Here is a 72,089-nt window from a genome sequence, read left to right as displayed (position 1 = left end):
GGTCTTCTAGTATTGCACCATTTTACTAGCCCTTTCCACCACAGGAAAGAGATATGGAATGTTCTCTTTTGTAGTGTGGGTTAAGAAGAGTGAACAACGAGTTATTATTGTTGGCCAAAAGTATAACACGAGGGTCACAGGAAAGGCAGAAGGACATAAAGTCAGCTATGTGTGTCAGAATCTCAGCAAGCAAGATTTCTCTGTCCCCACCTAGAGGACAAATCTCAAACTCTTCCTTCTCCATCTCCTCCTCCGTCCATCCATGCTGAACAGATGGGATGAAGCTGGTGTGGGTAGTACCCTCTGTAGCACAGGCAACCATCTCCTGTTCCTCCTCCTCCTCAGTCTCCTACTCCTCATCATCACCCAATCTGCTCTGAGATGAGGATGGGCTGGGTAGTATCTCCCTGTGTACTTTCTTCCTTCATCTCTACCTATTCTGCATGCAAAGCTTCTTCTTTAATTGTGAGCAGCGAGCGTTTGAGTAGACACAGAGGTGTGATGGTTACACTGATTATGTCATCATCGCCTCTCACCATTTTGGTTCATTCCCTAAAGTTTTGTAGAACCAAATAGAGGTCGGACCTCCATGCTCACTTGCCAGTTGTTATGTGCGAAGGCTGATCAGAACACTCAGCATGTTGTAGCTGGTATTTAACTACTGCCCTCTGCTACTCAAAAAACCTTGCCATCATGTCTTATGTGAAGTTCCAGCTCTTGGTCATGTTGTTCACAAGTCGGTGAACTGACACTTGCAAACGATGCTGCTGCACTGCCAGTCTGGCGGCAGCTGTAGCTGACTTGCGGAAATGGGTGCACATGCTGCATACCTTCACAAGTAGCTCAGGCAAATCTGGGTAGGTTTTCTGAAACTGCTGAACCACTAAGTTGAACACATGGAACAGGCATGGTACATGTGCGAGCTTGCCAAGCTTCAGAGCTGCCACCAGGTTACAGCTATTATCACAGATGACCATGCCTTATTGTAGATTCTGCGGCAAGAGCCGCAGATCTGTCTGGTGTGTTAAACCTTTCAACAATTCTGCGGTGGTGTGCTGTTTGTCACCTAAACAAATTAGCAGAGCATGGTGCCACTTCACCAAGACATTGCTGTAATGCTTCCAGCTTGAGATGTCAAGCTGGAAGCATATCAGGATGACATGCTCCAAGATGACAATTCGGAGATGGAAGATGAGGATGAGGAAGAGGTGCAGGATCTAGTGTAGGAGGTGGAGGAAACCCTGATAGAACTAGGGCCCACAATCCTTGGCGTCAGTAGCATGTGTGCCGTCCCAAGGTCAAACTCAATCCCGGCCACCACAAGGTTCACCCAGCATGCCATCAGGGATATGTAGCCTTTCTGGCCACAAGCACTTTTCCATGTGTCGATCTTTAAGTGACCTTCCCATTAACTGCATTAGTCAGGACATAGGTGATTTTATGGAACACGTGCTGGTATACGGAGGGGATGGCACACTGGGAAAAATAGCGGCGACTGGAGACCGAAAACCGTGGGATCGTCACCACCATAAGGATGCAGAAAGCCTCAGTGTCCATGTACAGGTGATCGGATGCAATGCACAGATAGACAGGAGCCCGGACAGCCAATAAACTATTTATTTCCCTCACTTTGGCGGGAACTTGAATTAGTTAAGAAACAGTTAAACAATTTATACAGGAAATTACAAGAAGATTATAAAGTACAGAATATACATTGAGTTTTAAAGTACAATTAGAAAGGTGGTAAAGTCTCACTGAAATTATACTAGTGATCCTCTGAAAAGGGTGATACACCCATCCCTATGAGAGCTACTGTGTTGGCTCCTCCTGAAACAATGGCTTTGTCGCCGGTTGTTCCCGCTAGGCCATAAGTCCTCCTGACAAAGTCTACTAATGCACATTGAGCCTCCCTCAATCTCACTGACCCCCATCCTGTCTGCTGCCATTGCCAATAGCCTTGAACTGTACGTCAATGCTGGAAGCAATGGCCTGGCTCACTAGTGCCTTCCTTCTACCATCGCAGGCATCCTCCTCCTGGCGGAGTCTGCTCAGGGGTGTTCGGTGTTTGACTGACGACGGCATGTCAAATGATGTAATGCAAACAGAAAAAAACGCATCACAGTTAGGATACCTCACGGGGAATGTACAGAGGCAAAGTCATGCCTGAACGGAAGAGTCATGAGATGAGGCTGAAAGAGTGCATTCTGTTTGCACTTCATCATTTGGGTGCTTCCAGTCTTTGGGGTATTTACCTTTGATGTTTGACTTATAGCTTTTGACATCCCTCAGGTGTATCCATTTTATTTCATGGTGCCCTCCAATTCTTCTAAATTTAGGTGTGGCTTGTGGCAGCAAAGGGTACTGGAAGGTTGAGACCAGCCTGAGTCATCTCCTGACACAAGAAGATACTTGAGATTGTCTCAGAGCCCGTTCATGGAAACCAAGATCAATCCTAACAGATAGGTATGTAAGGGCATCCACAGAAGATGGTACGTCTTTGCCTGCCAATTCATCCTTAATACGACCAGACAGATCCTGCCACAAGGTCACCAACAAGGCTTTTTTTTTTCAAGCCAGGGCATGGAAGCGTAATGCACACTGAGCCACAGTGTCAGCGTCTTGTCTTATGGTCATAAGAGAAAAGGTGGCGGAGGAGGTGCGTCCAGGTACCTCGAACTCTGCTCGGAACAACTCCAAGAACTTTCCTAAAACACAGATCTCTGGACAACCATGCTCCCAAGTAGGATTTGCCCAATCCAAGGCTTGTCCGGACAGGAACGAAAACATAAACTCTATCATAGTCTGGTCCGATGGAAAGAGATGAGCGTGAAGAGTGAAGTAGATTTTGCAATGGTTTTTAAAGCTGCAGCTCTCCTTGAGGTCTCAATTGTAGCAGAACGGGAGTGAAAGTTGGAGCTTAGCTGCTCCACCAGAAACTGGACTTATAGGCAGTTCCCCTGGAGAGGATGTTAATTCTGAGGAAGGATGGCCTGTCACAGCTGAGGCACGGGACAGGGAGGAAACTGAGGTAGATAAATTCTGCAGCTGAGTTGCCATCACATTGATTGCCTGAATCGGGTGGTCTTGGCGCTCATGTTGAGAATGGACTTCCTTATACAGGACTCGTACATTAGGTTTGGGGTCTCTGGGTCCCGAATTGTCAGTGGAGTCTATTGCCTGAACTTACTGTGATAGAGGTGGGCGTGGACCCACTGCATCACTGGCCAGGCTTACTCTGGAGGGGCGCGACTAAGTGACTACCTGGTCTTCGCTAGTGCCTCTGATTGTGAGGATGGGCTTGGGCCATTAGGGTAGTCACCAGGTGCCATTACAGGGCAGTGCCTGGACCTGCACCAGATGACCAACAGGTCAGAGGCACAAATGAGAAGCACAGAGGGTGAAGACAGAGATGTGGTCAGACAGTCCAAGGTCGGGGTAGGCAGCACTGGTTCAGAATACAAAGCCAGAATCTGGAGAGGAGAGATTAGACTAGATAAGAAAACAAGCCAGGTCGGTAATAGGAAAGTCTAGACAATAGTGAACCAAGACAGGTAACTAGGGACTGACTGCAAACTAGAACCTAAGTTCAGGCAAGATGTGGAGGGAGGAGCTGCCTAATACAGTATATCCCCTGCTGGCCGGGGATAGCCCAGGGAGACAAAAGTTAGGTTAAAGTCCTGCAGAGTCTGACCATGTCTTCCTATGGGCAGGCGGAGATTCTCCAGCCACATTAGAATTATCAGTGTTGGGAATACTGCAAGAAGCAGTTCAGTGCTATGGTCTGGAGCAGATGAGTGACCATAGTGAGTTGAATGGTGGTGAGAAGGCATGCGAGTTACTGGCATGACACACATTCAGCTATGAATGATGGTCAGAAGCCACATTTAGTGACCCCCAAGCAGTGAGATCCAGCTCCTGCCTCCTCCACAACAGTGACCCCAAGAGCCGCCAATACAGGTATAACGACTGACAAAGCTTCCCCAAAGAAATCCCATTGAGCCAGTAAACTTACATCCAAGGGTTCCCACATTACCCCCATTTTGTATTCTTGCATCAGGCACTCCTATCCGACTATTGTATCCAGTTTCAAGCAATCCTCTACCTGGTAATATCATCCTTTCTCCAGCTTACCATACCGCTTCACTCCCATGGCAAGTACATTGTACATGTGCATCCAGATCTGCTCTTGTGTGTGAGGCTGTTCACAAAAGTCGCCATCTAGATACCTGCTATTCTTAACTGTTTGTTAGACCTGATACATAGGTCATCAAAGGAGATGAATACCCTGAAGAAAAATGTTGCTACGTTGCTTAATTTATTTATTTATTTTCAGATACATTGTAGCATTGAAAAACACACTGGTTGAAAAAACTGCACGTAACGTCCATCCCCTTCATGGCAGCTCTTTACATTGTTTTCTGGCTGTTAGATCATTTCCTTTGTTCCCTACATTTACTATAGCTTGTTTTCCCATGGTGTTCTTCGCAGAACAATTACAGAAAGGAGTGTAACAATTACAAAGGAAGTCACAGTACATGTAAAGGTAATGTGGAGGCGCGGCACAAGCTATCTAACTGTTTAAAAATAATTATTCTTCAATACGTTTTACCATCTAAGACAAAAACAGATTCATATTTTAAAAATGAATGATAAAACTTTCCTTTGCTCTGAAGACTATTTATTATTTATGAAAACTGTTCCATCTTTACGGCATTATGCAAACAAATGTACTGAAGATTCTGATCCAGAATGTTCATATTATAATTCAAAATAAAATACGCTTCTTGGGTCACAGCCCCAGTTATGCCTCTTACTTCCCAATTTTGTCCTGAAGCTTTACTGGGTACCACCAGCAGATGGCAATATAACTCTCCTACACATTGCAGAACCCTTCGAAACCGCAAGACTAGGCGAGCAAAGTTGGCATTGCGGTATAAACACTAAATGCACAGTATGGCACCCTATGGGTTTTTTTGCCTTCACGTATGCAGGCATACTATTGCAGTATGTGGGTATACTAAGGTACTCTTCTGCAGAACTGTATGTGGATACAATTTGGCTCTGTGTATTATATGCTTGCCACTGTATGGCCACATGAACGGACCAATTGGGCATATTAATATGTTAGCCCTGTTTCATAAAGCTTCATGTATGCAAAACATGGCACAATCTAGGCACTGGCTCTATATGGGCAAATTATGGCCCTATATAGTTAAAGTATGACAATCCAGGTACGGCTACAGAGATGTGGAACATAAAAAATATATAATTCTGTTCTTTAAAACTTTTTCTCAAACATTTAGAAACTCCATCATGTGCATACAGCTCACACAAGAGAAATACACAATTGTCCAATGCATTTTGGAGTCCAGCCTTATCCATAGTATAAACTGTTAAAGTACATGGGATGGTCACAGGGTCACTAAATCCAACAGGGTAATCAATCAGCAAACATTGAAAGAATGCAGGTAGAGCACACAAACATCAAAAGTTACCCCGAGAGCAACAAGAAACGCAAAAAAATCAATGAAAACATGCTAACATACTGTGGAACAGACAATAGATAATTTTCACCTGTTCTTTGAAGAACAACATCTAATATACCTCAAAATAATGGAGAATAAATCATTAGAAGGAAACAAAATACTGAATGACAGTCTCATCAACAATAATCTCTACATTTATCCACTAAGGTCACAACCATTGAGACCAAGGAGCAGATTTAGCAATGCTGTCTAAAGCCGGCCATAGTCATCAGACGGCAGTCAGCCGAACAATACTTTGGCCAATCGATTGGTCAACATCCATCTCAGTTTGGCCGAGCGCGCCCATGTTCTCTGTTTCAGGGAGAACATTGTGATTGGGATATGCCCCATCAACATTTCTCCGACAATCAGGCAGCTGGCGCTCTCATGCACATTAACTCGTCGCTATTGGCGGGTTTGGCCAACATTAGTCAATGTGTATGGGGGGCTTAATTCTTAGTGCAAAGTTAGACTAGACAGTCTTAAATTGGCCAGATTCATCAAAGTGGTTCATGTTATTTGATACAAATGTGTCTAGTTTTAATAATCATATTCATAACATGGCAAAGATCTGTGAAAACCATGGACAGAACATTTATGTGAAAAACAGACGTCTGAACGATGACTAAAGTGTTGGTCACATTTGTTCATAAACCTGCAAAAAAAGGCATCAAGCCGCTGGGCCACACAAGTGATCGAATTGTACTCATAAATGCAATATACAAACCTATAGTAATGACCACAATCTACACATGAAAATAGCAATTATCTTTACTAAATGACATGATCAAATTGAAAGATAATTAGAAATACAGATGTACTCAAAAATGACATAGAGGATGTGAAAGTGATTGGCCATGGTATAAGGAACACTGCAACAATGATTAATTTACTATGTACAGAAACTTTTTGCTTTATGATTGTAAACTATATGAGCCACTGGACATACAGTGGCTTGCAAAAGTATTCCCCCCTTGCCATTTTTCGTGTTTTGCTGCCTCACAACCTAGAATTTCACAGTTTTTTGAGGGTTTGCATCAGTTCATGTAAAGAATATGCCTACAGCTGTGAACATTTGGTTTTTGTGAAGCAAACAACAAATAGGACAAAATAACTGAAAACTTCTGTGTGCAAAACTATTCACCCCCTAAAATCAGTGCTTTGTAGAGCTTCATTTTGCGGCAATTACAGCTGCAAGTCACTTTTGGATAAGTCTCTATGAGCTTTCCACATTTGGCCACTGGGATTTTTTCTCATTCCTCAAGTCAAAACTGCTCCAGCTCCTTCAGGTTACACAGTTTCCTCTGGTGAACAGCAATCTTCAAGTCTGACCACAGATTCTACATTGGATTAAGGTCTGGGCTTTGACTAGGCCACTCCAAAACATTTACACGTTTCCTCTTAAACTACTCGATTGATGTCTTAGCAGTGTGCTTTGGGTCATTGTCTTGTTGGAAGGTGAACCTACGTCCCAGTCTCAACTCACTGACAGACTGAAATAGATTTTGCTCAAGAATATCCCTGTATTTCACACCATCGATTTTCCTCTCAACCAGACCATTTTCCCTGTCGCCAAAAAAATATTCCCACAGCATGTCAGTTTTGCCTGACTGGTTATCAAAAATACAGGGAAACACCATTTTTTTTAATTTATGGCGAGGCAGCAGCTGAGGAATACTCACATCAGCCACCACCTGCTCTCGCTGTTATCAGCTGAATACAACTCTCAACATTGTCCACTGCTAGTACTGATCGCAGCACAAGCACCCGGCACCGGGGAACAGCATGAACAGCACTGCTAATTCCCAGGCACTGGTACCTATGATACTGAAGTGGCACACGGGTGACACATGGTGACCACAGGTATTATACACACGTACACACATATCTCCGGTACTGTTTTTTCCAGTACCGGTAATATTAGGACATATGAAAAAGCTCTAAAGTGCATGGTGCCAAGATATACACAGGTAATATAATCAATCCCCGATGTCTACAGACATAAATTGTGGCCAGTGCAGAATGACCTGATATAGAAATGGTGAGGTCTGTTGGTCAGTAATATAACTGGTTTTATCATTCTAATGATCTACTAAACAACAACTTTGATACTATGTTCTCCTTACTGAGATTTATGAGCTCACTAATTCTCCAACAGCATTTATTCTACATATGGATCCCCATATGACAAAAAGCTGCAGTGTGACACAGCCTTACAGACAGCACTGGTACCTCTAGTCTATGGGGCTGTCCACATGTAAAATATTTTACATGGACCGAGTGGTCCTCACATAAAGGGCTCATACCCATATGTGAGAAAAAAAACGGTCCGATTTCCAGACTGTGGTACAGTAAAGGGTGTTTTACTGGATGGGAGACACATTTCTTCCAGCAGATTAACCCCTTCACCCCCAAGGGTGGTTTGCACGTTCATGACCGGGCCAATTTTTACAATTCTGACCACTGTACCTTTATGAGGTCATAACTCTGGAACGCTTCCATGGATCCCGGTGATTCTGACACTGTTTTCTCGTGACATATTGTACTTCATGTTAGTGGTAAAATTTCATTCAAATAACTTGCGTTTATTTGTGAAAAAAACGGAAATTTGGCAAAAATTTTGAAAATTTCGCAATTTTCCAACTTTGAATTTTTATGCCCTTAAATCACAGAGATAGGGCACACAAAAAACTTGATAACTAACATTTCCCACATGTTTACTTTACATCAGCACAATTTTGGAACCAAAATTTTTTTTTGTTAGGAAGTTATAAGGGTTAAAAGTTGACCAGCGATTTCTCATTTTTACAACACCATTTTATTTTTAGGACCACATCACATTTGAAGCCACTTTGAGGGGTCTATATGATAGAAAATACCCAAAAGTGACACCATTCTAAAAACTGCACCCCTTAAGGTGCTCAAAACCACATTCAAGAAGTTTATTAACCCATTAGGTGCGTCACAGGAATTTTTTTGAATATTTAAAAAGAAATGAACATCTAACTTTTTTCACAAAAAAAATACTTCAGGTTCAATTTTTTTTATTTTACCAAGGGTAACAGGAGAAATTGGACTGCAAAAGTTATTGTGCAATTTGTCCTGAGTACGTTGATACCTGATTTGTGGGGGGGAACGACTGTTTCGGCGCATGGCAGAGCTCAGAATGGAAGGAGCGCCGTTTGACTTTTTCAATGCAAAATTGGCTGGAATTCAGATCGGACGCCATGTCACGTTTGGAGAGTCCCTGATGTACCTAAACAGTGGAAACCCCCTACAAATGACCCCATTTTGGAAACTAGACCCCCCAAGGAACGTATCTAAATATGTGGTGAGAACTTTGAACCCACAAGGGCTTTAGAGAAGTTTATAACGTACAGCGGTACAATTAAAAAATCATATATTTTCCACAAAAATGATCTTTTCACCCCAATTTTTATTTTCCCAAGGGTAACAGGACCCTAAAAGTTATTGTGCAATTTGTCCTGAGTATGCTGATACCCCACATGTGGGGGTAAACCACTATTTGGGCGCATGGCAGAGCTCGGAAGGGAAGCAGCGCCATTTGACGTTTTTGGCTGGAATTGAGATCGGACACCATGTCGCGATTGGAAAACCCCTGATGTACCTAAACAGTGGAAACCCCCACAAATGACACCATTTTGTAAACTAGACCCCCCAAGGAACTTATCTAGATGTGTGGTGAGCACTTTGAACCCCCCAGTGCTTCACAGAAGTTTATAACGCCCGGGCGTGAAAATAAAAAATTCGTATTTTTTCCACAAACATGATCTTTTAGTCACCATTTTTTTATTTTCCCAAGGGTAACAGGAGAAATTGAACCCCAAAAGTTGTTGTCCAATTTGTCCTGAGTACGCTGACACCCCATATGTGGGAGAAAACTACTGTATGGACACACGTCAGGGCTCGGAAGGGAAGTAGTGACGTTTTGGAATGCAGACATTGATGGAATGGTCTGCGGGTGTCATGTTGCCTTTGGAGAGCCCCTAATGTACCTAAACAGTGGAAACCCCCCACAAATGACCCCATTTTGAAAACTAGACCCCCTAAGGAACTTATCTAGATGTGAGGTGAGCACTTTGAACCCCCAAGGGCTTCACAGAAGTTTATAATGCCAGGGCATGAAAATAAAAAAATCGTATTTTTTCCACAAACATGATCAATTAGTCCCCAATTTTTTTATTTTCCCAAGGGTAACAGGAGAAATTGAACCCCAAAAGTTGTTGTCCAATTTGTCCTGAGTACACTGACACCCCATATGTGGGAGAAAACTACTGTATGGACACACGTCAGGGCTCGGAAGGGAAGTAGTGACGTTTTGGAATGCAGACATTGATGGAATGGTCTGCGGGTGTCATGTTGCCTTTGGAGAGCCCCTAATGTACCTAAACAGTGGAAACCCCCCACAAATGACCCCATTTTGAAAACTAGACCCCCTAAGGAACTTATCTAGATGTGAGGTGAGCACTTTGAACCCCCAAGGGCTTCACAGAAGTTTATAATGCCAGGGCATGAAAATAAAAAAATCGTATTTTTTCCACAAACATGATCAATTAGTCCCCAATTTTTTCATTTTCCCAAGGGTAACAGGAGAAATTGGACCCCAAAGGTTTTTGTCCAATTTGTCATGAGTACGCTGACACCCCATATGTGGAAGAAAACTACTGTATGGACACACGTCGGGGCTCGGAAGGGAAGCAGTGACGTTTTGGAATGCAGACTTTGATGGAATGGTCTGCGGGTGTCATGTGCGTTTGGAGAGCCCCTGATGTACCTAAACTATTCAAACTCCCCACAAGTGACCCTATTTTGGACACTAGACCCCCCCACGGAACTTATCTAGATTTGTGGTGAGCACTTTGAACCCCCAAGTGCTTCACAGAAGTTTATAACGCTCGGACGTGAAAATAAAAAAATCATTTTTTTCCACAAAAATGATATTTTTGCGCCCCAATTTTTTATTTTCCTAAGGGTAACAGGAGAAATTGGACCCCAAAAATTGTTTTGCAATTTGTCCTGAGTAGGCTGATACCCTACATGTGGGGGTAAAACACTGTTTGGGCGCATGGCAGAGCTTGGAAGGGAAGGAGCACCATATGACTTTTTCAACTCAGAATTGGCTGGAATTGAGATCAGACGCAATGTTGCATTTGGAGAGCCCCTGATGTGCCCAAACAGTGGAAACCCCCAATTCTAACTCAAACCCCAAGCCCTAACCCTAACCCTAACCTTGGCCCTAACCCTAGCCCTAACCCTAACCCTAACCCTAGCCCTAACCCTAATGGAAAAATGGAAATAAATACATTTTTTTTTATTTTATTATTTTGCCCTAACTAAGGGGGTGATAACGGGGGGTTTGATTTACTATTTATGGCGGTTTTTATGTTTGGCAGCTGTCGCACGCTAAAAGACGCTTTTTATTGTAAAAATAGTTTTTGCATCACCACATATTGAGAGCTATAATTTTTCCGTATTTTGACCCACCGAGTCATGTGAGGTCTTATTTTTTGCGGGACGAGTTGACGTTTTTATCGGTACCATTTTCGGGCACGTGACATTTTTTGATCGCTTTTTTATTCTGATTTTTGGGACGAAGAATGAACAAAAACCAGCGTTTCATGAATTTCTTTTGGGGGGGTGCGTTTACACCGTTCCGCGTGCGGTAAAATTGATAAAGCGGTTTTATTCTTTGGGTCAGTACGGTTACAGCGATACCTCATTTAGGTCTTTTTTTATGTTTTGTCGGTTTTATGCAATGAAAACTATTTTATATAAAAAATAATTATTTTTGCATCACTTTATTCTGCGAGCTATAACTTTTTTATTTTTTCGCTGATGATGCTGTGTGGCAGCTCGTTTTTTGCGGGACAAGATGACGTTTTCAGCGGTACCATGAATATTTATATGCGTCTTTTTGATCGCGCGTTATTACACTTTTTGTTTGGCGGTATGATAATAAATCATTATTTTTTGCTTCGTTTTTTATTTTTATTTTTTAAGGGGTTCGCTAAAGGGGTTAACTAATGGGACAGTTTTATAGGGCAGGTCGTTACAGACGCGGCGATACCTAATATGTGTACTTTTATTGTTTTTTTTTTATTATTTTCAAAAAATGAATTTATTGGGGAATATTTTTTTTTTTTTTTTACTAATTTATTTGGCGATTTTTTTTAAATTTATTTTTACACTTTTTTTAAATTTTTTTTTTACTTTATTACATAGTTCCAGGTGGGACATCACTGTCCTGTGACAGATCGCTGATCTGTCACATCACAGATCACTGTGACAGATCAGCGATCTGTCACAGGCAGTGCCGAAGGCTTCCTCATGCCTGCGCTTTGCAGGCACTGAGGAAGTCAGCTTCCTGCAGGCCCCCGAAGGCCCCCGTCGCCATCTTGGATTCGGGGGCCTGGAGGAAAGGAGCCCCCCGCAGCAGCGCTGCACATTGCGCTGCCGTGGGGGGCTCAGGGAAGCACGGAGGGAGCCCCCTCCTTGCCGATGCTTCCCTTTAACTCCCGGTACACCGCGATCATGTTTGATCGCGGTGTGCAAGGGGTTAACGTGTCGGGGGCGGTCCGTGACCGCCCCTGACACATTGTGCCGGGTGTCAGCTGTGATAATCAGCTGACACCCGGCCGCGATCAGCGGCGCTCACCACGTGGGTGCCGCTGATCGCGGTAGACGTACTATCCCGTCCATGGTCATACGGGCCCGGGTACCGTGGACGGGATAGTACGTCGGATGTCAGGAATGGGTTAATGTTTGGCCTGGTTTTTCCCTAAAAACAGGACCTGCGATGATGTCATGGTTATGTGATCAGCCCATGTTATGTCTGCCTCACTTGTGGGAGCAGTTATAGGCTATGTAATGGAGGTTGGTGTTTGGCACATGGTGAGTGTGTTTCTGGAAGTTACAGGAACTTGGCTGGACTTAGCCTGAACTTGTATACAGGATCCCTGTGCTGCAGGACTATAGCAGCAAGACTCTCAACAACCCTGGGAATGGCACCTGGCGGATGCCGTGGACCTTGCAGCCGTTTAGTTAAGCCCGTCCCGTGCAAGGGGTGAGTCTGGGACCAGTGGTTGTCCAAGCTGGAGTATATTTATGTTTTTCCTTACTTTCTGTTAACCGGCTGTTTGCAATGTGACATTAAACCACTGAAATTGGACTTTAAGCCTGTGTGTTGCCTCGTTACTGCAGCCCTGCCATTACCTACCAGAGCAAATCCCTACAATTGGTGGACTGAATGTGGGCAAACGTAGTGAGGCCAGGCTGTTTTTGCTTATTTTTGATCTGTACCCCAGCCTATGTACTGGGTGAAACAAGTGGCACAGACCCAGGTGGGGAACTTTCCAGCAATGGAGGCCATGGTCAAAACGCTCATAGAGGCCATGCGACAGCAGCAGGCTATGCAGCAGCAGGCTACACAGCAGCATCAGGCTATGCAGCAGCAGCAGGAGGCCATGCAACAGCAGGCTATGCAGCAGCAGCAGGAAACCAATCAGCTGTTGATGCAGCATATCACGACAGCACAGACAAAGGGAACTAACCGGGGAATCCATGATGTCCGGGAAGCGGTTCGTACAGCCGTTCCCAAAATGGAGAAGTCGGACGATGTGGAGGCGTACCTGGAGATGTTCGAAGGAGTCGCTGAGAGGGAGAAGCTACCCCGGGACCATTAGGCAGAAATCATTGCTCCGTTTCTGGCCCCAGGACCTTTGAAAGCATATCAGGACCTACCCACGGAGCAAAGGGCGGACTACACGGTCATCAAGGGTGAGATACTGGCACGTCTTGGGGTAAATGTGTTAGTTCGGGCCCAGCGGGTACACCAGTGGGAGTTTAGCCCCTCCAAGACGGCTCAGTCCCAGTATTATGACCTGTTGCACCTGTTACAAAAGTGGTTGCAGCCTGAGGTGTTGTCCCCCATGGCCATGCTGGACCGCATAGTGACTGATAAGTTTTGGAGGGCTTTGCCCCACTCCCTCCAGACATGGGTCAGACAGGCATCCCCTACTAATGCCATACAGATGATAGACCTCATAGAAAGGTTTGGGGCTACCAAAGAGCTACAGGGAGGGACTCCCCGGAAGGTAACAGGAAGGTTCCCTAAGTCTCCACCCCTGGTTCGGCGAGCGGAGCCCAGGAAGGCCGCTCAGGACTTATCTGGTGAAGTAAGGAGCCCCATAATCTGCTGGTGGTGCCAGGAACCAGGTCATATGAGAGCTGATTTCCCCCACCTGGCTGAGCCCATGAACACCAACTTTGGGTACCGCCAGTCTCACTATGCCGAACCAATGTGTGCAATGGGCACCCCAAAAGGTCCCAATATGGAACATTTGTGTCAGGTTGAAGTGGAGAGCACACTGGCTGTGGCCCTATTGGACTCAGGGAGTCTTGTAACCCTGGTACGAGCCAGCTGGATACAAACCAGCGAGTATACGGGTTGGAAAATTGGGGAGTTGTGTATACATGGGGACTTAAAAGACTATCCCACCGCACTAGTGGTGATCAGCAAGCCAGCGAGGAGGCGGTGCCATGAGGTAGGGGTTGTGACTAATTTGCATTATGAGGTGATAATTGGAAGAGACTTTCCTTTATTTTCTGTGCTGTGGCCATCTGTTGTCCCACCCACGGAGCAACTGTGTTATATTCTCCAGAAGTAGGGCATGAACCTGGTGGCCCGGAGGAAGAAGTGCTGGCGGTAGGGGTAACCTTCCCTTCATTGGAGGAGGGGAAGAATTCTCCCATAGAAGTATTGGCTGGAGAGGTGGAAGACTTGCCGCCGGGACCCGAGTTGTCAGACTTGAATGTATCAGGTAACAGTTTTGGTACGGCGCAACTCCGAGACCCTACTTTGGCCCGGGCCAGAGAAAATGTACTGCTTGTCAATGGGGAACCCCAACAACCTGGGGCAGCTACAGTGCTGCCATGCTTTGAGCTACACCAAGATTTGTTGTACCGAGTGGAGAAAATACGTGGGGAACTGGTAGAACAGTTACTGGTACCTCAGACATATCGTAGGTTGGTAGTGGACTTAGTGCATGCGCATGTACTGGGTGGGCATTTGGGCCAAAAGAAAACCCTAGACCGAATTCTGCAGCGGTTCTACTGGCTAGGGGTCCATGAAGAGGTTAAACGGTACTGTAATTCCTGTCCAGTGTGCCAGGCAACCAGTCCCCAGCCTCACTTTCGGAGTCCTTTGGTGCCTTTGCCAATTATAGAGATACCCTTCGAAAGAGTGGCAATGGATCTGGTGGGGCCTCTCAATAAGTCAGCAAGGGGACAACAACACATCCTGGTAGTTCTAGATTATGCTACCCGATATCCTGAGGCCATTCCTCTGCGCCACACATCAGCTAAGCTTATAGCAAAGGAACTCATGGGTATGTTTTCGCGGGTGGGAATTCCTCAAGAGATTTTAACAGACCAGGGAACCCCCTTTATGTCAAAAATTATGAAGGAACTCTGCCGTTTGCTAAATGTTAAACAATTGCGCACATCGATTTATCATCCCCAAACAGATGGCCTGGTAGAAAGGTTCAATAAGACGCTGAAAAGCATGTTAAAAAAGGCAGCTTCCAAAGATGGGAAGGATTGGGATCACTTGTTGCCATATTTGTTGTTTGCCGTGCGGGAGGTGCCTCAGGCATCTACGGGGTTCTCGCCCTTTGAACTATTGTACGGCAGACATCCACGGGGCTTAAGGGCATGTCACACTAAGCGATATCACTAGCAATATCGCTATAACTTGTGACGCACCAGGTGGTTCCTGTCCCAGCAAAATTTTAAATTTTCAGTAGAACATCGGGCAGGCAGACTACAGGGGAATGCAGATGCCCTGTCACTGTATGTCATGTGTCCACCCCCTTAGGGTTGAACATAGGAGGGAGGGATGTGGTACAATAAAGGGTGTTTTACTGGATGGGAGATACATTTCTCCCAGCAGATTAATGTTTGGCCGGGTTTTTCCCTAAAGACAGGACCTGCGATGATGTCATGGTCACGTGATCAGCCCATGTGATATCTACCTCACTTGTGGGAGGGGTTATGGGCTATGTAATGGAGGTTGGTGTTTGGCACATGGTGAGTGTTTGTCTGGAAATTCCAGGAACTTGGCTGGACTTAGCCTGAACTTGTATACGGGATCCCCATGCTGCAGGACTATAGCAGCAAGACTCTCAACAACCCTGGGAATGGCACCTGGCGGATGCCGCGGACATGGCAGCCGCTTAGTTAAGCCCGTCTTGTGCAAGGGGTGAGTCTGGGACCAGTGGTTGTCCAAGCTGGAGTATATTTATGTTTTTCCTTACTTTCTGTTAACTGGCTGTTTGTAACGTGACATTAAACCACTGAAATTGGACTTTAAGCCTGTGTGTTGCCTCGTTACTGCAGCCCTGCCATTACCTACCAGAGCGAATCCCTACAGGACCGAAAAAACGGACGAGTGCTATGCGAGTGTCATGTGAGTGTAATGCAATTTCCGTGCAATTTTTCCACGGAACACCCGTATGACATGTGTATGCAATCCGTATGCGATGCGATTTTAACATGAGCTTTTACATACAGCAGTTCTCTGTATGTAAAAGCTCATGTTAAAATCGCATTGTAGTACACAACTGTACACATCGATTTAAATCCAAGTATTCTTCAAAACATATATACAGCTCTGGCAAAAATTAAGAGACCTGCACATCAAAACCCTGTCATGGGCAGCCCAATCTCCAGACCTGAACCCCATTGAAAACCTCTGGAATGTAATCAAGCGAATGATGGATAGTCACAAGCCATCAAGCAAAAAAGAACTGCTTAAATTTTTGTGCCAGAAGCAGTGTGAAAGATTGGTGGAAAGCATGCCAAGACGCATTAAAGCTGTTTTTAAAAATCACGGTTATTCCATAAAATATTGATTTCAGAACTCTTTCTGAGTTAAAACATTAGTATTGTTGTTTCTACATGAATATGAACTTGTTTTCTTTGCATTATTTGAGGTCTAAAAGCACTGTTTTTTTTTAATTTTGACCATTTTTCTGAATGTGTGTGTGTATCAACAACCAATCACAAAGCATCTTTCATTTCACCAGAGCTGTTCAAAAGAAGCTGAGCTGTGAATGGTTGCTATGAGCAACAGTTTTCCTTGCAACCAATCACTAAGCATCTCTCATTTCACCAGAGCTGGTTAAAAGAAGGTAAGCTGTGATTGGTTGCTATGAGCAAGTTTTCCCACTTGACAACACCTCAACAGACACTGACATGGTGGGAGAAATATAGCATCCCTGGGAACATAAGCTCTCAGCCATTGTCTGCCCCCTTGAAAGGAGCAGCGATCACGTGACAGAAATTAATCCCCCCCTCTCGTGCCCATATACCCAGCACACAACCTCCATCCTTTAGGCCCATCTTCCCTCTTAAAGGAATCATTGGTATGGAAGTCAGAGCAAATCCATCCAGCCCTTTGGTTCTGACCCCAGGCCTCTCTTAAAGGGATCATTGGTATGGAAGTTAGCGCAATTCCACTAAGCGCTCTGGTTCTGACCCAAAGCCTCTCTTAAAGGGATCCCCGTAATGGAAGTTATGACCGTTCCACTCAGCTCTGTGGTTCTGACCCCAGGGACTCTTAAAGGGATCATTGGTATGGAAGTTAGGGCAAATCCACACTGCGCTTTAGTACTGACCCCAGGCCTTTCTTAAAGGGATCTCCGGTATGGAAGTCAGGGCAAATCCATCCAGCACTATGGTTCTGTCCCCAGGCCTCTCTTAAAGGGATCCCCGGTATGGCAGTCAGGGCAATTGCCTTCAAATGCTCTGGTACTGACCCCAGGCTTTCTTAAAGGGATCTCCTGTATGGAAGTTAGGGCAAATCCCTCAGCGCTCTGATTCTGACCCCAGGCCTCTCTTAAAGGGATCATTGGTATGCAAGTCAGGGTAAATCCACTCAGCGCTCTGGTTCTGATCCCAGGCACTCTTAAAGGGATCCCTGGTATGGAAGTTAGGGCATATCCACTCCGTGCTCTGGTTCTGACCCAAGGCCTCTCTTAAAGGGATCGCTGGTATGGAAGTTAGGGTAAATCCCTCAGCGCTCTGATTCTCACCCCAGGCTTCTATTAAAAGGATCATTGGTGTGGAAGTTAGGGCAAATCCACTTAGAGCTCTGGTTCTGACCCCCGGTATGGAAGTTAAGACCGTTCCACTAAGCGCTCTGGTTCTGACCCCAGGCTGATGGGATGATGTGGGATATTATGGGTAGTAGTCCGGTGACTCTGGCTGATGGGATGATGTGGGATATTAGGGGTAGTAGTCCGGTGGCTCTGGCTGATGGGATGATGTAGGATTTTAGGGGGAGTAGTCCGGTGGCTCTGGCTGACGGGATGATAATTCTACTTGCATTAGGAATTAGTGGATGACTGGCCATCAGACACCTCTGGTGGCACATAACTACTGGTTGAAATATTAGCCACGCATTATATACTTTACCATAGTTCATAGGCTGGCATTGTCTGAAAGATGGAATTAAATCCAACCAAGGCAACATCTATGCCGAATAATGTCAATGGGCTTTACAGAAGCCATTAATGAACCAGGGAACGCCATGGTTGAGCACATTTGTGTGCAGGGCTGTGAACTATCAGTGACCAACTTCTATCCTATTGTCAGGGCAGCAAGATGGATTTGTTGTCTCACCGACTTTAAACGCACGTCTATGTAATTCATTTAAAAAAATTCTTTTATACAGGGTGTGGCAGAAACATAGCTAAAATTCAGAACGAGAAAACAGATCATTAACACTTAAGGCAACATGGAAACAGCTTGTAAGGTTCGCCAGTAAGGAGACACTGAGCAGGCAGGTCAGTACAAAAAAACTCACGATAGCGCTGATGTATGGGGAGATGATGGTCTCATTTACTATTTGCTCAGACGTCAAGCGTAATGATTTCCGATATGGCTTAGCTTGTATGGAAACTAATGAAGGTTTCCTGATATCTTCTATATCCTTATTCAACCTAAAGAAAAAAAGGGGATCCAAAAGATAAACTCAGCAACAAAGATATAGGAAATGAAAAAAAGGAAAACAGATTTGTAAAGTGACATAGCAGAAATAACTTCAATAACAGATACACTTACCGTTCAGTGTTGGAATCTTCATTCTGCTCCACATTTTCCTTAGGATTTACTACTTGCTGTTTGGGAGTGATGGAGAAAGTGCATTGTAATAGTAAGATGGAGAAATTGAGGGGCAGTTCGAAGAAAGGAAAGTAAAGGAAAACCAAGAAGATAATTGTAAGGCTTACCCAAGTGAGGAGGTGGAAGTGTTGGAGTGAGAATGGAAAGACAGATCAAAGGGTTTTTCTTAAGTTGTAATCTCGGGAGTGCACATCTTCCAGCCTGTGGCTCCCCACTTTTCCAGAAGTGGTGCGTGTTATGATTGGGTTACCGAGTAGGAGAGCAAGACCAAGCTAAGCCACAGAAAACCAGAGAAGTTGGTAACTAAGCGGATTGCAGACTCCTGATCCTATCCACACAACTAGCAGTAGCCGTGGAGCGTGCCTACGATGACACCTCGGCACAGCCGGAGAGCTAACTAAGCCTAAAGCAAGAAAGGGGAAATCTGAACTGCCCCAGAGCAGACCCCAAAGGAATAGATAGCTCCCAAAACATATATTGTCGGTGAGACAAGATGAAAGCATAAACGCAGGTAGGAAAATAGACTGAGCAAACGACGGGGCCCACACTGACTAGACAGGACAGGAAAGGAAAGACACTGTCTGCAATCACGCAAAAAAACCTGCAAAAAAGTCCAACACGTCTGATAGAAAAATACTGAAGTAGCACGACTTCGCCCACTATATCAGCACTCTGGTATATTCTGAAAGCAGAGCAAAAAGAGGCCAATCTAATAAGGGACAAAAACAAACTGGCACAAGCAGTAACATATGGATGGTGATTGAGCACAGCCCCAGCCGGAGTTGGCTGACCCACACAAAACCAAAATAGACAAAACCAGAACAAATGTGAACAGAATAGCAAAAGAACACTTAGCTGAGCATGAAGGGACTGAGCTGGAAACTAAGACCTCAGGAGACAGGGGGAAAAAATCACCAGCAGGGATAGAGGGAGTCGACTGTCTTAAATCCAGTCTGAAACCCCAGATCTCCAATCGTCGTTCTCATTATCAGGTGGCAAGCCTCTGTTAATCAGATCAGCTCCATTACCTCCAGTAACCACCAGAGGGAGCCCAGAAAGAGAACTCACAACCCCTCTGTCAATTTGACCTGCTCCATTACCTTCAGTAGTAACCAGAGGTAGGCCAGAAAGCGAATTCACAACAGGTGCGCTCCTGAAGACTCATGCCTTCCCATTTTGCTAGCAAAGATAGCTTTGCATGTTGATAGAATTGCAGGGGGTTGTGTTGTGAACACTTTTGACCTGGCTTCTGAGTTTGGGCTCCCTCTGGTGGTTGCTGCGGGTAATGAAGTCGGTCTGGCTGACAGAGGTCAATCACATGAAGAGGATGATTGGAGGTCAGGTGTTACAGACTGGGAAGATTTAAGTGAGCAACCTTCCCTCAGTTGTTGCTGGTGATTTAGTTTCTTCCTGTGCACTTTGGAAATCTGTTTGCCTCCTGCATGGTCCTTCATCTTTCAGATAAGTCATTTATCTGTTTTTGCCTTACTCTGATTTCTGCTTTGCTGTTGTGAGTTCAGCCTTGTTCCCTGCGGGGACCTGTGCTGGACCCCGTTCCATATGATTCAGCTCATGTCAGTTTGTCCAGTATTTTTAATCCCCTGGTATATCAGTATCTTTTGCTTTGCTTCCAGTTCACACCAGAATTCTCATCTAGTTGGGGAGAGGTTTTGTGGCCTCAGTATTTTTGCATATCAGACGTGTTGGATTTTTCTTAGGGTTTTTTGCGTGATTGCAGACAGTTGTTATGAATGAGTCACCGAGGAGGAAAAAACAAAAAGCAAGCTAAGCCCAGAAAACTAGAGAGGTTGGTAACTAGTGGACTGCAGACTCCTGATCCTATCCACAACAACTAGCAGTAGCCGTGGAGCGTGCCTACGGTGGTCCTAGATGCCTCGTCACGGCCGGAGAACTAAATAAGCCTAAAGAAAGAAAGAGAAAATATAAACTGCCCCAGAGCAGACCCCAAAGCAATAGACATCCCCCAAAATGTATTGTCGGTGAAACAAGATGAAAACACAGACACAGGTAGAAAGATAGGCTGTGCAAACGATGGGGCCCTCGCTAACTAGAAAGGACAGGAAAGAAAAGCTGCTATCTGCAATCACGCAAAAAACCCTGCCAAAAAGAATGTCCAATACGTCTGATAGAAAAAGGCCCTGAAGTCGCTAGACTTCAAATCACTATATCAGCACTCAGGTATATTCTGAAAACAGAGCAAAGAGATCAACTGCTCAGAGACAAAATGGGGATTCAGCCCAGTCCCAGGCAGGGCTGGCTGAACACAAAAACTAAGTAAACCAGACAAAAACTCATGAACAATAGCAGAGAAAACTTAGCTTTAGGAAGGCAGGAAGCAAACTGGAAACCAGGAGCCACAGTCAGGAAAAATCAACAGCAAGAAACTAGGGAGTCGGCTGCCTTAAATCCAATCAGAAACTCCTGATGTCCAATCGCTGTCCTCTTCCTCAGGTGGCCGGTCTCTGCCATTTAGATCAGCTTCATTACCTCCCTTCACCAACAGAGGGAGTCCAGATAGAGAACTCACTACTCCTCTGTCAGCACAGCCAGCTCCATAACCCTCACCAGAAGCCAGAGGCAAACCCGAAAATGAGCTCACGACAGACAGTATTCTTTCCTGTCCTGTTCTATCTAGACAGTTTGGGCCCCATCATTTGCTTACTCTATTTTCTGCCAGTGTTTGTGCTTCATCTTGTCTCACCAGCAATATATGTTTGGGGGCTATCTATTCCTTTGGGGTTCTACTCCGGGGCAGTTTAGCTTTCCCCTTTCCTTCTTTAGGCTTAGTTAATTCTTTGGCTGTGCCGAGGCGTCTAGGGCATCGCAGGTACGTCCCACGGCTAATTCCAGTTGTGTTGTCAGTTTAGGGGTCTGCAATCCACTTAGTTACCAACCTTTCTGGTTTTCTGGTTGCCTAGCCTATTCCTCAGCTATCCTCCTCAGTTACCGAGTCATAACAGGGTTGCTTCTTTTTACAAGTACTTTTTAATATCAGTCATTTATAAACTTGAGATCTCTTTAAGGGGTGAGGGGCTAAAGGCCCTCTATACACTATAGATAGCTGCTGATGGTTCGTCTGGCCACCATCTCTACTGACTCCTTCGTACACAGGTGTACAAATCTTAGGCTTCTCAACAGTTGGCTACGCAAGCTCCTTCTGAGCCCAGAAAACCACCATCCTCGACTTTGAGGTGGCATTTTCTGCTGATAAAGTTGATAAATCACCCCCTTCAAGAGCACAAAGAAAAGGATTAATAAGAGGAGTACACAATGAATGAGAAGGGTAGATAACAGCAATAATACCTGTGGCAGCATCTTGTTGTACGCTTGCAAGCAGAGAAGAATTGGGGCAGCAGTTGCCCAGTTATAGAACCTGCACAGAAACCAGAAACATAAGAGACAATATGTAGAGAAATAGAACTAAAAAGAAGAAAAGTACAATATATATAAAAAAAATGGTCCTACTTGTTGTGTATTCTCAACACCAGACTTGGATTTTCTACAAGTGAAAGGTTTTGTATGAAATCTGAGAATGAGATCTTCTACTTAAGGAACCTGTCTAAATATGGAGAGAACAGTTGGATTATTTATTATTATAGTGCCTTTTATTCCATGGCACTTTACATTTGAAGAGGGGAATACATAATAAAAACAAGTAGAGTAATCTTAAACGATACAAGTCATGACTGGTACAGGAGGAGAGAAGACCCTGCCCACGAGGGCTCACAATCTCAAAGATTGCTGGAATCCTGGTGTATAGCGGTATGCATGGTAATGTAATGTTATCTAAGATATACTGTAAATTTGCAATATTTATACCTTCAGGGATGTTCCATATGTTGGTGAGACCCCCACAGAGTGAGATTTCCACAGAAGGTATTGATTGTTCCATGTTGTCTTCTGGTATCTGTCCTGAGTACTTGTTATGGAGAGGCGGAGGTGGGGGATTTGGATCGCTAAAAGTATAATATTGATAAAAAACATATATATTTTTATCATTTTATAGAGGATCAACAACATTTCGCATTGGGTTTCTTAATTTTATTATATTTACATCTTTGACTGCAAGCATATGCATACTATATACTATGGCCATTTTTCATGGACATTTACATTTTTGGAAGTGGGGAAGAAACCAGTCCCTGATGAAAACACACCAACAGAGATAAAAAGTGCAAACTACGCAGATGTTGTCTTGGTTGGATGCAAAACTATTGATAGAAGGCATCACTAATAGGCAATGATTTCTGTAAGTTGCATACAGGAAAGCTAGTGCCGGTAGTATGCCATTTTCGTACATTGTTATTAGCATTGCTACAATAATTTTTGCCATTACAACACTGATTGGAAGTAAGACACTTCAAGAGCTTTAATCCAACACATTAGTTGGCTGTTGGCAGAACGATGCTTCAGCTAAATGATCGGCCGACAGTCATCTCAGCCAACTCTCCCATAGGCAAAAGCGCTCATTCGGCCAAAACCTCTATCAACGGCAGAAATGTCAGCTGGCAGCTTATCTCCAAGAGAACAATGCGATCGGCAGTCTGAAAACAGACATGCACGATCGACATCTCTCCCGACCATCAGTTGGTCATACACATTAGACGTTAATGTCGTCTGGTTTGGCCAACATTAATGTAGTGTGAATGGGGGCCTTTAGTCCTGAATTGTAGCCAGAATACTATTTAGAACGACTGCAGATGCACTGAACCCATGTATTCACCTTTCTATACAAAGTAAGCAATGTTTCTAATAGACGACCCCCTACTCATAGGTATGGCTGAGAACTTAGCTCGCCACATGTAGAATACCACTGCTCTGTGACCTCTGTTCTTGGATCTACTGCTCACCCCAGCAATTAACTGTTATAGTGAGTGACTCATAGTTAGTAAGGCCGAAAAAAGACATTAGTCCATTCAGTTTAGCCTATAAAATTCTGTCAGAATAAATCCCAAGATCTATGTCCTTCTAAAGAACCTAACAATAACTGTAAGGCTGTGTTCACACACAGCGTTTTTTTAGCGGTATCTTTAGCGGTTTTGCCAATAAAACTGCTAAAAATCAGCTTCCCATTAATTTCTATTCATTTTGCACTTTTTGTGCATATTGATGCGTTATTTACCGCGAAAACAGCGCATTGCTGTAAAAAACGCTGCATGCTCACTAGTTTCGCGGATTTTTCCACATTTCTGGCTAGTTCAATGCGTTTTGAAAACGCGCCGGAAAGAAACGCATCAAAACCGCACCAAAACCGCGACGAAAACGCGCGCAAAACGCGAAGACAAAACAGGTGCGGTTTCTGGGAAGGGAGTCAGGTTTCTGAGCAGAAATTTTCTGCTACGTGTGCACTTAGCCTTAGGTACAATATTGTTACGCTCCAGGAAGACATCCAGGCCTCTCTTGAACCCTTCGACTGAGTTCACCATCGCCACCTCCTCAGGCAGGGAATTCCAGATTCTCACTGCCCTAAAAGTAAAGAATCCTCTTCTATGTTGGTGGAAAAACCTTTTCTCCTCCAGACGCAGAGAATGCCCCCTTGTGACCGTCACCTTCCTTGCTATAAACAGATCCTCGGAGAGATATTTGTATTATCCCCTTATATACTTATACATGGTTATTAGATCGCCCCTCAGTCGTCTTTTTTCTAGACTAAATAATCCTAATTTTTCTAATCTCTCTGGGTATTGTAGTTCCCCCATCCTCTTTATTAATTTTGTTGCCCTCCTTTGTACCCGCTCTAGTTCCATTATATCCTTCCTGAGCACCGGTGCCCAAAACTGTACACAGTACTCCATGAGCGGTCTAACCAGAGATTTGTATAGAGGCAGTATAATACTCTCATCATGTGTATCCAGACCTCTTTTAATGCACCCTATGATCCTGTTTGCCTTGGCAGCCGCTGCCTGGCACTGGCTGCTCCAGGTAAGTTTATCATTAACTAGGATCCCCAAGTCCTTCTCCATGTCAGATTTACCTAGTGGTTTACCGTTCAGTGTGTAATGGTGATATTGATTCCTTCTTCCCATGTGTATAACCTTACATTTATCATTGTTAAACTGCATCTGCCACCTTTCGGCCCAAGTTCCCAACTTTATCAGATCCATCTGTAGCAGAATACTATCTTCTCTTGTATTGACTGCTTTACATAGTTTTGTATCATCTGCAAATATCGATATTTTACTGTGCTAACTTTCTACCAGATCGTTAATAAATATGTTGAAGAGAATAGGTCCCAACACGACCCCTGCGGTACCCCACTGGACACAGCGACCCAGTTAGAGAATATACCATTTATAACCACCCTCTGCTTTCTATCACTAAGCCAGTTACTTGCCCATTTACACACATTTTCCCCCAGACCCAGCATTCTCATTTTGTGTGCCAACCTCTTGTGTGGCACGGTATCAAACGCTTTGGAAAAATCAAGATATACTACATTCAATGACTCACCTTGGTCCAGTCTATAGCTTACCTCTTCATAAAAACTGATTAGATTGGTTTGACAGGAGCGATTCCTCATAAACCCATGCAGATATGGCGTTAAACAGTTATTCTCATTGAGATAATCCAGAATAACATCCCTCAGAAACCCTTCAAATATTTTACCAACAATAGAGGTTAGACTTACTGGCCTATAATTTCCAGGTTCACTTTTAGAGCCCTTTTTGAATATTGGTACCACATTTGCTATGCGCCAGTCCTGTGGAACAGACCCTGTCGCTATAGAGTCTCTAAATATAAGAAATAATGGTTTGTCTTTTATATTACTTAGTTCTCTTAGTACTCGTGGGTGTATGCTATCCGGACCCAGAGATTTATCTATTTTAATCTTATTTAGCCGGTTTTGCACCTCTTCTTGGGTTAGATTGGTGACCCTTAATATAGAGTTTTCTTTGTCTCTCGGCATTTCACCTAGCATTTCATTTTCCACCGTGAATACCGTGGAGAAGAAGGTGTTTAATATATTAGCCTTTTCCTCATCATCTGCAACCATACTTTCCTCACAATTTTTTAAGGGGCCTACACTTTCACTTTTGATTCTTTTACTATTGATGTAGTTGAAGAACAGCTTGGGATTAGTTTTACTCTCCTTAGCAGTGTGATTCTCTGTTTCCTTTTTGGCAGCTTTAATTATTTTTTTAGATAAAGAATTTTTCTCCTTTATAGTTTTTTAGAGCTTCAACGGTGCCATCCTGCTTTAGTAGTTTAAATGCTTTCTTTTTACTGTTAATTGCCCCTCTTACTTTTTTGTTTAGCCACATTGGGTTTTTCCTATTTCTTGTCCTTTTATTCCCACAAGGTACAAACTGCTTACAGTGCCTATTAAGGATGTTCTTAAACATTTCCCATTTATTATATGTATTCTTATTTCTGAGGACATTTTCCCAGTCAACCAGATTAAGGGCATCTCTAAGCTGGTCAAACTTTGCCTTCCTAAATTCAGTGTTTTAGTGATGCCCTGAAAGACAAGTGAAACTGTACAATATTGTGGTCGCTATTTCCTAGATGCCCAACAACCTGCAGATTTGTTATTCTGTCAGGTCTGTTAGATAGTATTAGGTCTTAAAGTGCTGCTCCTCTGGTTGGATTCTGCACCAATTGTGAAAGATAACTATTCTTGGCTATTAGCAGAAACCTTTTGCCTTTATGGGTTTCGCAGGTCTCTGTTTCCCAGTTAATATCCGGGTAGTTCAAGTCCCCCATAACAAGGACCTCATTATGGGTTGCAGCTTCATCTATCTGCCTTAGGAGTAGACTTTCCATGATTTCTGTTATATTTGGGGGTTTGTAACAGACCCCAAAGAGAATTTTGTTACTATTTTTCCCTCCATGTATTTTGACCCATATGGACTCGACATGCTCATTCCCTTCGCTAATATCTTCCCTTAAAGTGGACTTTAGACAAGACTTTACATAAAGACAAACCCCTCCTCCTCTCCGATTTTTACGATCCTTTCTAAACAGACTGTAACCCTGTAAGTTAACTGCCCAGTCATAGCTTTCATCTAACCACGTCTCGGTTATTCCCACTATGTCATAGTTACCTGTACATATTTCTGCTTCTAGTTCTTCCATCTTGTTTGTCAGGCTTCTGGCGTTTGCGAGCATGCATTTTAGAGTATTTTGCTTTGTTTCAATCTCCTCCCTTACTCATGCCTTCCCATTTTGCTAACAAAGGTAGCTTTGCATGTTGAGAGAATTGCAGGGGGTTGCTTTTTTTTTACAAGTTCTTTGCAATATCACTCATTTATAAACTTGAGATCTCTTTAAGGGGTGAGGAGCTAAAGGCCCTCTATACACAATAGATAGCTGCTGATGGTTCATCTGGCCACCATCTCTACTGACTCTTTCGTACACAGGTGTATGCGGCTCAGTCAGGTTCAATTTGTGTGGCGGGCTTAAGATTATGATTGGTATAGATAAGCTAGCAGTAGAAAATAGAGTGAAAAACGTAAGCAAATAGTACTGAAGAAACAGGTCAATAGAGGACAGAGATCCACACATCCACAGTAATTTGTGTTGTGGAACTGGGAGAGGATAATGAATACACTCACCGTTCGGTGTTGGAATCTTCATTCTGCTCCACATTTTCCTTAGGATTTACTACTGGCTGTTTGGGAGTGATGGAGAAAGTGCATTGTAATAGTAAGATGGAGAAATTGAGGGGCAGTTCGAAGAAAGGAAAGTAAAGGAAAACCAAGAAGATAATTGTAAGGCTAAGTTCACACGTAGCGGAACTCTCGCGGAAATTACCACGAGAGTTCCGGAATTCCATTCCGCGGGAAAATCGCATTTTAAATTCCCGCGATTTTCCCGCGGAAAAACTAGCGTTTTGCCAGCGTAATTAGCTTGCAAAATGCTAGCGTTTTCCAAGCGATCTGTAGCATCGCTTGGAGAACTGATTGACAGGTTGGTCACACTCGTCAAACAAAGTGTTTGACATGTGTGACCAACTTTTTACTACTGAGGCTTCCTATGCAGCATCAGTAGTAAAAGATAAAATGTAAAAGATAATAAAAAAAAATAAAAAATGGTGTTATTCTTACCTTCCGACGTCCCGCGCAGCCTTCCCGCCTCTCTCCACGCTCTCGTTCCCAGTAATCCTTTGCGAGCGATGACGCCCGTTCTCGCGGGATCGCGACGTCTCGCAGTTATTCGCGATGACGTCGTGCGAATGACCACGAGACTTCGCGATCCCGCGAGAACGGACGTCATCGCGGTCATTCTCGCAAAGGATTACTGGGAACGAGAGCATGGAGAGAGGCGGGAAGGCTGCGCGGGATGTCGGAAGGTAAGAATAACACCATTTTTATTTTAAATTCTATTTTTTACAGGGATATGGTACCCAAAGCCCGGAGGACAGTCTCCTCTCCTCCGGACCGTAGGTACCATCCGCAATTGCTCTGCTTACTTTTCGCATGGTGTGCACAGCCACATGCGGGAAATAAGCGGAACAATGCATTCCTATGGGTGCGGGATCGCCGCGATTCCGCAAAATTAATGAGCATGCTGCGTTTTTTTACCTTGAAGCGATTCCGCCGCGGTAAAAACCGCAGCATTAGCACAGCATTGCGGAATCCCATAGGAATGCATGGGATGCTTATTTTTTGCACTTTTGCGGCAAAATCACGCGGTTAAAACCGCCGCGGAAAAGTGAAAAAACGCAACGTGTGAGCTCAGCCTAAGAGTTACCCAAGTGAGGAGGTGGAAGTGTTGGAGTGAGAATGGAAAGACAGATGAAAGGGTTTTTCTTAAGTTGTAATCTCGGGAGTGCACCTCTTCCAGCCTGTGGCTCCCCACTTTTCCAGAAACGGTGCGCTCCTGAAAACTCATGCCTTCCCATTTTGCTACCAAAGGTAGTTTTCCATGTTGAGAGAATTGCAGGGGGTTGCTTCTTTTTACAAGAATTTTGCAATATCACTCATTTCTAAACTTGAGATCTCTTTAAGGGGTGAGGAGCTAAAGGCCCTCTATACACAATAGATAGCTGCTGATGGTTCATCTGGCCACCATCTCTACTGACTCCTTCATACACAGGTGTATGCGGCTCAGTCAGGTTCAATTTGTGTGGCGGTCTTAAGATTATGATTGGTATAGATAAGCTAGCAGTAGAAAATAGAGTGAAAAACATAAGAAAATAGTACTGAAGAAACAGGTCAATAGAGGACAGAGAGCCACACATCCACAGTAATTTGTGTTGTGGAACTGGGAGAAGATAATGAATAGTAGAAAATCTATAGGTGCTCCTTGTATTGAATAGAAGACATGAGTCCTATTACAAATCTTAGGCTTCTCACCAGTTGGCTAGGCAAGCTCCTTCTGAGCCAAGAAAACCACCATCCTCGACTTTGAGGTGGCATTTTCTGCTGATAAAGTTGATCAATCACCCCCTTCAAGAGCACAAAGAAAAGGATTAATAAGAGGAGTACACAATGAATGAGAAGGGTAGATAACAGCAATAATACCTGTGGCAGCATCTTGTTGCACGCTTGCAAGCAGAGAAGAATTGGGGCAGCAGTCGCCCAGTTATAGAACCTGCCCAGAAACCAGAAACATAAGAGACAATATGTAGAGAAATAGAACTAAAAAGAAGAAAAGTACAATATATATAAAAAAAAATGGTCCTACTTGTTGTGTATTCTCAACACCAGACTTGGATTTTCTATAAGTGAAAGGTTTTGTATGAAATCTGAGAATGAGATCTTCTACTTAAGGAACCTGTCTAAATATGGAGAGAACAGTTGGATTACAATTATTATTATTTATTATTATTATAGTGCCTTTTATTCCATGGTGCTTTACATTTGAGGAGGGGAATACATAATAAAAACAAGTAGAGTAATCTTAAACGATACAAGTCACGACTGGTACAGGAGGAAAGAAGACCCTGCCCACGAGGGCTCACAATCTAAAAGATTGCTGGAATCCTGGTGTATAGCGGTATGCATGGTAATGTAATGTTATCTAAGATATACTGTAAATTTGCAATATTTATACCTTCAGGGATGTTCCATGTGTTGGTGAGACCCCCACAGAGTGAGATTTCCACAGAAGGTATTGATTGTTCTATGTTGTCTTCTGGTACCTGTCCTGAGTACTTGTTATGGAGAGGCGGAGGTGGGGGATGTGGATCACTAAAAGTATAATATTGATAAAAAATATATATATTTTTATCATTTTATAGAGGATCAACAACATTTCGCATTGGATTTCTTAATTTTATTATATTTACATCTTTGACTGCAAGAGCTTCTGGTCTTAAGTTCCGCATATACATACTATATACTATGGCCATTTTCCATGGACATTTACATTTTTGGAAATGGGGAAGAAACCAGTCCCTGATGAAAACACACCAACAGAGATAAAAAGTGCAAACTACGCAGATGTTGTCTTGGTTGGATCCAAAACCATTGATAGAAGGCATCACTAATAGGCAATGATTTCTGTAAGTTGCTTACAGGAAAGCTAGTGCCGGTAGTATGCCATTTTCGTACATTGTTATTAGCATTGCTACAATAATTTTTGCCATTACAACACTGATTGGAGGTAAGACACTTCAAGAGCTTTAAGCCAACACATTAGTTGGCTGCTGGCAGATCGGTGCTTCAGCTAATTGATCGGACGACAGTCATCTCAGCCAACTCTCCCATAGGCAAAAGAGCTCATTCGGCCAAAACCTCTATCAACGGCAGACATGTCAGCTGGCAGCTTATCTCCAAGAGAACAATGCGATCGGCAGTCTGAAATCAGACATGCACGATCGACATCTCTCCCGACCATCAGTTGGTCATACACATTAGACGTTAACCCCTTAAGCCCCAAGGGTGGTTTGAACGTTAATGACCAGGCCATTTTTTACAATTCTGACCACTGTCCCTTTATGAGGTTATAACTCTGAAACGCTTCCATGGATCCCGGTGATTCTGACATCGTTTTCTCATGACATATTGTACTTCATGTTAGTGGTAACATTTCATTCAAATAACTTGCGTTTATTTGTGAAAAAAATGGAAATTTGGCAAAAATTTTGAAAATTTCGCAATTTTCCAACTTTCAATTTTTATGCCCTTAAATCACAGAGGAATTTTTTGAATATTTAAAAAAAATGAACATTTCACTTTTTTTCACAAAAAAAAATACTTCAGGTTCAATTTTTTTTATTTTACCAAGGGTAACAGGAGAAATTGGACTGCAAAATTTATTGTACAATTTGTCCTGAGTACGCTGATACCTGATACGTGGGGGGAACCACTGTTTCGGCGCATGGCTGAGCTCAGAAGGGAAGGAGCGCCGTTTGACTTTTTCAATGGAAAGTTGGCTGGAATTCTGATCGGACGCCATGTCACGTTTGGAGAGCCCCTGATGTACTAAAACAGTGGAAACCCCCCACAAGTGACCCCATTTTGGAAATTAGACCCCCCAAGGAACTTATCTAGATATGTGATGAGAACTTTCAACCCACAAGGGCTTCACAGAAGTTTATAACGTACAGCGGTACAATTAAAAAATCATATTTTTTTTCACAAAAATGATCTTTTCACCCCCAAATTTTATTTTCCCAAGGGTAACAGGACCCTAAAAGTTATTGTGCAATTTGTCCTGAGTACGCTGATACCCCATATGTGGGGGTAGACCACTATTTGGGGGCATGGCAGAGCTTGGAAGGGAAGCAGCGCCATTTGACGTTTTTGGCTGGAATTGAGATCGGACACCATGTCGCGTTTGGAGAGCACCTGATGTACCAAAACAGTGGAAACCCCCCACAAATGACACCATTTTGTAAACTAGACCCCCCAAGGAACTTATCTGGATGTGTGGTGAGCACTTTGACCCCTCCAGTGCTTCACAGAAGTTTATAACGCCTGGGCGTGAAAATAAAAAAATCTTATTTTTTCCACAAACATGATCTTTTAGTCACCAATTTTTTTATTTTCCCAAGGGTAACAGGAGAAATTGGACCCCAAAAGTTGTTGTCCAATTTGTCTTGAGTACGCTGACACCTCATATGTGGGAGAAAACTACTGTATGGGCACACGTCGGGGTTCGAAAGGGAAGTAGTGACGTCTTGGAATGCAGACTTTGATGGAATGGTCTGCAGGTGTAATGTTGCTTTTTGAGAGCCCCTGATGTACCTAAACAGTGGAAACCCCCCACAAGTGACACCATTTTGGAAACTGGACCCCCTAAGGAACTTATCTAGCTGTGTGGTGAGCACTTTGAACCCCCCCAGTGCTTCACAGAAGTTTATAACGACCGGGCATGAAAATAAAAAAATCGTTTTTTTTCCACAAACATGATCTTTTAGTCCCTATTTTTTTTATTTTCCCAAGGGTAACATGAGAAATTGGACCCCAAAAGTTGTTTTCCAATTGGTCCTAAGTACGCTGACACCCCATATGAGGGAGAAAACTACTGTATGGGCACACGTCGGGGCTCGAAAGGGAAGTAGTGACGTCTTGAAATGCAGACTTTGATGGAATGGTCTGCGGGTGTCATGTTGCCTTTGGAGAGCCCCTAATGTACCTAAACGGTGGAAACCCCCACAAATGACCGCATTTTGGAAACTAGACCCCCTAAGGAACTTATCTAGATAAGTGGTGAGCACTTTGAACCCCCAAGGGCTTCACAGAAGTTTATAATGCACGGGCATGAAAATAAAAAAATCTTATTTTTTCCACAAACATGATCAATTAGTCCCCAATTTTCTTATTTTCCCAAGGATAACAGGAGAAATTGGACCCCAAAAGCTGTTGTCCAAATTGTCCTGAGTACGCTGATACCCCATATGTGGGAGAAAACTACTGTATGGGCACACGTCGGGTCTCGGAAGGGAAGTAGTGACGTTTTGGAATGCAGACTTTGATGGAATGGTCTGCGGGTGTCATGTGCGTGTGGAGAGCCCCTGATGTACCTAAACTATTGAAACTCCCCACAAGTGTCCCCATTTTGGAAACTAGACCCCCCACGTAACTTATCTAGATTTGTGGTGAGCACTTTGAACCCCCAAGTGCTTCACAGAAGTTTATAACGCCCGGGCGTGAAAATAAAAAGATCATTTTTTTCCACAAAAATGATATTTTTGCCCCCAATTTTTTTTTCCTAAGGATAACAGGAGAAATTGGACCCCAAAAGGGGGGTCCAATTAATTAATAATTAATTGAATAATAATAAATAATAATTAATTAATAATTGTTTTGCAATTTGTCCTGAGTAGGCTGATACCCCATATGTGGGGGGGTAAAACACTGTTTGGGCGCATGGCAGAGCTTGGAAGGGAAGGAGCACCATTTGACTTTTTCAACTCAGAATTGGCTGGAATTGAGATCAGACACCATGTTGCATTTGGAGAGCCCCTGATGTGCCCAAACAGTGGAAACCCCCCAATTATAACTCCAACCCTAACCCCAACACACTCCTAACCCTAATCTCAGCCCTAACCCTAGCCCTAACCCTAGCCCTAACCCTAACCCTAGCTCTAACCCTAAGCCTAATGGAAAATGGAAATAAATACATTTTTTTAATTTTATTATTTTTCCCTAACTAAGGGGGTGATGACGGAGGGTTTGATTTACTATTTATGGCGGTTTTTATGTTTGGCAGCTGTCACACGCTAAAAGACGCTTTTTATTGTAAAAATAGTTTTTGCATCACCACATATTGAGAGCTATAATTTTTTCGTATTTTGACCCACTGAGTCATGTGAGGTCTTATTTTTTGCGGGACGAGTTGATGTTTTTACTGGTACCATTTTCGGGCATGTGACATTTTTTGATCGCATTTTATTTCGATTTTTGTGACGCAGAATGAACAAAAACCAGCGTTTCATGAATTTCTTTTGGGGGGGTGCGTTTACACCGTTCCGCGTGCGATAAAATTGATAAAGCGGCTTTATTCTTCGGGTCAGTACGGTTACAGCGATACCTCATTTAGGTCGTTTTTTTATGTTTTGTCGGTTTTATGCAATGAAAACTATTTTATATAAAAAATAATTAATTTTTGCATCGCTTGTTTCTGCGAGCGATAACTTTTTTATTTTTTTGCTGATGATGCTGTATGGCAGCTCATTTTTTGTGGGACAAAATGACGTTTTCAGCGGTACCATGGATATTTATATGCGTCTTTTTGATCGCGCGTTATTGCACTTTATGTTTGGCGGTATGATAATAAATCATTATTTTTTGCTTCTTTTTTTATTTTTTAAGGGGTTCGCTAAAGGGGTTAACTAATGGGACAGTTTTTTAGGGCAGGTCGTTACGGACGCGGCGATACCAAATATGTGTACTTTTATTGTTTTTTTTTTTATTTCCAAAAAATGAATTTATTTGGGGAATATTTTTTTTTTTTTTCTAATTTATTTGATGATTTTTTTAAAATTATTTTAACACTTTTTTTATTTAACTTTATTACATTGTCCCAGGTGGGACATCACTGTCTTGTGACAGATCGCTGATCTGTCACATCACAGCTCACTGGTGATCTGTCACAGGCACTACACAGGCTTCCTCGTGCCTGCGCTTTGCAGGCACTGAGGAAGCCGACTCCCTGCAGGCCCCCGAAGGCCCCCGTCGCCATCTTGGATTTGGGGGCCTGCAGGGAAGGAGCCCCCCGCAGCAGCGCTGCACATTGCGCTGCCGTGGGGGGCTCAGGGAAGCACGGAGGGAGCCCCCTCCCTGCCGATGCTTCCCTTTAACCCCCGGCACACCGCGATCGTGTTTGATAATCAGCTGACACCCGGCCGCGATCAGCGGCGCTCACCACGTGGGCGCCGCTGATCGCTATGACGTACTATCCCGTCCCTGGGAATTAAGTCCCATGGCACATGGACGGGATAGTACATCTCATGGCAGAAAGGGGTTAATATCATCTGGTTTGGCCAACATTAATGTAGTGTGAGTGGGGGCCTTTAGTCCTGAATTGTAGCCAGAATACTATTTAGAAGGACTGCAGATGCACTGAACCCATGTATTCACCTTTCTATACAAAGTAAGCAATGTTTCTAATAGACGACCCCCTACTCATAGGTATGGCTGAGAACTTCGCTCGCCACATGTAGAATACCACTGCTCTGTGACCTCTGTTCTTGGATCTACTGCTCACCCCAGCAATTAACTGTTATAGTGAGTAACTCATAGTTAGTAAGGCCGAAAAAAGACATTAGTCCATTCAGTTTAGCCTATAAAATTCTGTCAGAATAAATCCCAAGATCTATGTCCTTCTAAAGAACCTAACAATAACTGTAAGGCTGTGTTCACACACAGCGTTTTTTTAGCGGTATTTTTCGCGGTTTTGCCAATAAAACCGCTATAAAACTGCTAAAAATCAGCTTCCCATTAATTTCTATTCATTTTGCACTTTTAGTGCATATTGATGCGTTTTTTACCGCGAAAAAAGCGCATTGCTGTAAAAAACGCTGCATGCTCACTAGTTTCGCGGATTTTTCCACATTTCTGGCTAGTTCAATGCGTTTTGAAAACGCGCCGGAAAGAAACGCATCAAAACCGCACAAAAACCGAGACGAAAACGCGCGCAAAACGCGAAGACAAAACAAGTGCGGTTTCTGGGAAGGGAGTCAGGTTTTTGAGCAGAAATTTTCTGCTACGTGTGCACTTAGCCTTAGGTACAATATTGTTACACTCCAGGAAGACATCCAGGCCTCTCTTGAACCCTTCGACTGAGTTCACCATCGCCACCTCCTCAGGCAGGGAATTCCAGATTCTCACTGCCCTAAAAGTAAAGAATCCTCTTCTATGTTGGTGGAAAAACCTTTTCTCCTCCAGACGCAGAGAATGCCCCCTTGTGACCGTCACCTTCCTTGCTATAAACAGATCCTCGGAGAGATATTTGTATTATCCCCTTATATACTTATACATGGTTATTAGATCGCCCCTCAGTCGTCTTTTTTCTAGACTAAATAATCCTAATTTTTCTAATCTCTCTGGGTATTGTAGTTCCCCCATCCCCTTTATTAATTTTGTTGCCCTCCTTTGTACCCGCTCTAGTTCCATTATATCCTTCCTGAGCACCGGTGCCCAAAACTGTACACAGTACTCCATGAGCGGTCTAACCAGAGATTTGTACAGAGGCAGTATAATGCTCTCATCATGTGTATCCAGACCTCTTTTAATGCACCCTATGATCCTGTTTGCCTTGGCAGCCGCTGCCTGGCACTTGCTGCTCCAGGTAAGTTTATCATTAACTAGGATCCCCAAGTCCTTCTCCATGTCAGATTTACCTAGTGGTTTACCGTTCAGTGTGTAATGGTGATATTGATTCCTTCTTCCCATGTGTATAACCTTACATTTATCATTGTTAAACTGCATCTGCCACCTTTCGGCCCAAGTTCCCAACTTTATCAGATCCATCTGTAGCAGAATACTATCTTCTCTTGTATTGACTGCTTTACATAGTGTTGTATCATCTGCAAATATCGATATTTTACTGTGCAAACCTTCTACCAGATCGTTAATAAATATGTTGAAGAGAATAGGTCCCAACACGACCCCTGCGGTACCCCACTGGTCACAGCAACCCAGTTAGAGAATATACCATTTATAACCACCCTCTGCTTTCTATCACTAAGCCAGTTACTTGCCCATTTACACACATTTTCCCCCAGACCCAGCATTCTCATTTTGTGTGCCAACCTCTTGTGTGGCACGGTATCAAACGCTTTGGAAAAATCAAGATATACTACATTCAATGACTCACCTTGGTCCAGTCTATAGCTTACCTCTTCATAAAAACTGATTAGATTGGTTTGACAGGAGCGATTCCTCATAAACCCATGCAGATATGGCGTTAAACAGTTATTCTCATTGAGATAATCCAGAATAACATCCCTCAGAAACCCTTCAAATATTTTACCAACAATAGAGGTTAGACTTACTGGCCTATAATTTCCAGGTTCACTTTTAGAGCCCTTTTTGAATATTGGTACCACATTTGCTATGCGCCAGTCCTGTGGAACAGACCCTGTCGCTATAGAGTCTCTAAATATAAGAAATAATGGTTTGTCTTTTACATTACTTAGTTCTCTTAGTACTCGTGGGTGTATGCTATCCGGACCCAGAGATTTATCTATTTTAATCTTATTTAGCCGGTTTTGCACCTCTTCTTGGGTTAGATTGGTGACCCTTAATATAGAGTTTTCTTTGTCTCTCGGCATTTCACCTAGCATTTCATTTTCCACCATGAATACCGTGGAGAAGAAGGTGTTTAATATATTAGCCTTTTCCTCATCATCTGCAACCATACTTTCCTCACAATTTTTTAAGGGGCCTACACTTTCACTTTTGATTCTTTTACTATTGATGTAGTTGAAGAACAGCTTGGGATTAGTTTTACTCTCCTTAGCAGTGTGATTCTCTGTTTCCTTTTTGGCAGCTTTAAATATTTTTTTAGATAAAGAATTTTTCTCCTTTATAGTTTTTTAGAGCTTCAACGGTGCCATCCTGCTTTAGTAGTTTAAATGCTTTCTTTTTACTGTTAATTGCCCCTCTTACTTTTTTGTTTAGCCACATTGGGTTTTTCCTATTTCTTGTCCTTTTATTCCCACAAGGTATAAACTGCTTACAGTGCCTATTAAGGATGTTCTTAAACATTTCCCATTTATTATATGTATTCTTATTTCTGAGGACATTGTCCCAGTCAACCAGATTAAGGGCATCTCTAAGCTGGTCAAACTTTGCCTTCCTAAATTCAGTGTTTTAGTGATGCCCTGAAAGACAAGTGAAACTGTACAATATTGTGGTCGCTATTTCCTAGATGCCCAACAACCTGCAGATTTGTTATTCTGTCAGGTCTGTTAGATAGTATTAGGTCTTAAAGTGCTGCTCCTCTGGTTGGATTCTGCACCAATTGTGAAAGATAATTATTCTTGGCTATTAGCAGAAACCTTTTGCCTTTATGGGTTTCACAGGTCTCTGTTTCCCAGTTAATATCCGGGTAGTTCAAGTCCCCCATAACAAGGATCTCATTATGGGTTGCAGCTTCATCTATCTGCCTTAGGAGTAGACTTTCCATGATTTCTGTTATATTTGGGGGTTTGTAACAGACCCCAAAAAGAATTTTGTTGCTATTTTTCCCTCCATGTATTTTGACCCATATGGACTCGACATGCTCATTCCCTTCGCTAATATCTTCCCTTAAAGTGGACTTTAGACAAGACTTTACATAAAGACAAACCCCTCCTCCTCTCCGATTTTTACGATCCTTTCTAAACAGACTGTAACCCTGTAAGTTAACTGCCCAGTCATAGCTTTCATCTAACCACGTCTCGGTTATTCCCACTATGTCATAGTTACCTGTACATATTTCTGCTTCTAGTTCTTCCATCTTGTTTGTCAGGCTTCTGGCGTTTGCGAGCATGCATTTTAGAGAATTTTGCTTTGTTTCAATCTCCTCCCTGACTCATGCCTTCCCATTTTGCTAACAAAGGTAGCTTTGCATGATGAGAGAATTGCAAGGGGTTGCTTTTTTTTTACAAGTTCTTTGCAATATCACTCATTTATAAACTTGAGATCTCTTTAAGGGGTGAGGAGCTAAAGGCCCTCTATACACAATAGATAGCTGCTGATGGTTCATCTGGCCACCATCTCTACTGACTCTTTCGTACACAGGTGTATGCGGCTCAGTCAGGTTCAATTTGTGTGGCGGGTGTAATGTATAATAATTAGATCTGTCTCTTTAAGCAAGCCAGACTTATGGGACTTGGAGGGTGGAGACAAGAGGGATGAGAAGGGAAGTTTCAGTTTCACTTCTGGTAGCATGGGAATGCAAGTGTTATGCTGTGTGCTGGAGGACGAAGAATAAAACATATCTAAAGTTTAATACCTTGAATTCTTCATAACGTGTGGATATTACAACTGGCGACGAGGATGGGATATAATCACCTACTGCTGTGAGTACGGACTATATTTTACCGCTTCACACGCCAGCACCACTGAGAGACTCTATCATGGCTGACTACTTGCACACATTCCCACAGTTTGATATGACTGATGTCATTAATCTCTCCCATAACTGGAGAAAATGGCTAAACAGATTTGAGAATTTCCTAGAAGCCATGGACATAAAGGAGGAGAAAAGAAAGAGAGCTTTGCTCCTGCATTGTGCAGGCACAGGAGTCTATGACATATACAGTACGTTACCTGCAGCAGAAACAGACACATACAGCAACTTGCTCGTCTAATACCCTAAGGCGTAAGGCTCTGCAGCAGGATATCTCTCTACATGATTTGCTCAAAATGGCCCGTGCTATAGAAATAGGAGATCATCAGGCTACCGTAATGGAGAATGGGGATAAATTACTTGTGCATAAACTCAAACAGAAAAATTTACCAGACAAACAAGCCCAGAAACTAAGAAATGTTATAGATGTGGACAGGATTTCCCTCACCACCAGAACAAATGTCCAGCTATGGGACAAACCTGCAGTAAATGTGGAAAAGGGAATCATTTTGCAGCTGTTTGCAAATCAGCGCACTACAAGCCTCCGCTGCCTATGACAAAATCTGCAGATGTAAAAGTGATAAATCAGGACACAGAAGAAATGTCTGCGACTGAGAACTATGTGTTCACTACCTCTGTCACTGGTTCAGTACAGTCTCCCTGTGTTACACTCTCAATCTGCAACACTGACATTACCTTTACAATAGATACAGGAGCTTCAGTGGATATCATAGATGGCACTACATATGAACAATTGAAAACAAGGCCAGTCTTACAACAAGTGCAGACTAAAATCTTTCCTTATGGATCTAAAACACCTCTAGCTATAATGGGACAATTTGATGCTGAAATTAGATATAAAGAAAACAGGCAGAAAACCACTTTCCACACATTACAAGGATCGGGAGGATGTCTTCTCAGCTATCACACTGCCTTGGAGCTAGGGCTCATCCAGATTATTCATACCATAACTGACCCTGCGGATATGGATGTACAAACTATGGTGAACAGCTTTCCCTCCCTATTTAGTGGTTTGGGAAAACTAAAAGACTCTCAAGTACACCTTCATGTGGATGACAATGTTCGTCCAGTAGCCCAGCCTCACAGGCGTATTCCATTTCACCTGAGACAGAAGGTAGAAAAGGAACTCCAATTGCTCATGGATGAGGACGTTATTGAAACTGTTACTGGTCCCACTCCGTGGGTCTCTCCACTTGTGGTAGTTCCAAAACCAAAGACTCCTGATCAAGTGAGACTGTGTGTTGACATGCACCTGCCCAACACCGCTATCCAGAGGGAAAGACATATCTCACCTACGATTGATGACATTATTCATTTATTAAATGGAGCCACCGTCTTTTCAAAGCTCGACCTCAATAAGGGATATCATCAATTAGAACTGAGTCCAGAATCCCGATATTTGACCACATTTTCCACCCATGTGGGCCTCAGAAGATACAAAAGATTGACTTTTGGAGTCTGCTCAGCAGCAGAAATTTTTCAGGATGCAATAAGGAGTGTCATTCAACACATCCCAAATGCCTTTAATTACAGTGATGACATATTGGTTTTTGGTAAAACTCAAGCTGAGCATAATCGTGCTCTATATGCTATCTTCGAATGCCTGCTTTCTGCTGGACTCACTTTAAACAAAGAGAAGTGCGAGTTTGACAAGGGTTCATTAGAATTCTATGGTCACATCTTCTCGGCAAAAGGAGTACAACCAGACCCCAAGAAAGTGGAAGCTATCAGAACAGCCTCAATTCCACAGGATGCTAGTGAAGTGCGTTCTTTCCTTGGAATGGCAAGTTACTGTGCTAGATATATTCCGAATTTTTCAACAATCAGCAATCCACTACGGGAACTTACAAAACAAAGTTGTATTTTTCAATGGTCTCAAGGCTGTCAGGCCTCTTTTGAAACAATTAAAAATCAACTCTGCTCGACAACCACTATGGCTTATTTTGATCCAGCTCTTCGAACTGAACTGATTGTGGACGCCAGTCCCGTGGGACTGGGTGCTATTCTAGCGCAATACAAGGATAACAATCAAAATCCTCACATCATTTCTTATGCAAGTAAGAGCTTAACAAACACTGAAAGAAAATATTCTCAACCTGAAAAAGAAAGCTTGGCAGTTGTCTGGGGATGTGAACACTTTCACTTATTTCTCTATGGAGCTCCCTTCACCATTGTCACAGATCATCAAGCACTTCTTACAATTTTTGGAAATCCCAGAGCTAAAATGCCTGCACGAATTGCACGATGGGGCCTACGTCTACAGGACTACAACTATAAAATTGTTCACAAACCTGGAAAATACAGCAATCCGGCTGATTATCTTTCAAGACATCCTACTAATGATGATATACCTGTGCATTCCTCCATTGAAGAATACCTACGTTTTGTTACAGATCATGCCGTGAAAAAAGCACTTTCTCTCGATCAATTTATAAATGAAACAACAAAAGACAAGACACTCTGTGCCCTAATACAAATCATCCAAAATCGAAGGTGGCATGAAATTCAAAAAGAAAAATTTCCTGATTCTGAGATTAATCTGAAAGAGTTAAAACTATTCTCAAACGTACGTGAGGAATTATCAGTCACTGAAGAACACCTCATTCTTTGAGGTACCAAACTAGTTGTACCTAAGACTTTGCGTAACTTAGTCATACAGATAGCACATGAAGGTCATTTAGGAATTGTTGGCACAAAGAAGTTACTCAGAGAAAAAGTGTGGTTCCCAAATATGGATCACTTGGTGGAAGAAAAGATTAGACGCTGTTCTACTTGTCAATTAATCACTCCATCATCAAACTTAGAGCCATTACAAATGTCTCCGTTACCCACTGCTGTCTGGGAGGAAGTGGCAGTCGATATATATGGACCATTGCCAAATGGCCAATACATTCTCGTAACAATTGATGAATATTCTCGATACCCTGTTATTTCATTTATCTCTTCAACATCTGCTAATAATGTCATACCAGAGCTGTACGACATTTTCTCGGCATATGGTATTCCAAAAGTGGTCAAAACAGACAATGGACCTCCATTCAATGGACATGTGTTTACACAATTTTCTGAATACTTGGGATTCAATCACAGGAAAATCACACCTTGCTGGCCGCAAGCCAATGGAATTGTGGAACGTTTTATGCGCACTCTGGGGAAACGTATCAAGGCAGCGAGTCTGGAGCACATCCCACTGAAACAGTCATTATACAAATTCATGCGTAATTACCGCAATACGCCACACTCCACTACTAATGCTGCTCCAGCTCATTTAATGTTCAGCAGAACCCTGCGTATACGTCTCCCTGATGTGACCAGCCATCCCCGACCGAGTGACTCCTCAGTGAGATCCACAGATTTCTCCAACAAACAAGCCATGAAACGTTATGCAGATAGAAGACGAAGGACACAGTCAAGTGCCATCGAAAGAGGGGATGTCGTGGTGGTACGTCAAAGACCAACCAACAAGACCTCACCTGTATATGGTCCTGCAAAATATTATGTTACCAAAAGGAAAGGCAGCATGATCACAGCTGAACGAGATGGACACTCCATAACGCGAAATTCTTCATATTTTAAAGTCATACCGCAGAATGATGACAATGAACTCTCTTTGGTGGAAGATTTGGTATCTGATGGTGGAGAGGACCAACAAGAGGTAGCTGGTCCATCAACAATGAACTCTCTCAATGAGCCCAGACGTTATCCTACACGAGAGAGAAGAGCTCCATCGAGGCTTATTGAAGAAGTGTAACTACAGTTTTGTTTTGTTTTTTTTTGTTTGTTTCTCTGGTTTTTAGAATTGAACAAATAAGACAAAATGGACATATGATTTCTTTGGACGTTTTCATGTTGTTGCATTTATCAGTAATATAGATTATTTATAAAAAAAAAAAAAAAAAAAAAAGGGGATGATGTAATGTATAATAATTAGATCTGTCTCTTTAAGCAAGCCAGACTTATGGGACTTGGAGGGTGGAGACAAGAGGGATGAGAAGGGAAGTTTCAGTTTCACTTCTGGTAGCATGGGAATGCAAGTGTTATGCTGTGTGCTGGAGGACGAAGAATAAAACATATCTAAAGTTTAATACCTTGAATTCTTCATAACGTGTGGATATTACAGCGGGCTTAAGATTATGATTGGTATAGATAAGCTAGCAGTAGAAAATAGAGTGAAAAACGTAAGCAAATAGTACTGAAGAAACAGGTCAATAGAGGACAGAGATCCACACATCCACAGTAATTTGTGTTGTGGAACTGGGAGAGGATAATGAATACACTCACCGTTCGGTGTTGGAATCTTCATTCTGCTCCACATTTTCCTTAGGATTTACTACTGGCTGTTTGGGAGTGATGGAGAAAGTGCATTGTAATAGTAAGATGGGGAAATTGAGGAACAGTTCGAAGAAAGGAAAGTAAAGGAAAACCAAGAAGATAATTGTAAGGCTAAGTTCACACGTAGCGGAACTCTCGCGGAAATTACCGCGAGAGTTCCGGAATTCCATTCCGCGGGAAAATCGCATTTTAAATTCCCGCGATTTTCCCGTGGAAAAACTACCGTTTTGCCAGCATAATTAGCTTGCAAAATGCTAGCGTTTTCCAAGCGATCTGTAGCATCGCTTGGAGAACTGATTGACAGGTTGGTCACACTCGTCAAACAAAGTGTTTGACATGTGTGACCAACTTTTTACTACTGAGGCTGCCTATGCAACATCAGTAGTAAAAGATAAAATGTAAAACATAATAAAAAAATAAAAAATGGTGTTATTCTTACCTTCCGACGTCCCGCGCAGCCTTCCCGCCTCTCTCCACGCTCTCATTCCCAGTAATCCTTTGCGAGCGATGACGCCCGTTCTCGCGGGATCGTGACGTCTCGTGGTTATTCGCGATGACGTCGTGCTAATGACCACGAGACTTCGCGATCCCGCGAGAACGGACGTCATCGCGGTCATTCTCGCAAAGGATTACTGGGAACGAGAGCATGGAGAGAGGCGGGAAGGCTGCGCGGGACGTCGGAAGGTAAGAATAACACCATTTTTTATTTTAAATTCTATTTTTTACAGGGATATGGTACCCAAAGCCCGGAGGACAGTCTCCTCTCCTTCAGACCGTAGGTACCATCCGCAATTGCTCTGCTTACTTTTCGCATGGTGTGCACAGCCACATGCGGGAAATAAGCGGAACAATGCATTCCTATGGGTGCGGGATCACCGCGATTCCGCAAAATTAATGAGCATGCTGCGTTTTTTACCTTGAAGCGATTCCGCCGCGATAAAAACCGCAGCATTAGCACAGCATTGCGGAATCCCATAGGAATGCATGGGATGCTTATTTTTTGCGCTTTTGAGGCAAAATCACGCGGTTAAAACCGCCGCGGAAACGTGAAAAAACGCCACGTGTGAACTCAGCCTAAGAGTTACCCAAGTGAGGAGGTGGAAGTGTTGGAGTGAGAATGGAAAGACAGATGAAAGGGTTTTTCTTAAGTTGTAATCTCGGGAGTGCACCTCTTCCAGCCTGTGGCTCCCCACTTTTCCAGAAACGGTGCGCTCCTGAAAACTCATGCCTTCCCATTTTGCTAACAAAGGTAGTTTTCCATGTTGAGAAAATTGCAGGGGGTTGCTTCTTTTTACAAGTACTTTGCAATATCACTCATTTATAAACTTGAGATCTCTTTAAGGGGTGAGGAGCTAAAGGCCCTCTATACACAATAGATAGCTGGTGATGGTTCATCTGGCCACCATCTCTACTGACTCCTTCGTACACAGGTGTATGCGGCTCAGTCAGGTTCAATTTGTGTGGCGGTCTTAAGATTATGATTGGTATAGATAAGCTAGCAGTAGAAAATAGAGTGAAAAACATAAGAAAATAGTACTGAAGAAACAAGTCAATAGAGGACAGAGAGCCACACATCCACAGTAATTTGTGTTGTGGAACTGGGAGAAGATAATGAATAGTAGAAAATCTATAGGTGCTCCTTGTATTGAATAGAAGACATGAGTCCTATTACAAATCTTAGGCTTCTCACCAGTTGGCTAGGCAAGCTCCTTCTGAGCCAAGAAAACCACCATCCTCGACTTTGAGGTGGCATTTTCTGCTGATAAAGTTGATCAATCACCCCCTTCAAGAGCACAAAGAAAAGGATTAATAAGAGGAGTACACAATGAATGAGAAGGGTAGATAACAGCAATAATACCTGTGGCAGCATCTTGTTGCACGCTTGCAAGCAGAGAAGAATTGGGGCAGCAGTCGCCCAGTTATAGAACCTGCCCAGAAACCAGAAACATAAGAGACAATATGTAGAGAAATAGAACTAAAATGAAGAAAAGTACAATATATATAAAAAAAGATGGTCCTACTTGTTGTGTATTCTCAACACCAGACTTGGATTTTGTGTAAGTGAAAGGTTTTGTATGAAATCTGAGAATGAGATCTTCTACTTAAGGAACCTGTCTAAATATGGAGAGAACAGTTGGATTACAATTATTATTATTTATTATTATTATAGTGCCTTTTATTCCATGGTGCTTTACACTTGAGGAGGGGAATACATAATAAAAACAAGTAGAGTAATCTTAAACGATACAAGTCACGACTGGTACAGGAGGAAAGAAGACCCTGCCCACAAGGGCTCACAATCTAAAAGATTGCTGGAATCCTGGTGTATAGCGGTATGCATGGTAATGTAATGTTATCTAAGATATACTGTAAATTTGCAATATTTATACCTTCAGGGATGTTCCATGTGTTGGTGAGACCCCCACAGAGTGAGATTTCCACAGAAGGTATTGATTGTTCTATGTTGTCTTCTGGTACCTGTCTTGAGTACTTGTTATGGAGAGGCGGAGGTGGGGGATGTGGATCACTAAAAGTATAATATTGATAAAAAATATATATATTTTTATCATTTTATAGAGGATCAACAACATTTCGCATTGGATTTCTTAATTTTATTATATTTACATCTTTGACTGCAAGAGCTTCTGGTCTTAAGTTCCGCATATACATACTATATACTATGGCCATTTTCCATGGACATTTACATTTTTGGAAATGGGGAAGAAACCAGTCCCTGATGAAAACACACCAACAGAGATAAAAAGTGCAAACTACGCAGATGTTGTCTTGGTTGGATCCAAAACCATTGATAGAAGGCATCACTAATAGGCAATGATTTCTGTAAGTTGCTTACAGGAAAGCTAGTGCCGGTAGTATGCCATTTTCGTACATTGTTATTAGCATTGCTACAATAATTTTTGCCATTACAACACTGATTGGAGGTAAGACACTTCAAGAGCTTTAAGCCAACACATTAGTTGGCTGCTGGCAGATCGGTGCTTCAGCTAATTGATCGGACGACAGTCATCTCAGCCAACTCTCCCATAGGCAAAAGAGCTCATTCGGCCAAAACCTCTATCAGCGGCAGACATGTCAGCTGGCAGCTTATCTCCAAGAGAACAATGCGATCGGCAGTCTGAAATCAGACATGCACGATCGACATCTCTCCCGACCATCAGTTGGTCATACACATTAGACGTTAACCCCTTAAGCCCCAAGGGTGGTTTGAACGTTAATGACCAGGCCATTTTTTACAATTCTGACCACTGTCCCTTTATGAGGTTATAACTCTGAAACGCTTCCATGGATCCCGGTGATTCTGACATCGTTTTCTCATGACATATTGTACTTCATGTTAGTGGTAACATTTCATTCAAATAACTTGCGTTTATTTGTGAAAAAAATGGAAATTTGGCAAAAATTTTGAAAATTTCGCAATTTTCCAACTTTGAATTTTTATGCCCTTAAATCACAGAGGAATTTTTTGAATATTTAAAAAAAATGAACATTTAACTTTTTTTCACAAAAAAAAATACTTCAGGTTCAATTTTTTTTATTTTACCAAGGGTAACAGGAGAAATTGGACTGCAAAATTTATTGTACAATTTGTCCTGAGTACGCTGATACCTGATATGTGGGGGGAACCACTGTTTCGGCGCATGGCTGAGCTCAGAAGGGAAGGAGCGCCGTTTGACTTTTTCAATGCAAAGTTGGCTGGAATTCTGATCGGACGCCATGTCACGTTTGGAGAGCCCCTGATGTACCTAAACAGTGGAAACCCCCCACAAGTGACCCCATTTTGGAAATTAGACCCCCCAAGGAACTTATCTAGATATGTGATGAGAACTTTGAACCCACAAGGGCTTCACAGAAGTTTATAACGTACAGCGGTACAATTAAAAAATCATATTTTTTCCACAAAAATGATCTTTTCACCCCCAAATTTTATTTTCCCAAGGGTAACAGGACCCTAAAAGTTATTGTGCAATTTGTCCTGAGTACGCTGATACCCCATATGTGGGGGTAGACCACTATTTGGGGGCATGGCAGAGCTTGGAAGGGAAGCAGCGCCATTTGACGTTTTTGGTTGGAATTGAGATCGGACACCATGTCGCGTTTGGAGAGCCCCTGATGTACCAAAACAGTGGAAACCCCCCACAAATGACACCATTTTGGAAACTAGACCCCCCAAGGAACTTATCTGGATGTGTGGTGAGCACTTTGACCCCTCCAGTGCTTCACAGAAGTTTATAACGCCTGGGCGTGAAAATAAAAAAATCGTATTTTTTCCACAAACATGATCTTTTAGTCACCAATTTTTTTATTTTCCCAAGGGTAACAGGAGAAATTGGACCCCAAAAGTTGTTGTCCAATTTGTCCTGAGTACGCTGACACCTCATATGTGGGAGAAAACTACTGTATGGGCACACGTCGGGGTTCGAAAGGGAAGTAGTGACGTCTTGGAATGCAGACTTTGATGGAATGGTCTGCAGGTGTAATGTTGCTTTTGGAGAGCCCCTGATGTACCTAAACAGTGGAAACCCCCCACAAGTGACACCATTTTGGAAACTGGACCCCCTAAGGAACTTATCTAGCTGTGTGGTGAGCACTTTGAACCCCCCCCAGTGCTTCACAGAAGTTTATAACGACCGGGCGTGAAAATAAAAAAATCGTTTTTTTTCCACAAACATGATCTTTTAGTCCCTATTTTTTTTATTTTCCCAAGGGTAACAGGAGAAATTGGACCCCAAAAGTTGTTTTCCAATTGGTCCTAAGCACGCTGACACCCCATATGAGGGAGAAAACTACTGTATGGGCACACGTCGGGGCTCGAAAGGGAAGTAGTGACGTCTTGGAATGCAGACTTTGATGGAATGGTCTGCGGGTGTCATGTTGCCTTTGGAGAGCCCCTAATGTACCTAAACAGTGGAAACCCCCACAAATGACCCCATTTTGGAAACTAGACCCCCTAAGGAACTTATCTAGGTATGTGGTGAGCACTTTGAACTCCCAAGGGCTTCACAGAAGTTTATAATGCACGGGCATGAAAATAAAAAAATCGTATTTTTTCCACAAACATGATCAATTAGTCCCCAATTTTCTTATTTTCCCAAGGATAACAGGAGAAATTGGACCCCAAAAGTTGTTGTCAAAATTGTCCTGAGTACGCTGATACCCCATATGTGGGAGAAAACTACTGTATCGGCACACGTCGGGTCTCGGAAGGGAAGTAGTGACGTTTTGGAATGCAGACTTTGATGGAATGGTCTGCGGGTGTCATGTGCATGTGGAGAGCCCCTGATGTACCTAAACTATTGAAACTCCCCACAAGTGTCCCCATTTTGGAAACTAGACCCCCCACGTAACTTATCTAGATGTGTGGTGAGCACTTTGAACCCCCAAGTGCTTCACAGAAGTTTATAACGCCCGGGCGTGAAAATAAAAAGATCATTTTTTTCCACAAAAATGATATTTTTGCCCCCAATTTTTTTTTCCTAAGGGTAACAGGAGAAATTGGACCCCAAAAGTTGTTTTGCAATTTGTCCTGAGTAGGCTGATACCCCATATGTGGGGGGGTAAAACACTGTTTGGGCGCATGGCAGAGCTTGGAAGGGAAGGAGCACCATTTGACTTTTTCAACTCAGAATTGGCTGGAATTGAGATCAGACACCATGTTGCATTTGGAGAGCCCCTGATGTACCCAAACAGTGGAAACCCCCCAATTATAACTCCAACCCTAACCCCAACACACCCCTAACCCTAATCTCAGCCCTAACCCTAGCCCTAACCCTAGCTCTAACCCTAAGCCTAATGGGAAAATGGAAATAAATACATTTTTTTAATTTTATTATTTTTCCCTAACTAAGGGGGTGATAACGGGGGGTTTGATTTACTATTTATGGCGGTTTTTATGTTTGGCGGCTGTCACACGCTAAAAGACGCTTTTTATTGTAAAAATAGTTTTTGCATCACCACATATTGAGAGCTATAATTTTTTCGTATTTTGACCCACCGAGTCATGTGAGGTCTTATTTTTTGCGGGACGAGTTGATGTTTTTACTGGTACCATTTTCGGGCATGTGACATTTTTTGATCGCATTTTATTCCGATTTTTGGGACGCAGAATGAACAAAAACCAGCGTTTCATGAATTTCTTTTGGGGGGGTGCGTTTACACCGTTCCGCGTGCGATAAAATTGATAAAGCGGCTTTATTCTTTGGGTCAGTACGGTTACAGCGATACCTCATTTAGGTCATTTTTTTATGTTTTGTCGGTTTTATGCAATGAAAACTATTTTATATAAAAAATAATTAATTTTTGCATCGCTTGTTTCTGCGAGCGATAACTTTTTTATTTTTTTGCTGATGATGCTGTATGGCAGCTCATTTTTTGTGGGACAAAATGACATTTTCAGCGGTACCATGGATATTTATATGCGTCTTTTTGATCGCGCGTTATTGCACTTTATGTTTGGCGGTATGATAATAAATCATTATTTTTTGCTTCTTTTTTTATTTTTTAAGGGGTTCGCTAAAGGGGTTAACTAATGGGACAGTTTTTTAGGGCAGGTCGTTACGGACGCGGCGATACCAAATATGTGTACTTTTATTGTTTTTTTTTTATTTCCAAAAAATGAATTTATTGGGGGAATATTTTTTTTTTTTTTCTAATTTATTTGACGATTTGTCCCAGGTGGGACATCACTGTCTTGTGACAGATCGCTGATCTGTCACATCACAGCTCACTGGTGATCTGTCACAGGCACTACACAGGCTTCCTCGTGCCTGCGCTTTGCAGGCACTGAGGAAGCCGACTCCCTGCAGGCCCCTGAAGGCCCCCGTCGCCATCTTGGATTCGGGGGCCTGCAGGGAAGGAGCCCCCCGCAGCAGCGCTGCACATTGCGCTGCCGTGGGGGGCTCAGGGAAGCACGGAGGGAGCCCCCTCCCTGCCGATGCTTCCCTTTAACCCCCGGCACACCGCGATCGTGTTTGATCGCCGTGTACAAGGGGTTAACGTGTTGGGGGTGGTCCGTGACCGCCCCTGATACATTGTGCTGGGTGTCAGCTGTGATAATCAGCTGACACCCGGCCGCGATCAGCGGCGCTCACCACGTGGGCGCCGCTGATCGCTATGACGTACTATCCCGTCACTGGGAATTAAGTCCCAGGGCACATGGACGGGATAGTACATCTCATGGCAGAAAGGGGTTAATATCGTCTGGTTTGGCCAACATTAATGTAGTGTGAATGGGGGCCTTTAGTCCTGAATTGTAGCCAGAATACTATTTAGAAGGACTGCAGATGCACTGAACCCATGTATTCACCTTTCTATACAAAGTAAGCAATGTTTCTAATAGACGACCCCCTACTCATAGGTATGGCTGAGAACTTAGCTCGCCACATGTAGAATACCACTGCTCTGTGACCTCTGTTCTTGGATCTACTGCTCACCCCAGCAATTAACTGTTATAGTGAGTGACTCATAGTTAGTAAGGCCGAAAAAAGACATTAGTCCATTCAGTTTAGCCTATAAAATTCTGTCAGAATAAATCCCAAGATCTATGTCCTTCTAAAGAACCTAACAATAACTGTAAGGCTGTGTTCACACACAGCGTTTTTTTAGCGGTATTTTTAGCGGTTGTGCCAATAAAACCGCTATAAAACTGCTAAAAATCAGCTTCCCATTAATTTCTATTCATTTTGCACTTTTTGTGCATATTGATGCGTTTTTTACCGCGAAAAAAGCGCATTGCTGTAAAAAACGCTGCATGCTCACTAGTTTCGCGGATTTTTCCGCGTTTCTGGCTAGTTCAATGCGTTTTGAAAACGCGCCGGAAAGAAACGCATCAAAACGGCACAAAAACTGCGACGAAAACGCGCGCAAAACGCGAAGACAAAAAAGGTGCGGTTTCTGGGAAGGGAGTCAGGTTTTTGAGCAGAAATTTTCTGCTACGTGTGCACTTAGCCTAAGATACAATATTGTTACGCTCTAGGAAGACATCCAGGCCTCTCTTGAACCCTTTGACTGAGTTCACCATCGCCACCTCCTCAGGCAGGGAATTCCAGATTCTCACTGCCCTAAAAGTAAAGAATCCTCTTCTATGTTGGTGGAAAAACCTTTTCTCCTCCAGACGCAGAGAATGCCCCCTTGTGACTGTCACCTTCCTTGCTATAAACAGATCCTCGGAGAGATATTTGTATTATCCCCTTATATACTTATACATGGTTATTAGATCGCCCCTCAGTCGTCTTTTTTCTAGACTAAATAATCCTAATTTTGCTAATCTCTCTGGGTATTGTAGTTCCCCCATCCCCTTTATTAATTTTGTTGCCCTCCTTTGTACCCGCTCTAGTTCCATTATATCCTTCCTGAGCACCGGTGCCCAAAACTGTACACAGTACTCCATGAGCGGTCTAACCAGAGATTTGTATAGAGGCAGTATAATACTCTCATCATGTGTATCCAGACCTCTTTTAATGCACCCTATGATCCTGTTTGCCTTGGCAGCCGCTGCCTGGCACTGGCTGCTCCAGGTAAGTTTATCATTAACTAGGATCCCCAAGTCCTTCTCCATGTCAGATTTACCTAGTGGTTTACCGTTCAGTGTGTAATGGTGATATTGATTCCTTCTTCCCATGTGTATAACCTTACATTTATCATTGTTAAACTGCATCTGCCACCTTTCGGCCCAAGTTCCCAACTTTTCCAGATCCATCTGTAGCAGAATACTATCTTCTCTTGTATTGACTGCTTTACATAGTTTTGTATCATCTGCAAATATCGATATTTTACTGTGCAAACCTTCTACCAGATCGTTAATAAATATGTTGAAGAGAATAGGTCCCAACACGACCCCTGCGGTACCCCACTGGTCACAGCGACCCAGTTAGAGAATATACCATTTATAACCACCCTCTGCTTTCTATCACTAAGCCAGTTACTTGCCCATTTACACACATTTTCCCCCAGACCCAGCATTCTCATTTTGTGTGCCAACCTCTTGTGTGGCACGGCATCAAACGCTTTGGAAAAATCAAGATATACTACATTCAATGACTCACCTTGGTCCAGTCTATAGCTTACCTCTTCATAAAAACTGATTAGATTGGTTTGACAGGAGCGATTCCTCATAAACCCATGCAGATATGGCGTTAAACAGTTATTCTCATTGAGATAATCCAGAATACCTTTTGCCTTTATGGGTTTCGCAGGTCTCTGTTTCCCAGTTAATATCCGGGTAGTTCAAGTCCCCCATAACAAGGACCTCATTATGGGTTGCAGCTTCATCTATCTGCCTTAGGAGTAGACTTTCCATGATTTCTGTTATATTTGGGGGTTTGTAACAGACCCCAAAGAGAATTTTGTTACTATTTTTCCCTCCATGTATTTTGACCCATATGGACTCGACATGCTCATTCCCTTCGCTAATATCTTCCCTTAAAGTGGACTTTAGACAAGACTTTACATAAAGACAAACCCCTCCTCCTCTCCGATTTTTACGATCCTTTCTAAACAGACTGTAACCCTGTAAGTTAACTGCCCAGTCATAGCTTTCATCTAACCACGTCTCGGTTATTCCCACTATGTCATAGTTACCTGTACATATTTCTGCTTCTAGTTCTTCCATCTTGTTTGTCAGGCTTCTGGCGTTTGCGAGCATGCATTTTAGAGAATTTTGCTTTGTTCCAATCTCCTCCCTGACTCATGCCTTCCCATTTTGCTAACAAAGGTAGCTCTGCATGTTGAGAGAATTGCAGGGGGTTGCTTCTTTTTACAAGTTCTTTGCAATATCACTCATTTATAAACTTGAGATCTGTTTAAGGGGTGAGGAGCTAAAGGCCCTCTATACACAATAGATAGCTGCTGATGGTTCGGTCTGGCCACCATCTCTACTGACTCCTTTGTACACAGGTATATGCGGCTCAGTCAGGTTCAATTTGTGTGGCGGTCTTAAGATTATGATTGGTATAGATAAGCTAGCAGTAGAAAATAGAGTGAAAAACGTAAGCAAATAGTACTGAAGAAACAGGTCAATAGAGGACAGAGATCCACACATCCACAGTAATTTGTGTTGTGGAACTGGGAGAAGATAATGAATACACTCACCGTTCGGTGTTGGAATTGTCAGAATCCTGTCAGCGCCGGCGTGCAGCCTCCGCTGAGCAGAGACTCACCCGCACTGTAGGGGGACCCGGGGTCAGGTACAGTCGGAAAGTACAGATACACAGGACCTGTGGACGCTGAAGTTTAGCAAGCAGTCACAGGACCTACGGTCATGTGACTGCAAGGGGCGGGGCTTAGTATCTTGCTTTCAGAGATGGCAGGACACTATACAGAAATACTCAGAGTCAGGCAAAACGGAGGTCATACACAGAGATATCAGTAAGGTACCAGGGATGAGACAGAACGGATAGTCAGGGCCAAGCAGAAGTCAAAACCAAACAGACATAGAAGGTACCAAGCAGAATCCAAAGCGATATCCAGAGAACAGACCGAGTCGTACACAGAGAATCAAGCAACCAGAACACAGCACAAACACACTCAGGGGTCACCACACAATGCTATGGGCAAAATTATAACTGACGGGGGATGAGAGCTTCCTGAGGCTAAAAGAAGCTTTCCCAGAACCAATGAGAGGCCACCATAATAGGTCCCAGGTGTGCAGGTAAGAGTCTGCACTGAGATCAAAACATTAACCCCAGCAGTGCCAGTCACCCAGCACTGGTATCATGACAGTACCCCTCTCTCAACGGGGGGCCTCTGGACCCCCAGGCTTGCCCGGGTACCTAGCATGGAATGCCCGAACCAGACGATCCGCATGCATCAACCGGGCCGGCACCCATGACCTGTCCTCCGGCCCATACCCCTTCCAATGAACTAGGTACTGTACTGACCGCCGTAACAACCTAGAATCTACGATGTGACCAATCTCATATTCCACGTGTCCCTCAACCGAAACCGGAGGAGCAGCGGACTCGGATTCTCCCCGGGCTGCTTCAAAAGGCTTCAGTAGAGATCTATGGAAGACGTTAGGGATCTTTAAAGAGGGTGGAAGGCACAGTCGGTACGCTACTGGGTTGATTTTTTCCACAATCTTGTATGGGCCAATGAATTTGGGGCCCAACTTGGCTGACGGAATCTTTAACTTAATGTTTCGCGTGGAGAGCCAAACTTTCTCTCCAACCTGAAACATGGGACCAGGTGTTCGCTTCCTGTCCACGAAAAACTTATACCTGCCTTGAGATCTAGATATACGCCGCTGGACTTCTGCCCATGTACTTTTAACCGCTGAACAGAGTCCTCAACCCAGGGACACCCCGAATCCAGACGAGAAAACTCACCAAAATGAGGACTGAACCCATAGTTGATCAAGAAAGGGGACATTGATTGACTCACCCGACTTATTGAAGGCAAATTTAGCCAACGGCAGTATATCACACCAGTCATTCTGTCTAGCAGAAGTCAGACATCTGAGGATCTGTTCCAGAGACTGATTAGTGCGTTCCGTCTGATCATTACTATCAGGATGGTATGCAGACGAAAAGGACAGAGATATCTCTAATTTTTTGCAGAAAGCACGCCAAAACTTAGCCACAAACTGCACACCACGATCAGACACCACATTCAGGGGTACCCCATGCAAGCGGACCACATGCTGCACAAACAATCTGGATAAGGTCTCAGCAGAAGGTAATGCGGACAGGGGTACAAAATGAGCCTGCTTTGAAAATCTGTCCACAACTACCCATACCACCGTATTATCCCTGGAAGAGGGAAGATTGGTAATAAAATCCATGGACAGGTGGGTCCATGGTCTTTTGGGAACTTCCAAGGGTATCAGCTCCCCCGCCGGCCGGCTATGGGAGCTTTTAGAACGAGAGCAGACCCCACAACCAGAAATGAATTTCTTTATATCAGAACCAAGGGTAGGCCACCAGAAGATCCTAGCCACCGCCAGTCGCATGGCTGATATACCAGGGTGAGCACACAACTTGGATTCGTGGAACTCTTGCAAGAGTTTAAGGCGAAGTTGCTCTGGGACAAAAAACTTGCCCCCTGGCTTGGCCGCAGGAGCCAGCGACTGGGCCTCCTCAATTTTCTGTTCCAATTCAGACGAGATCCCTGCTAACACCACCCCAGGGTGCAGAATGGAGGACGGTGGCTCAGGGGCAGACACAGGGTGAAAACTACGAGATAAGGCGTCAGCCTTGACATTCTTTGACCCTGGACGGAATGTAATAGCAAACTGGAAACGAGAAAAAAAAGTGACCAACGGGCCTGTCTGGGCGTTAATCTTTTAGCAGACTCAATGTATGACAAATTTTTTATCAGTGATCACAGTAACTGGGTGACTGGCCCCCTCCAAAAAGTGTCTCCACTCCTCAAACGCCAACTTGACCGCAAGAAGCTCTCTATTGCCTACACCATAATTTCTTTCAGCAGCAGAGAACTTCCTGGAAAAGAATGCACATGGCCTGAGGTTGGTTAGAGTGGCAGGCCCTTGGGACAACACTGCCCCCACCCCCACCTCGGAGGCATCCACCTCCACCACAAATGGTTTGGACGGATCTAGCTGTACCAACACAGGAGCAGACATAAAACATTTTTTCAGCGTCGCAAAGGCCTCTTTTGCGAGCGAGGACCAATTTCTCACATCCGCACCTTTGCATGTTAGATCCGTGAGAGGTTTGACCACCTGCGAAAACCCCCGGATAAATTTGCGGTAATAATTGGCAAACCCCAAGAAGCGCTGAAGACCCTTAAGATCTCGGGGTTGCACCCAATCCGCAATGGCATGCACCTTCTTGGGGTCCGTGCGAAAACCCTCACAGGATACAATTAATCCCAAAAAAGACAATTCTTGCACACAAAATACACATTTCTCCAATTTGGCATACAGATGATTTTCTCTCAGTCTTTGGAGAACAGTTTGTACATGTTCCAGATGAGAATGCCTGTCGGAGGAGTATATCAAAATATCATCTAAATAGATAACGACAAAACGACCAATGAGATCCGAGAATACCACGTTGATGAAATTCTGAAATATGGCGGGGGGCATTGGTAAGACCAAACGGCATGACTAAATTTTCAAACAGTCCCTCGGACGTGAGGAACGCAGTTTTCCATTCATCCCCCTCTCGGACCCTTTTCAAATTATAGTTCAAGTTTAGAAAACCACTTTGCCCCTGATAGTTGGTTACACAAATCGGGAATCAACGGAAGGGGGTACGTATTCCGTACAGTAATCTGATTAAGCTCCCGAAAAGCGAGACAGGGTTGTAACCCGCCATCTTTTTTCTTTACAAAAAAGAAACCTGCCACCACAGGTGAGACTGAAGGACGTATGTGTCCCTTGCACAGACTTTCAGCAATGTACACCATCATAGCCAAGCGCTCAGGGCCGGATAAATTAAACAGACGGGCTTTAGGTAATTTAGCCCCCAGTACCAGCTCGATAGCGCAGTCAATGGGTCTATGTGGCGGTAACGTCTCGGCCTCGCTTTCAGAGAATACATCTTTGAAGTCTTTCAGGCTTTCCGGAATACCTTCCAGCTCGACAGATGATACAGACACAGATTTAACAGGTTCAACCAGCAGTGCAGATTTATCACATAACTTAAAATCATTAAACCCCATTGAACAATCTCCCCCGTTTTCCAGTTTATAACTGGGTTATGGCGTTGTAACCAGGGCATGCCCAAGACCAACCCTGCAGGTAGATTGTCCAGAACAAAACAACTTAGGTTTTCCACATGAGTAGCGCCCACTCTGAGCGAAAACAAGTCAGACATAAAGAGAATTCCCTCCTTAGTGAGGGGAGAGGAGTCAATGGCCACCACCTTGATCGGAACCTTGAGCCTAACTGTCCCTATCTTGCAGTGTGTGACCAATTGGGAGTCAATGAGATTAATCGATGATCCGCAGTCCACATAGGCTGTAGAGGGAAAAGAACTACAGTCCACAAACAGTTCCACATGAAGTAACACTTTAGAAAACAAGGAAAAGGGTACCTGAGGGTCTGAGTAGTCTCCCCGTTGACTACCCAGACCTAGTCATTTCCCGCCGACCGGGTCGAAGACGGGCAATCAGGACACTCCCTTTTCCAATGTCCCGCTTTACCGCAGTAAAAGCATAACTGCTTGTCCTTCCGGCGTTTCCTCTCCGTATCCTTCAGGGAGAGGGCGCCTATATCCATGAGCTCAGGGGCAGTCTCTTTTCCACTAGGAAACAATGGAGTCTCCACCTGCATCACCCATCGTGCAGCCTCCGCTGAGCAGGGACTCACCTGCACTGTAGGGGGGCCCGGGGTCAGGTACAGTCGGAAAGTACAGATACACAGGACCTGTGGATGCTGAAGTTTAGCAAGCAGTCACAGGACCTACGGTCTTGTGACTGCAAGGGGGCGGGGCTTAGCGTCCTGCTTTCAGAGATGGCAGGACACTATACAGAAATACTCAGAGTCAGGCAAAACTGAGGTCATACACAGAGATATCATTAAGGTACCAGGGATGAGACGGAACGGATAGTCAGGGCCAAGCAGAAGTCAAAACCAAACAGACATAGAAGGTACCAAGGAGAATCCAAAGCAATATCCAGAGAACAGACCGAGTCGTACACAGAGTATCAAGCAACCAGAACACAGCACAAACACACTCAGGTGTCACCACACAATGCCAAGGGCGAAAGTATAACTGACGGGGGATGGGAGCTTCCTGAGGCTATAAGAAGCTTTCCCAGAACCAATGAGAGGCCATCATAATAGGCCCCAGGTGTGCAGGTAAGAGTCTGCACTGAGATCAAAACATTAACCCCAGAAGTGCCGGTTACCCAGCACTGGTATCATGACAGGAATCTTCATTCTGCTCCACATTTTCCTTAGGATTTACTACTGGCTGTTTGGGAGTGATGGAGAAAGTGCATTGTAATAGTAAGATGGAGCAATTGAGAGGCAGTTCGAAGAAAGGAAAGTAAAGGAAAACCAAGAAGATGATTGTAAGAGTTAGGCTAGTTTCACACTTGCTTTTTTTTGCAGCGCGTTTTTCCCGCAAAAAAACGCATTGAAAAAACGCATACATAAGCATACAACTGCTGCGTTTCTTTCAAGCATTTTTATGAGCATGCATGAAAAAAACGCAGCGTTTTTATGCGTTTGTATGCGTTTTTAGCGCGTTTTTACCGCGTTTGCGTTTTTTTCCAACATTTTTAGGTGGCCCCTCACACTACCCAAACCATGACTTTACTAACCCTAACCCTGACCCTAACCCTAACCCTGACCCTAACCCTAACCCTAACCCTGACCCTAACCCTTAACCAAATCATACTTAACCCTAACCCAAACCCTAAACCCTAACTAACCCTAACCCTAACCCTAACCCTGACCCTAACCCTAACCCTAACCCTGACCCTAACCCTTAACAAAACCATACTTAACCCTAACCCTGACCCTAACCCTAACCCTAACCCTGACCCTGACCCTAACCCTTAACCAAACCATACTCAACCCTAATCCTGACCCTAACCCTGACCCTAACCCTAACCCTAACCCTAACCCTGACCCTAACCCTTAACAAAACCATACTAACCCTAATCCTGACCCTAACCCTGACCCTAATCCTTAACAAAACCATACTTAAGCCTAATCCTGACCCTAACCCTGACCCTAACCCTAACCCTAACCCTAACCCTGACCCTAACCCTAACCCTAACCCTAACCCTGACCCTAACCCTTAACAAAACCATACTTAACCCTAATCCTGACCCTAACCATGACCCTAATCCTTAACAAAACCATACTTAACCCTAATCCTGACCCTAACCCTGACCCTAACCCTAACCCTAACCCTAACCCTGACCCTAACCCTAACCCTAACCCTGACCCTAACCCTTAACAAAACCATACTTAACCCTAATCCTGACCCTAACCATGACCCTAATCCTTAACAAAACCATACTTAACCCTAACCCTGACCCAAACCCCAACCCTAACCCTGACCCTGACCATAACCCTAACCCTAAACCCCCTTAACTAACCCTAACTCTAACCCAAACCCCTAAATTCCATGGTTTAAAAAAAAAAACGCATATGCAAAAAAACGCATACATGAGCATGCCAGTGCGCACATATGCGCATCCATAGGCTATAATGGCCATTTTTAGCGCAAAACGTGCGCATATGTGCGCATGCGCTTTTTTGCAGGGCCAAAAAATGCAACATGCTGCGTCTGGAAAATCCCAACGCACACCCCAAAAAAACGCAGCGCATGAAAATCGCATACATGCGCTTACCAGCGCGCAGGTATGCGCACCCATGTTAAATATAGGGGAAAAAACGCATGCGCAGGTGTGCGTTTTTTTCCAGCGCTAAAAAACGCAAATGTGAAACCAGCCTTACCCAAGTGAGGAGGTGGAAGTGTTGGAGTGAGAATGGAAAGACAGATGAAATGGTTTTTCTTAAGTTGTAATCTCGGGAGTGCACCTCTTCCAGCCTGTGGCTCCCCACTTTTCCAGAAGCGGTGCGCTCCTGAAGACTCACGCCTTCCCATTTTGCTAACAAAGGTAGCTTTGCATGTTGAGAGAATTGCAGGGGGTTGCTTCTTTTTACAAGTACTTTGCAATATCACTCATTTATAAACTTGAGATCTCTTTAAGGGGTGATGAGCTAAAGGCCCTCTATACACAATAGCTAGCTGGTGATGGTTCGTCTGGCCACCATCTCTACTGACTCCTTCGTACACAGGTGTATGCGGCTCAGTCAGGTTCAATTTGTGTGGCGGTCTTAAGATTATGATTGGTATAGATAAGCTAGCAGTAGAAAATAGAGTGAAAAACATAAGAAAGTAGTACTGAAGAAACAGGTCAATACAGGACAGAGAGCCACACATCCACAGTAATTTGTGTTGTGGAACTGGGAGAAGATAATGAAGAGTAGAAAAGCTATAGGTGCTCCTTGTATTGAATAGAATACATGAGTCCTAATACAAATCTTAGGCTTCTCACCAGTTGGCTAGGCAAGCTCCTTCTGAGCCAAGAAAACCACCATCCTCGACTTTGAGGTGGCATTTTCTGCTGATAAAGTTGATCAATTACCCCCTTCAAGAGCAGACACAAAAGGACTAATAAGAGGAGTACACAATGAATGAGAAGGGTAGATAACAGCAATAATACCTGTGGCAGCATCTTGTTGCACGCTTGCAAGCAGAGAAGAATTGGGGCAGCAGTCGCCCAGTTATAGAACCTGCCCAGAAACCAGAAACATAAGAGACAATATGTAGAGAAATAGAACTAAAAAGAAGAAAAGTACAATATATATAAAAAAAATGGTCCTACTTGTTGTGTATTCTCAACACCAGACTTGGATTTTCTACAAGTGAAAGGTTTTGTATGAAATCTGAGAATGAGATCTTGTACTTAAGGAACCTGTCTAAATATGAAGAGAACAGTTGGATTATAATTATTATTATTTATTATTATAGTGCCTTTTATTCCATGGCGCTTTACATTTGAGGAGGGGAATACGTACATAATAAAAACAAGTAGAGTAATCTTAAACGATACAAGTCACGACTGGTACAGGAGGAGAGAAGACCCTGCCCACGAGGGCTCACAATCTAAAAGATTGCTGGAATCCTGGTGTATAGCGGTATGCATGGTAATGTAATGTTATCTAAGATATACTGTAAATTTGCAATATTTATACCTTCAGGGATGTTCCATGTGTTGGTGAGACCCCCACAGAGTGACATTTCCACAGAAGGTATTGATTGTTCCATGTTGTCTTCTGGTCTCTGTCCAGAGTACTTGTTATGGAGAGGCGGAGGTGAGGTATGTGGATCACTAAAAGTATAATATCGATAAAAATATATATATTTTTATCATTTTATAGAGGATCAACAACATTTCGCATTGGATTTCTTAATTTTATTATATTTACATCTTTGACTGCAAGAGCTTCTGGTCTTAAGTTACACATATACATACTATATACTGTGGCCATTTTCCATGGGCATTTACATTTTTGGAAAAGGGGAAGAAACCAGTCCCTGATGAAAACACACCAACAGAGATAAAAAGTCAGTCGCCACAGAGGTACTGCACCTTCTCCTAAGGTGTGGTGCCCCACCATCCAGGTAAGGTGGGAACTCCTTTCCACGCTCCAACACTCGCACCCCACACAACAGGGTAGTTCTGCACAACCACATTGCGGCTCAGTGATTAGAGAGTGGCAGAGCACCTCTGGTGGTTCCCTGCTAGGAACACTGGATGTGCTGGGAGGTGGGTGGAGTTGAGATATATAAAAGAGTGGGAAAGTGTAGGATTAGAGGTTCAGTCAGGCAGGAGGTCAGGCGAGAGAAGGACAGTCAGTCAGGAGAATCTGAGGACAGGTCTGAGAAGAAGGAGTGCTGCAGCTGCCTCAGTGATCTGAGCCAGCTGGCACGGGAAAGGGAAAAGAAGGAGAAAGACGTAGAACTGCAACCTAAGCTTCCATAAGAGAGAAGGATCAGTACGGAACGAAGGAGTAAGGAGAACAGAGAGGAGACATGGGTTGGAAGAGGAACCCTGCCTATAGGTTCTCAGCGCAAGGCCGGGGCCCGGTCCCCGAGGTTGTATGAACACTTATGGTTCTGCAGCAGACACCGGTGAAGTAGTAGGCTGTAAATGCATTACTCCCATCTAAGACTTGGGGCACAACAGCATCTGTATAGAGAGCCGGGACTCAGGAGGAGTGTTGTGAGTTCAGTTTCCCCTTCACCGTCGATGTCTGATGAACTCCCTCTTCTGGTGAAGGAAGGTAGTGAGGCTGATTACCAAACACCTGATCTGGTAGATGATGACTGGGTAACAGGAACTTCTGACTGGATATAAGGCAGCCGACACCCTTCTGAGTCGCTGGTGATTTCTCTGCTGGATTCTTGGAGACCTGTCTGATTCCTGATTCCCAAAGATAAGTTTTTGCTCTGCTATTGAACTTATTAGTTTTGTTTTGTTTACCTTGTTTTTTGGAGTTCAGCCATCCCCGGTTGGGGGTGTGCTGAGTTCCATTTTTGTCTCTGATCAGTTTGTCTCTTTGCTCTGTCTTCAGAATTTACCTGAGTGCTGATATAGTCATTTTGAAGTCCTAGCGACTTCAGGGCCTGTTTTTCCTATCAGACGGTTGGGACATTTTTTGGTAGGGTTTTTTACGGATTGCAGACAGCAGCTTTTCTGTCCTGTCCTTTTTAGTTAGCCTGGGCCCCATCGCTTGCTCAACCTATCTTTCGATCTATGTTAGTGTTTTCATCTTGCTTCACCGTCATTATATGTTGGGGGTTGCCTATTGCTTTGGGGTCTGCTCTGGGGCAGTTTAGATTTCCCCTTTCTTTCTTTAGGCCTATTTAGTTCTCCGGCTGTGATCGAGGGGTCTAGGGCATCGTAGGAACCCCCCACGGCTACTGTTAGTTGTTGTGGATAGGATCAGGGGTCTGCAATCCGATAGCTACCAACCTCTCCGGTTTTCTGGACTTAGCTTGTATTTTCCTCCTTTGTATTTTTTCCTCCTTCAGTGACTCATTCATAACAGAGAAGGGAGTCCCCGAAGTAGGCTACAGCAGTCTGCCGTACAAGGAGAGTTCTATGGAACATCTAGTAAGAGGTATTCCAGGGTAACTCAGTACTGGAGTACTTCACACCTTAAGGCGCATTGGCGGAGTCGTTCAGAAAGGTATATGTTGGCGGAGTGTTGGAGAGGAGAGTCCTGACTTGCCTGGGAGGTTGACTGAGTCTCTGCCCCGAAGGACACGGCACGGAGGCAGGCACCAGTGTGTACCACGGACTGTGAGTAAAGCTTTGAAACTGCAAGCGCTGGTGTCCTCCATTCATTTGTGTGCTAACACCGTCAGCTCAGCTACATCTGGGTACCATCCCTCATACCACCTGCACCTCTCATCATCCATTGCAACCACACTGCCCTGGGGTTACAGCTTCATCTGTGGGGAGCTACACCATCTATGCTGCAACATACCACCAGCCCCAGAGGATCTGCATGCAGCGTTGGCTTAACATCTCGCTTGCCAAACACCACAGGTGGCGTCACGAACTATTCCTATAAACTACATTAAAAACCACCATTGATTTGGGCGCCCAGGGCCACGGACCGGGTCACCGCCGCTGTGACACATCCCCCTGACACCGGCCCGGTACCGAGTACCCCACAGCCCTGGGAGGGCGACCCAATTTGGCATCACGAACAGGATGACAAGACCCGATGCCATCGGGTTCTGTGCGCCTAGGACTTTACACTTTTGAGAATGTGCAGAAGACCCAATTTAATAGACTGTAAAATGGACATTAGAAATGACCGCTAGCGCGGAGAAGAAGGGCGTGAAGAGATGGGAGGTCCTAGGAAAAGACCGCGAAGAGTCTTGGGCCTCCCCTGCCTGAATTACTATGTGACAGCAACATGGCCCACCCCCCAAGGGGTTCGTATACTGGCTTGGTATGGAGGCGCTGGAAGAAGACGCCGCCCCCGGAAGGAGGGGCAGAAGAAGCCAGTGGAGGGAAAGGGGCCAAGGCAGGAAGAAGAACGCCAGGACGCCATTTTGGAGAGAGAGGGAAGGAGGCCTGCGGAGTGTGGGCAAACGGATCTCCCTGGTGCCATGGCTGAAGGCTCTGACCTGATCTCCGAAATGAACCGCCAGCAGCTGGAGGATGACATCGGCCAGCTGACGTGCCATCTGTGGCTGAGGCAGGAGGCCTTATGGAGACTGAGCAGGCCGCACGGCTCGGAGGGGCCTACACCACCGGCACCCCTGAAATTGGTACCATTGCCACCGGTACCTGTCACCGCTGCACTGGACTGTCCTCCGGCAGCGCTGATTTATACCTCCACGCTGTCCATACAGCTGGTCGCGGCCCGCCCGGAGGAGTCACCGGAGACCCTGGGAGCTGAGGCCGAACTCCCGCCCGGACCTGACGCGGCTTCGTAGGTCCCACCGGAGGCCCCTGTGGACCAGGTGCCGCCATCGGCTACACCACCGCCGACACCCCGACCAACCGTTCCAGTGGATACCCCTACAGCTGCCCACCGTCTCAAGCCTGCACCGGAGCAGAAGCAGCTGTTGTGAGTTCATTCTCTGGTTCACCAGTTGTGAGTTCCCCTTCCAGACTCCCTCTGGTGGTAACAGGAGGTAGTGAGGCTGATTTGATCGGTGGAAATCTGCCACCTGAGAATGAGGATGACGATTGGACTTCAGGATTCTCAAATTGGATTTAAGACAGCCGACGCCCTATTCAGTTGCTGGTGATTCCTTCTGGCTTGTCAGCTCTTGGTTTTCAGCTCTGTTCCAGTCATCTAAAGCTAAGTTTTTCTGCTAATGTTCACACTTGATTTTGTTGGTCTATTCAGTTTTTTGTGTGGTCAGCCAGCCCCTGCTGGGGGCTGTGCTGAATTTCCACTCTTATTTAACAGTATTTTGCCAATTGGCTTTTTGTCCCTTACTAGTTCGGTCTCTTTTTGCTCTGTCTCAGAATATTTCAGAGTGCTGATATAGTGGGAGAAGTCTAGTGACTTCAGGATTAATTTTGCTATCAGAAGTGTTGGACATGATTTTTGTAGGGTATTTTGCAGGTTGCAGACAGTGTCTTTCCTTTCCTGTCTAGTTAGTTTGGGCCCCATCATTTGCTCAGCCTATTTTCCTGCCTGTGTTTGTGCCTTCATCTTGTTCCACCATCAATACATGTATGGGGGCTATCTATTCCTTTGGGGTCTGCTCTGGGGCTTATTTAGTCCTCCGGCCATGACGAGGCATCTAGGAACATCGTAGGCACGCTCCACGGCTAGTGCTAGTTGTGTGGTAAGATCAGGGATCTGCAATCTGCATAGTTACCAACCTCTGGTTTTCAGTGACTTAGCTTGTTTAGCTTTTTTCTCCTCGGTGACCCATTCATAACAGAATCACCAGCCATACCGCAGATTCTAGAGTACTCAAAAGCAGGAAGGAGTTGTTAAAAAAAGAAAAAAGTGTCAGAATTTTTATTTTTATATATATATTCTTTCCTCGTTTTTTTCTGGGGCCGTAGGAGGATTTTTTTTTCTCTTTTCCCTAATGGAGATTAAGCAAGTGTCTGATCGTGTGGAGCAGCTGGCTGCTGAAGTGCAATTTCCACCTACCTCATTCAGTCACATGCTGCTGAACCTAAGATCCCTACTCCTGATTTGTTTTCTGGGGATCGGTCTAAATTTCTGAATTTTAAGAATAATTGTAAATTATTTCTGGCCTTGAAGCCTAGTTCATCGGGGAGCTCTGTGCAGCAGGTTAAAATTGTCATCTCCTTGCTGCGCGGCGATCCCCAGGATTGGGCTTTACTGCTGTGGGCAGTATACAACCTAAGTTTCTTTTGGCAATTACTCTGATCTGCTCCTTATCCACATTTTCCACGAAGGCTTTTGTGGATTCAGGAGCAGCATTGAATCTGATTGATTTGGACTTTGCTAAACGTTGTGGTTTTTCCTATTCCTTTGAGGGGTATTGATGCTACTCCTTTGGCGGAGAATAAACCTCAGTTTTGGACCCAGGTGACAATGCGAGTTGCCCTAGACCACCAAGAAAATTGCAAATTTTTGGTGCTGCATAATTTGCATGATACTATTGTTCTGGGTTTTCCTTGGTTGCAAACTCATAATCTAGTTTTGGATTGGAAATCTGGGTCTGTGGTGAGTTGGGGTTGTCAGTGTGTTCTTAGGGACGCTCCTGTTTTCTCCACCTCTCCTCAGTCTCATGATATTCCTGATTATCTAGCCGATTTTTCTGATGTATTTAGTGAGAGCAAGTCTGCATGTTTGCCTCTTCATAGGAGTTATGACTGTGCAATTGAGTTGATGCCTGGGTGTAAATTTCCCAAGGGTCGGCTTTTCAACTTATCAGTACCTGAACATGATGCTATGCGATCCTATATTAAGGAGTCATTGGCGAAGGGTCATATTAGACCATCCTCGTCACCTTTAGGTGCTGGTATTTTTTTGTGGCCAAGAAAGATGGTTCTTAAGACCGTGTATTGATTATCGCTCCCTTAACAAGATGACGGTTAAATATCAGTACCCGTTACCTCTGATGTATGATTTATTCTCCAGAGTTAAGAGTGCCTGCTGCTTTACTAAGCTTGACCTCAGGGGGGCGTATAATCTTATTCGCATCAAGCACGGGGATGAATGGAAGACGGCGTTTAATACTCCGGAGGGACATTTTGAGTACCTGGTGATGCCTTTTGGGCTCACTAATGCCCCTTCTGTCTTCCAGTGCTTCATGAACGATATATTTCGAGACTTTGTGGATAAATTTTTGATCATCTATCTGGATGATATTTTGATCTTTTCTAGTGATTGGGATTCTCATGTGGAACACGTCCAGACTGTGTTCCGGATTTTGTGGGAGAATTCCCTGTTTGTTAAGGGATCGAAATGCCTCTTTGGTGTACAGAGGATTTCATTTTTGGGATTTATCTTATCTCCATCGACTATTGAAATGGACCCGGCCAAGGTACAGGCCATTTATGATTGGGTTCAGCCTACTTCTTTGAAGGCCCTCCAGAAGTTTTTGGGTTTTGCTAATTTCTATCGTAAATTTATAGGTAATTTTTCTGGTATTGTCAAACCACTGACTGATCTGACCAAGAAGGGCGCTGATGTGCTGAATTGGTCTCCTGAGGCTATCTCAGCATTCAGCATTTCAGGAGCTTAAGCAGAGATTTACTTCAGCTCCAGTTTTACGGCAACCTGATGTCTCACTTCCATTTCAGGTGGAGGTAGATGCTTCTGAGATTGGTGCAGGAGCTGTTTTGTCCCAAAAAGACCCTGTGACTTCTAAGATGAATCCCTGTGCCTTCTTTTCTCGAAAGTTCTCCCCATCTGAACGCAACTATGACGTGGGGAATCGGGAATTATTGGCCATGAAGTGGGCATTTGAGGAGTGGAGACATTGGTTGGAGGGAGCTAGACATCAACTTGTGGTCCTCACCGATCACAAGAATTTGATTTATCTGGAGTCGGCCAAACGCTTGAATCCTAGACAGGCTAGATGGGCCTTGTTTTTCACGCGTTTTAATTTTGTGGTCTCTTTTCTTCCGGGCACTAAGAATGTTAAGGCAGACACCCTTTCTAGGAGTTTCTTTGCCTATTCTAGTGTGACCGAGCCTACTACCATCCTAGGTGAGGGGGTAGTTCTTTCTGCCATTTCGCCCGATTTAAGACGCGTCCTGGAGGAATTTAAGGAGGATAAACCTGAGCGTTGCCCTATGGGAAATTGTATGTTCCTGACCAGTGGAGAAAGAGAGTGATGTCTGAAATTCATTGCTCCACATTGGCTGGTCATCCAGGTATTTTTGGTACCAGAGATTTGGTGAGTCGGTCCTTTTGGTGGCCTGCCTTATCCCATGACGTCAGGAATTTTGTACAGTCCTGTGGAACTTGTTCTCGGTCTAAACCCTGTTCTCATTCTAGTGGGTTGCTGATGCCCTTGCCGGTGCCCAAGAGGCCATGGACCCATATCTCAATGGATTTTATTTCTGATCTTCCTGTCTCTCAGAGAATGACTGTTATCTGGGTGATTTGTGATAGATTTTCGAAGATGGTCCATCTTGTACCACTCCCAAAGTTGCCATCTTCCGCTGAGTTGGTGCCCTTGTTTTTACAACAGGTGGTTCGGTTACATGGGATTCCTGAGAACATTGTGTCCGACAGAGGAGTCCAGTTTGTTTCCAGATTCTGGAAAGCCTTTTGTTCCAATCTGGGAAGTCAGTTATCCTTCTCCTCCGCGTTTCATCCCCAGACCAATGGACAGACTGAGAGAACAAACCTCACCTTGGAGTCTTATTTGAGATGTTTTATATCTGCTGATCAGGATGATTGGGTCTCATTTTTGCCCTTGGCCAAATTCGCACTGAACAATAGAGCTAGTTCTGCCACTTTGATGTCACCCTTTTTCTGTAATTTTGGGTTTCATCCTCGATTCTCTTCAGGTCAAGTAAAATCTTCGTTCTGCCCAGGTGTGGACACTGTGGTTAAGAGAATGCAGCAGATATGGGACCAAGTGGTGGATAAGTTGTCACTCTCTCAGGAAAAGGCCCAGCGATTTTCCAACCGACATAGGACCATTGGTCCCCAGTTTAAAGTGGGTGATATGGTTTGGTTGTCGTCTAAGAATATTCCTATGAAGGTTGCATCTCCTAAATTTAAGCCAAGATTTATTGGTCCTTATAAGATTTTGGAAATTCTTAATCCTGTTTCTTTTCGATTGGCTCTTCCAGTTACGTTCAAGATCCATAACGTATTTCACAAATCTCTGTTGAAGAGGTTTGTTGAGCCAGTGGTTCCTATGGCAGCACCTCCTGACCTTGTGTTGGTCGAAGGCAATGTGGAATATGAGGTAGAGAAAAAATTGGATTCTCGTTTGGTTAGACGGAGACTCCAGTATTTGGTCAAATGGAAGGGTTATGGTCAGGAGGATAATTCTTGGGTCTCTGCCTCTGATATTCATGCCAATAGATTGGTTCGTGCTTTTCACCGGGCCCATCCTGATCGGCCTGGTGGCGTGGATGAGGGTTCGGTGACGCCTCCTCAAGGGGGGGTACTGTTGTGCGTGCATTCTCTGGTTCACCAGTTGTGAGTTCCCCTTCCAGACTCCCTCTGGTGGTAACAGGAGGTAGTGAGGCTGATTTGATCAGTGGAAATCTGCCACCTGAGAATGAGGATGACGATTGGACTTCTGGATTCTCAGATTGGATTTAAGACAGCCGACGCCCTATTCAGTTGCTGGTGATTCCTTCTGGCTTGTCAGCTCTTGGTTTCAGCTCTGTTCCAGTCATCTAAAGCTAAGTTTTTCTGCTAATGTTCACACTTGATTTTGTTGGTCTATTCAGTTTTTTGTGTGGTCAGCCAGCCCCTGCTGGGGGCTGTGCTGAATTTCCACTCTTATTTATCAGTATTTTGACAATTGGCTTTTTGTCCCTTACTAGTTCGGTCTCTTTTTGCTCTGTCTCAGAATATTTCAGAGTGCTGATATAGTGGGAGAAGTCTAGTGACTTCAGGGTTAATTTTGCTATCAGAAGTGTTGGACATGATGTTTGTAGGGTTTTTTGCAGGTTGCAGACAGTGTCTTTCCTTTCCTGTCTAGTTAGTTTGGGCCCCATCATTTGCTCAGCCTATTTTCCTGCCTGTGTTTGTGCCTTCATCTTGTTTCACCGTCAATACATGTGTGGGGGCTATCTATTCCTTTGGGGTCTGCTCTGGGGCAGTTAGTTTTCCCTTTTCTTGCTTTAGGCTTATTTAGTCCTCCGGCCGTGACGAGGCATCTAGGAACATCGTAGGCACGCTCCACGGCTACTGCTAGTTGTGTGGCAAGATCAGTGATCTGCAATCTGCATAGTTACCAACCTCTCTGGTTTTCTGTGACTTAGCTTGTTTTGCTTTTTTCTCCTCGGTGACCCATTCATAACAAGCTGCCCTGCCAGGAGGCCCCAGGTACGTCAGATGTCCCCCCACCTGGGAAGGCCCTGCAGTGTACCATGGTTGCAGCGGCTTGCCAGGTCGTGCTAGATCTGGTCTGGGACCGGGATGACTGTCCCCAGAGGAAACATCAGAGCCCCTGATGGTGGCGCCACGGTGTAAGACTAGCTTGGAGCGGTCCCAGGAGGAGCGGGAGGAAGAGGAGAACTGGGCCTATTGCCAGCAGACCAGCCGGCAACTGGCAGCTGAATATCGGGAGAGGGAGCAGCGCCGACAAGCTGAGGAATCCCTCGGTGCTAGGCCTCATACCAGGACAGCAGAACCACCTATTGAAGAGGAACAGTTGATGGGCATTGAGATGCATCATGGGTTCCATTTACCACAGCTTCAAGGCCCTATAGCGAGGAACCAGAATCAAGATGAAGACATTTCAAGTTCCCCATCTGGTAGCGGTTCCCCATCAACTTCCAAAACCCCAGGAGGGGACCACAATTAGTCTCTTTGAAAATAATCTTGTCACCCAGGAGGGTTTGTTGCACCAGTTGTGCCTTATTTTTGTTTATCATGTTTTTCCAGTTGTTGCCTAGTTTTTGATTGGCAGTATCTTCCCATTTGAACTACAGTGATCATGAACTTGGAGTGCATCACAAACTCTCTTGTAAATAGTTTGCGCCTCTTTAGGTGCTCGTTCTTGGTTTTACATAAGGACACTTTGCGAAGATGATATTTTGCATAGACACTTTTCGAAGATGATGTCTACCTCAAAGGACACTGCAAGCAATCCCAGCTGGGAGCGGTGTCCAGCACTTACGAGAATCTTTGAATGTTTTATTAGTAGCTGAGAAATGGCTTTTACAGAGAATTAAGAATGTTTTGATATAGAATTAAGAATAAAGAATTGAAAGTGACAAGTGACGGACCAGGTATTTGCGGTCAGCGTCTTGCGTCTAGAAGAGACAGTGAAAGTAGAAAATGTGAAGAGTAATAAAGAAATGTGTTACAGAGTACAGCACTTTTGAATTAAGGAAAATTTGCACTGTTTAACTTAGAATTTTAGATAGAATTGTTGGTAACGTTCAAGAATGAGTACCTCCTATACTAGGAAGTTTAGTATAAGAAAAGTTTGTTCTGCATTGCAAAATTTTTGTATGTTTCTTTGCTGTCAACTTTGTTTGCCTTGCAGCCCGCGGACGTGCTGTGTTTAATGGGGGGGTATGTGGCGCTCCTGAGGCTCAGTCGCCACAGAGGTACTGCACCTCATCTCTCTCCTGAGGTGTAGTGCCCCACCATCCGGGTAAGGTGGGAACTCCTTTCCACACTCCAACACCCGCACCCCACATAACAGGGTAGTTCTGCACAACCATATAGCGGCTCAGTGCTTAGAGAGTAGCAGAGCACCTTTGGTGGTTCCCTGCTTGGAACACTGGATGTGCTGGGAGGTGGGTGGAGTTGAGATCCATATAAAAGAGTGGGAAGGTTAAGAATTAGAGGGCTCAGTCTGAGAACGGGCTGACAGGAGGTCAGTCAGGAAAGGAGCCACTCGGAGAGGAGTGGAAGTCCCTGGAAGAAGGGATGGAGGAAGGAGTGTTGCAGCTGCCTCAGTGACCTGAGCCAGCTGGCATGGGAAAGGAAAGAGAAGGAGAGACGAAGAACTGTAACCTGCATTTCCATAAGAGAGAGAAAGACAAGTACGGAACGAAGGAGAGAGAGAACAGAGAGGAGGAGTGGGCTGGATAGGAACCCTGTCTATAGGTTCTCAGCGCAAGGCCGGGGCTCGGTCCCCGAGGTTGTATGGACACTTATGGTTCTGCAGCAGACACCGGTGGAGTAGTTGGCTGTAAATGCACTACTCCCATCTAAGACTTGGGGCAAAACAGCATCTGTATAGAGAGCCAGGACTCAGGAGAAGGGAGTCCCCGAAGTAGGCTACAGCTGTCTGCCGTACAAGGAGAGTTCTAGGAACATCTAGTAAGAGGTATTCCAGGGTAACTTAGTACTGGAGTACTTCACACTTTAAGGCGCATTGGCGCATTGGCGGAGTCGTACATTTTGGCGGAGTGTTGGAGAGGAGAGTCCTGACTTGCCCGGGATGTTAACTGAGTCTCTGCCCCGGAGGACACGGTACGGAGGCAGGCACCAGTGTGTACCACGGACTGTGAGTAAAGCTTTGAAACTGCAAGCCCTGGTGTCCTCCATTCATTTGTGCGCTAAGACCGTCAGCACCGCTACATCTGGGTACCATCCCTCACACCGTCTGCGCCCCTCATCATCCATACCAACTACACTGCCCTGGGGCTACAGCTTCACCTGTGGGGTGCTACACCATCTATGCTGCAACACACCACCAGCCCCAGAGGATCTGCATGCAGCGTTGGCTTAACATCTCACTTGCCAAACACCACAGGTGGCGTCACAAACTATTCCATTAACTACATTCCCCCATTACTTGGGCACCCAGGGCCACGGACCGGGTCACCGCTGCTGTGACACATCCCCCTGACACCGGCCCGGTACCGAGTACCCCACACCCTGGGAGGGCGACCCAGAAGCAGTTC

The 72,089-nt window shown here is 44.2% G+C and overlaps 1 long non-coding RNA gene across 1 annotated transcript; it reads right to left on the bottom strand.

Moving 5' to 3' along the window:
* Positions 1-44,166: 44,166 nt before the first annotated feature.
* On the bottom strand, positions 44,167-52,622 carry LOC141088081 (uncharacterized). The gene is made up of 3 exons (XR_012231833.1): positions 52,140-52,622; positions 45,446-45,582; positions 44,167-45,170 (listed from the first exon to the last, which is right to left on the bottom strand). It is a non-coding gene; the product is annotated as an uncharacterized lncRNA (long non-coding RNA).
* Between the last annotated feature and the right edge of the window lie 19,467 nt (positions 52,623-72,089).

This window comes from Dendrobates tinctorius, unplaced genomic scaffold (assembly GCF_039654945.1).
Source record: "Dendrobates tinctorius isolate UK_male_01 unplaced genomic scaffold, ASM3965494v1 ptg000037l, whole genome shotgun sequence".
Taxonomy (NCBI): Eukaryota; Metazoa; Chordata; class Amphibia; order Anura; family Dendrobatidae; genus Dendrobates; species Dendrobates tinctorius.
The sequence above is the reverse complement of the archived record's forward strand: the minus strand, read 5'-3'. Positions and strand labels throughout refer to the sequence as shown.